General features: G+C 41.7%; 1 protein-coding gene across 1 annotated transcript; it reads right to left on the bottom strand.

The window, feature by feature from the left end:
* Window positions 1–46682: 46682 nt before the first annotated feature.
* LOC311601534 (uncharacterized protein) lies at window positions 46683–47454 on the bottom strand. The gene is made up of 2 exons (XM_084789031.1): window positions 47215–47454; window positions 46683–47043 (listed from the first exon to the last, which is right to left on the bottom strand). The coding sequence occupies exons 1-2, from the start codon at window positions 47386–47388 to the stop codon at window positions 46813–46815; spliced, it is 405 nt and encodes a 134-aa protein (XP_084645157.1). The 5' UTR covers window positions 47389–47454; the 3' UTR covers window positions 46683–46812.
* Between the last annotated feature and the right edge of the window lie 24635 nt (window positions 47455–72089).

The raw sequence follows: 72089 nt of genomic DNA on the forward strand, positions 1-72089 counted from the left end.
TATTGTGCAATATACACATAGATAAATAAAGCTGTAATGGGCTTCCAGTAGCACCGGATGGCTCAGGTCCCCTTAAATTATGCTCAACCTCTTCAAAACATATATTTAAACAATAGAAATAAACTTCATTGGAGTCTGTCGACCAATTTGGAAGCCATTGGAAGGGAAGACAATAAGTCCTGATTACGCGCAAGGATTCTCTGTGATGTGTTATCCCCTTTGCCAAGTCATTTTGCTGCTTTATTTATTTAATTTCTTCTTCTTCCTTTTTTTTTTTAAACAAACTTTCATTCATTTATGGTCTTCCGCAACCTGCTAATTTAACACTGGAGCGCGTTATTGCAGTGTTAGGAGGAGAGAAAGAGGGAGAGAAAACAACAATACTGCAATGATCCAAATGATACAGTAGAATTATAGCAATTATAGTTCTACTTGTGGAAGAAAACCTTGCTGAGATCAAGCAAACAAACTGAAGCCTTGTGAGGATAACAAGCCTCGCGATTGACAGCCAGCGCTGGGAAGAGCCGGAGGGCACAAACAGAAATATTTGCCTCCCCAACCCCCCTTAACTCCAACCAGTCAAGGTTAACCTTCTCAAACGCTGCTTTCACGGTCTTATCCACTTTAGGCTATGACATTTTATGCACAAATCGAGATGTCTCCTCCTGGAAGTCTGGCAATAGGAGGAAATGTGACATAATCCGCTTGCCTAGAACTTGCCCTCATCTTCTCTGCACCCCCCCTCCTCCCCAGTTTACCCTTCATTCCTACCCTTGCCTCAGTTCTCCCCAGGCGCCTGAGATCTGTCTGTGGACCTGGTTTGTTGTGTTTTCAAAGGAGCAGCCCTGGAGAAGTCCAAAGGTACTGCTATCTTGGATCCCCTAGGAGGACTGCCTCTTGTTTGCTTCCCCCTTGCCTGAGTCCTCCTGTTTTCCGTCTAAGCCCTGGCTTTCCCTCATTAGAGTTGGGGCGGGGGTTAGAGAGGGAAGAGCTTTCTTTCTTTTTTTTTTCCCCCCCGTTTTTTGGAAGCATCTCATGGATCTCGCCGGCCGAGCCCTCAAGGTATGGACTTGTGGGTGTGATTACTGTTAGGATAATCACTATTTATAAACTTTGCCACTCTCTGTTACCCATTTTACCCAGCAGCAGCAGGAGATGGGGTGGAGGAGTGAGAACTTGCGAGAAAACCGACAGCCCTCCTCCTTACACAACCCCCTCCACCCAGGCAGGCGGCCACCTAGTCTTTTTCCTCCAGGTTTGCGCCAAATACAAAGCTGGGAAAGGAGGTCTCTGCTTTAAGTCTGTGCTTAGAGTGCAGGGCTTGCTTCCCCTCCCACCGGTGAGAAGCAAATGGCTGGGTTTGGGGCTCCTCACCCGGAGTCCCTTGGCAGAAGGATCCCATCTGCTGCTGCTCTGCCCCCACCCAGGTTTCCAAATCCCAGAGGGAAACTTCTCAGCCCCCAACCGCCGCCATCTGCTTTCTTCTTTCCATTGCCAACCGGACCTCAGGACCCCGGGTGTGCGTCCAGGGTGGAGGGGTCCCCATGCAGCTTTTTCTCTGGACAGGGGCGGGGGGGGGGGGATGAGGGCATTGGGATACAGCGGCAAAAGGATTCAGCTCAAGCGTCTTTCCGGAGGCCTGAGGGACCCCCAGCTGTCTGGGTCCTGCCAGTCTGCACCCCTCACCCTGCCAGCAAACAGCACCCCTGTCGGGCTCGGCTCAGAGCCACAGCCAGAGTGCGCCCCCTAGCGGGGGCTCCGAGTGGACCTCTGGGTTCAGCCTCTAGGAACTGAAGTTGGCAGTTCCAAGTGATCCTGCAGGCATGAATGGGAGAAAGAAAACAAAAGCCTTGCAAACATTTCCAAGTGTTCAATAAAAGACCCATCTGTACCTTTCTTCTTTAATGCGTTCGTGGTAAACGTCCCCCCATGTGAGCGTGAGAGGGGGGATAATTGCTGGATGGAATCTTGCAGGCCCACCTCAGGAAAACAGTGGACCTAGAAGGAAATAATTGGGGGTGGGGCCAAGGCAAGCCTCCAGAGAAGCAACACTAAGCGGAAACCTGAGTCTCCCTCCCTTAGGGTTGGGTTTTTTTTTTTTTTTTTTTTTTTTTTTTTTTTTTTTTTTTTTTTTGCGGCCTAGTGGCCTGTGCATTCTCGGGATTCCTTGGGCCTAAAGAAGGTTCCTCTGGACTCGCGCGTAGTCTGTTTTTTATGACACTATGGCTCTATGATGATTTTTCCACCATCTGACTTTAGAATTCTCCATTTTTTTCCCTTGATGATCTCATGTCTTCTGTCTCTGATCCCATCACCTTCTGACTCCAGGGTTCAGATCTGATGGTCACCCTATCTTCTGGAGGGATGCTGACCACTTCCCTGATTCTGCCCCTGCCCCCAGCCCCCATCCTGTCCTATGCTAGCTCAAATATTTGCATTAGGCAAGCCTCCATTCGTGGGCTTCACCACTCATAAATCACCCATTCCCCCCTTGGTCTGACCAGGATAGAAAAAAAAAATTCAAGGTTGTTGTCCAATTCTTTTTGATTTGCTCAACCTGGAAATGACTGTATTTTTCCTGAGCCGCTTAGAACCTCTGAAATGTTACTGACGAAACTTTTACAAAGGGGAAAAAAATCCCCTGTTCAAATTGATCCATAACTTTTATTTCCTTCACATAGAAATGTGTTAATCCTAACTCATCAATGAGAAAAACACACATTTTACTTCTAAAGATCTATAGTGCCTGTAATCTCACGTCTCCAGACCTGCAAGATTTCAGTCAGGCTAAAGCCAACAAAACATTTATTGGGTAAGGCCTAAAAGGAAGAATCCAAAAATAGGTCTGATAACGGCTCTGTAGAGTCTTTTCTTTTGCGCTGTGTCTTGTTAATTGGGAAGTTCAACATGAGGCTTTCCCTAGCCGTAAAAGCCTGGTATTTTGGTGGTGGGGGCAGATAGAAGGGGTCCTGTGGGAAGGGAGGCGTGGGTGTTCCTGTGTTTAATTAAGACTTGCATTGTGTAAAAGGAGGAGGGAAGATCCCGGGGCTGCTCAGCGCTCTGCTCATCGCAAAATAACCTGCAAGTATTGTCGCCCGGGGAGGGGGGGTGGTGGTGCGCGAAAACAAAAAAACAAGAAAACAAAACACACACTCTCGCGTGCTCAACACACACACACACACACACACACACACACACACACACACACACACACGCATGCAGGCACACCCCGGTAAGGAGCCGGCTTTGGAACAGACAGCATTAATACCACGGAGCTTCTGGAATAGAGATACTTAATTTCCTGCTGCAAATCACTTACCCGATCAGAAAACACAAATAGCTGAACAGAAAGGAAAAAATAGAGGAGGAGGACGAGGACGAGAAAGAAAGGGCCTGGAACAAAAATAACTGAGCGAAAGGCCTTACATTCAGCGCTCTGACAGGCATCTCCTCCAAACCTGGGCCAGTTTGTCTCCCTTTCTCCCTGAGACAGCTTTTCTGCCCCCGACTTTCCAGCCCACAGGGAATCTTTATTTTCCTTTTTTTTTGAGGACACCCAGCATTTTAAAGGAAGGGGAAGACTGCCAACTGAGATTAGGAGAGGCATGGTGGATGAGAGGCCTAAGGGCCTGGTGGACCATCGGTCCCAGGATGAAGTCATTGAAGCACCGACAGGATTCTTTGCCTGACCCCCACCCCCCACCCCCCACCCCTCGCTGCAGCCTTAGTTTCCTGGTCTAGGAGGCAGCTGCAGGCACTTGAATGCCAGGCAGCTAGGGGTACCGAGCTCTATCACATTGCTTGGGGATGGTAGCAGGATGGCTCAGATGGCCTGAGTCTAGTTATCTTCTGGGTCTCAGAGGCCTAGAAAGCAGAGCCAAAGCCTGAATGAGAAAGCTGGATGATGGTGATGGGGTGGTAGTCTCGGGGTAAAGGTTCTCTATGCTCTGCGGGTTCAGGACTGGGCCTCACAGATGCTGGTGACAGCCACACTGCAATTTATTTTTGAAGGTTATATAAAAAGATCTCAGACTTTTGTTTTGTTTTGTTTTTAAGGATAGTCTCCTTAATTCCTGGCTTGTCTGGAATTTGATATGTAGGCCAGGCTGGCCCGGAATTCACAGAGATCTGCCTGCCTCTGTCTCTGATGGGATTAAAGGTGAGCACCACCACAGCCAGCTTAAATTTAAAAAAAAAGGGTAATGGAACCAGGCAGTGGTAGCACGTGCAGATGGATCTGTGAGTTCGAGGCCAGCCTGACCTACGGAGTGAGTTCCAGGACAGCCAAGGCTACACAGAGAAACCTTGTCTCAAAAAGAAAAAAAAATGGGTAATGGTTAATTTTTCACAGTTACTTGAAATATGCTGTTGACATGCCTCTAACTTTGCAGATCTGAGCACAATTGCTGGCACCTAGGAACAGTTTAGTAAGTCTTTACTGAGGCGAGGAAGTACAGCACACTTCAGATTTGGGCAAATGGCGTTGCTTTTCATTTTCATGGGCCAGGAACTGGCTGATTTCTTCCTCCTCCATCTTCTATTTACCCAGGCCTCATTAACCTCATGCAATCCCTCCTTTTTTGTTGATGGGATTATTTGTTTTTATTCCTATCCTAGTTTAAAGATTTCAAGAAGACTACAAAGAAAATTTAAAACTAACCTATTTTGCTCCAAGAATTTCAGAAGCGCTGCAGAGAAAGGGTATTGAAACACATAGTTCACGTCAAATTTAGACCTAGGAGTGATTTTTACTTATTTCTTTTCATGGATAATAGAGAGTTGGTGTTATCTGTCATGGTACGTTCTCTCTAATAAATAGCTCCAAGACTATAATCTAACAGGTGTAAAATTTCCCTTTTTTGAGGAACGAGGAGACCATCAACAGTATCTTTTAAATAGTACAAACAGAAAATGCTATCATTGAAAGTCTTCCATACTGGAGAATCAATCAAGCTTGATTTCTCTTTCCTTCTCCCTTTTGATTTTCTTTTCTTTTGCTCTTCTGCCTCCTCCCCTTCCTCCCTCTCCTTCCTCCTCTTCTTTCCCCGGCTTTCTGGATTTCAAATAGGAGGTGTGCTGGACACACAGAGTTGTAAACAGATACCAGATTTAAAGGATTCCCCCCCCCCCCCCCGAGACAGGTTCTCTCTGTGTAGCCTTGACTATTCTGGACTCACTTTGTAGACCAGGCTGGCCTTCAACTCACAGCGATCTGCCTCCCTCTGCCTCCTGAGTGCTAGGATTACAGGCGTGCCCCACCATGCCTGGCTCAGATTTAAAGGGTTAAAGGGTTAAATTTCTTACTCTCTCAGCAAAGCATCCAGGGATGGCTTTTTATTTCTCTGCCAAGTATAAGGGGACTGCGAAAAGGCTCATCCTTGCAGCCATTTCCATACTTTTCTCTCCAACTATGTACTCTGAGATATGACATACTGCAGGACTGGGGGAGAAAGAGGAGCCAGCTGCTGGAAGTCTTTCTGGTCAGAGAGGGCCTGTTTCTATCTGAGTCTGGTCCCAGACAGGCCTGCTGTGTTTATGGCTTTATCTGCAATTCATTCATCCCTAGGGACCTCTTTAACAACAGTCTCCCCACCTTCCAAGCACCTATGAGTCTATATAGGTTTCCACTGGCTGCACACAATGCAAAAAGTGATCTTTCTCAGAAATGTCTCTATCCAATATAGATGGGCAACTGGCCCAGACATGCCATCTTTCCACAGTTATCATGGACCAACCTGTACCTGCTTCTCCTCTGCCTTCTTTCTTCTCCAGCTTTTGGGTGGAAGCACTTTGGTGTTATTTATATAAAAGAAATGACATTGGGGTAAACCTTTATTGCGCCACACCAAAGGGAGATTGAACTATAACTTTGGAAATCAATGAGAGCTATATTAAATTGCTTTAAAACATTTTGAAGGCATCATTGGTATTGTCTGTGGTGGTAAGTGAAACAAAGGATTTCATAGCATGATGAGTTTAATACTAAATATGCACTTATCTAAGCCTTTATCCTAGCAAATAGAAGAGAGGAGAAGGGAGCTGGTGAAGTGCTAACAGAGGGGCCTGGAATGAAGAAGCACCTCAAAGGAGATGGGCTCATCTCAAGGGGCTTCTTATTGGAAACACCCCTCATAGGGTTATGTGCAAGGCGCCTCTCACATCGAGTAGCCAATGCCCCTGTTGCCTCCATGGGCGTGATTCTGTTAACATCCCTCATCTACATAGGAGGGAACAGAAACAGAAAGCATGGCCAACTCCCCCTAGGTTTTATGTCACAGGAAATCCTCCAGTTCTGGGCTAACCAGGCTGGTCTGTCACCATAGATACAATAGAAGTATCTATCAAAGTGATAGAGCTGGAGTCAGGATGTCAGAGAAGCAGATCAAAGTGATCTTCCTGCCTCAGCCCCCTAGGTACTAGGAGGTGTATGTCACCATGCCTCCCTCCCTCCCTCCCTCCCTCCCTCCCTCCCTCCCTCCCCCTCTCTCTCCTTTCCTTTCCTCTTTTTTCTTTTTGAAATTTTTCTTTCTTTCTTTCTTTCTTTCTTTCTTTCTTTTTTTTTTGGTTTTTGCAGACAGGGTTTCTCTGTGTAGCCTTGGCTATCCTGGACTCAATTTGTACTCCAGGCTGGCCTTAAACTCACAGAGATCTACCTGCCTCTGTCTCCAGAGTGCTGGGACTAAAGGCATGTGCCACCACACCCAGCTCATTTTCTTTTTCTTTTGAGGATGGCAAGATCAAGTTGGCCTTAGACTGCTGAGTAGCCAAGGATAACTGAATTTGTGATTCTCTTGCCTTTCCCTCCTGAGTGCTGGGATCACAGTCATGTACATCAAAGATAGAGCCTTGCGATATAGTTCAGTGGCAGAACACTGCTTACCATCTGTGAGACCCTGGGACCAACCTACAAAACTGTAAAACTCAAATAAAAATCTTTTGTTCAATTTTGTAGCCCAGGATGTCCTCAAATCCTATGTGGCCAAGGCTGGCCTTGAATTCCCAATTCTTCTGCCTTCACCTCCCAAGACTGGTATTACAGGCATGTGTCACCAAACCCAGCTATAAAATCAAATCTTAAAGTTAGAAAGGAGAAGAGAGAGAGAAAGAGAGAGGAAAAAAAACCCTAATGTCTAAGAAACAAGACATAGACCATACTGAGGACCCAGAATGCTACCTGGCAGTATCAGAATATGTAGGAAAATAAGGTCACCTATATTATGAACACAATTTATAATGGAAGACAAACATTGCACAAAGGAAATAATTCGTTGGAACATAGAGCCATGAGGCAGGGAATGCTTTAACACTAAAGTATTCGGTGTATTGTTCTGATACCACTATTGTTCAGTAATGATCTTCATATCATCCTCAAAACTGGCAGTACCCCGCAGCCTGCACTGTTTCCAGACAGCATGGTGTGGTGGTGGGGTGGGGTGGGGTGCTCTCTGGACAAAAGGGTAAGAACTAATTGTATCCTGTGTATCTAGTTTGTAAACAGGTTGTTGGAGCTGGGCGTTAGCCGAGAGAGGACTTGCTCCCTCTCCTAACACAGCTCATTATAAAAATGCAGCTTGACATCAATAAAAATAATCATTATTTGATGTATTTCTTATAATTATAGGTCATCTCTCTGAGAGGCTTTGCAGTTAGTGGAGTTGTGATTTGGCCTCTGGCACACTGATGAGGAAAGCATCCAGGCACCCCACCCCCCACCCCCATGCCTTGCAAAGTCCTGGCGGGCATCCTGAATGCCATAAGCTTATGTACAACTTCAGGGAAGAAAACATTTTGGAAATGAGACAACTGTGAGGGAGTTGCAACTGTAAACAGCAAATGTGCTAAAGAGCACAGACTTATGCAGAGCTAAAAGAGGGCAGGTGGAGCGTGTTCTCAGTTTTTTAAATGTGAAGAAAACATTGGGCTGCCTCCACTGCAGGGCTGCAGAGCAAGGAAGTGTGTTGGGGATTGTTGTTGTTTTATTTAACGTTAGCACCTGGGGGCTGTGTGAGGCTCAGGAGCCAAAGGCTTCTGGGGAAAAAAGGTGAACAGCTGTGGTGCTTCTCAAATTCAGACCTTTAATCCTTGTTTAATCATTTCTCAGTATCAGACATTTGTGCTGTTTTAATTGTTTTGCTATTGCGATTCTATTGTAAAGAAAAGTTGGGTGCACCTAACTTATTCTTTTGCACTGTTTCCTTTAAGTAATTTCCTGGGAGGAGGATTACTGATTAAAGAGTGAGCTAAAATGTTCAAATGTGTCTCTTGAAAAATTGCCAAGAAGGTCTCCAACTTGTTGAACCAGCTCCCCGCCCCCCCTCTATTAGCAGTCTGCGGCGATGCCAATCTGGTTATAGCCTTGCTAGCACCACACATTACAGCTGTTCCTTAGCCCTCAAAATGTGTTATGTTGTTGACTTTCTTCCCCACCCTCCAGAGCTGAGGGGTCAAGCCTGGGGCTTGCTCTACTACTAAACTAAAGCCCCAACCTGACTCTAGCTCTTTTAGTTCCACCCTGGCTATTTACTCGCACCCCCACCGCCAGTATATAACAATGTCTCCTGCTCACTCTGGATGGCTTAGAGAAGGCAAGGAGACTCAGGAAGAAGATAAGCCTGAGGCAGCGCACATCCACCATCCTAGATGGAGTCATCAAAGACCTTTGTGTGTGGAGAGCTGCGAGGTGCCGCGCCTTAACATGGCGCAGGCTTCCGCCTTCCGCCATCCCCACCGGGAGCGCTCTCGAAGATAAACAAGTCCTCATATGGCAAAAGGCTGTGCAAGGGTAACAGGTGATCTGATGACGAGCAGTCCTGCTCTAACGTGGACCTATGAGGAGGTGGCACCTGGCATGAGCTGATTGGCCCTTGAGTAGTACTTAAGCTTGGCCCTTTCCCTTCTTCGGGGCCATTCCCACTGAGCTTAATCCTGAGTAAAGATCTCGAGAAGAAGTCTGGTTGTTGGTGTCTTATTTCCCCTGGACGGTGCGGCGCCGACATTTGTGCTGGACTTGTAGAGTGGGATATGGAGTTTATGAGACCTGGCGTGGAGCCAGTTCTTTTCATTGAATTTTTCATGAGAAGAATGTTATGTACCTGCGCTGGCCTCACACCTACTGTGTAGCTGAGGCTAGCCTTCAACTCTTTTATTTTTCTAGCCTGCACCTTCCAAGTCCAGACTGAGATTTTAGAGTCCATTCTTTCTATTTCCTGACTCTGAGTCCTGGGCGTTCTAACTTCAGAAGACTCAGTTTCCTTGCCTGAAAATCAGGGTGACAAAAGTATCTGCAGCAAAGTGACATATTATAGGTACTAAATACCAGTTAGCTCATGGGCTGGGGCACATGGCTCAGAGTCAAAGTGTTTTCATACTGGGTTCTATCCCCCTACATGAAAGTTAAAAATAAGAAAATGAAGAGAAACGCTAGCGTATGCTATGCCATATATGAATATTAGGTTGTCATTATCTTATTACTTTGAAATAGTCTTGTAACTATTTTGTGAACTGTTAACTCATGACTAGGGTTGCCCTGTTACATAAATATTTATTCACTTTAAATTTTCATACATGTTTTTATTGTGTGTTGAATATGTTACCCACATACCCTCTCTTTCCTCATTCCTCCTCTCCTGATAGTTTTCTTTGTTTCTCCAATTTCATTTATACTTTTCTAAGCTGTTAGTATCTTAAACTTTATAGATCTTTTAAAATATTTATCTTGGATATGATGCATGTATGATACGGTGAACGATGTGTATGTGCGCATCTGTGTGTGTGCATGCGTGTGTGTGCGTGTGGGGGGGGAGAGAGGGGGGGATATATATGTGCCGCGGCCTGAGTGCAGAGGTCAGAGGGGAACATTGGGTGTCTGACTTTTTTTCTTGCCCCATGTTTTGAGGCAGAGTCTCTCTTCCTGCTCTACCACCGTGCTGCATGTTTCAGGCTAGCTGGCCAGAGTGCTCCAGGGAATTCTTCTGTCTCCACCTTTGCCCTGTAGTAGGAATGCTAGGCTCACAGACACATACTGTGTCTGTTTTTAACATTGGTTTGGAAGATACAAACTCAGGCTTGTGTGACAGTTGCTTTTACTGGATGAGCTACCACCCTGGTCCCCAGACTGTATAGATCTTAATAGAATGTCCTTTAAAGAGGTAACATCAAGTTATTTTTTAGAAACCCCTAAGAGCTCAAGGGCTTTTTTTTTTTCATTTTCTTATTTTCTTGCAATGCTGGGGGTCAGACCCAGGACTTCAGGCATGCTGGTAGTCTACCACTAAGCTGCATACTAAGCTCAGATGAATTTACTTTATACTTTGACAGCAATGAGAGTATGTTTGGTTTGGTTTGGTTTTGAGAGAGGGCTCTTTCTCTGTAGCTCAGACTGCTAGTTTGGAACTCACTGAATAGCTTAGGCTGGCTCAGATTTATGACAATCCTGAGTCAGCTCCCTGCAGGCAGGGATTATAGGTGTGAACTATTACTATGCACTGTTGCACTTCGTATCTTATTTATTTCTGTTCTTTTGGTTGAGGTTGAGACAAGTTTGTGTGTGTGTGTGTGTGTGTGTGTGTGTGACAGCCCTGGCTGCTCTGGAACTCATTTTGTAGACCAGGCTGACCTCAACCTCACAGAGATCCTCCTGATTCTGCCTCCCAAATGCTGGGATTAAAGGTGTGCACTACCACCACCACCACCTGGCTATTTCTGGTTTTTTATTATTAAATATTTTTTTTAGTTTTTTTATTGTCTGAGAATTTTATATACACGTGCATATGAGACATTTTGGCCAAATCCATTCCAGGTCTTGCCCCTCCAAATCGTCCTCATCACCCCCAACTTTCACTTTCAACTTCATGTGCTTCCTTTAAAAGAGACTTTTTATTGTTATTTATGTGTGCGTATGTCTGTGTGAGTGAATACCACATATGCTGGTACTGACAGAAGCCAAATGGTGTTTCCTAAAGCTGCAGTCACAGGAAGTTATGAACCACCTGATGTGGGTGCTGGGAACTGAACTTTTGTCTCTTCGAAAAGCAAGAAACACGCTATTTAAAAAAATATTTATTTATTTCTTTATTTCGAGACAGGGTTTCTCTGTGTAGCCTTTGCTGTCCTGGACTCACTCTGTAGACCAGGCTGGTCTCGAACTCACAGTGATCCACCTGCCTCTGCCTCCCTGTATGCTAGGATTAAAGGTGTGTGCCACCACTCCCAGCACAAGAAACACTCTTAATGGGAGGCATTTCTCCAGCAACATGTATTCTCAGTCATGTAGAGAATTTAATAAGTTACTATCATTTTTATATGTATTATTCAAATTCTTATGGTGAACACTTTTGCCTTTTGACAATGGCCAATCATATTTCTTTTTCCTGTGAGTGTCTGTTTTTTTTTTCTTCTTTTTCTTTCTTTTTTATTTTCTCTCTCTTTTTGTGTTTTTGAGACAGTGTTTCTCTGTGTAGCTTTGCTGTCCTGGACCCTGGACTCTCTTTGTAGACCAGGCAGGCCTTAAACTCACAGAGATCCATCTGCCTCTGCCTCCTGGAGTGCTGGGACTAAAGGTATGTGCCACTCTGCCTAGTGAGTATCTGATTTTCATTGCTTTTTCAGTGTTGTCTGGGCTATTGTACCCATAGTTACTAGGGCTTTGTGTTGGTTAGTTTTTGTCAATATGACACAAACTAGAGAGAGTCATCAAAGAGGGAACCTTGGTTGAGGAACTGTAGACCATCAGATTGGCTTATAGTTATGTCTGTGGGCTACTTTTTCAATTGTTAAATGATACAGGAGAGCCTAGCCCACTGTGGGTGGCATCCCTATGCATATGGACTTGGGCTGGACAAGAAAAGTAGTTGGAAAAAAAAAGAGAGAAAGCAAGCCAGTAATCAACGTTCCTCCATGGACTCTGTTTCTGTTCCTGCCTCCAGATTCCTGCCTTAAGATCCTGTCCTGACTTCCATCAGTGAAGAACTGTTATCTGGAATGTAAGATGAAATAAGCCTCCCTCCCTGCCAGTTGGTTTTGGTGAATGCTTTATCAGAGAAGCAGAAAGCAAAGTAAAACAGGCTTTATGGAGATCTGGGGTGACAATTATGACAATATTACCATACTTTCCCTCTGATTTCCTTTAGAGTCTAAGAGTTTTTTTAAGTGAATTGTATACAGCAATGGCACTGTCTTTTACATAGTTTGCCTTAAAGGGAGGTGAGAAAAAGGCTGCTAATTACTTCCAAATACCCATTCTTCCAGTGCTCTATTAAACAGAGCTGCTAATTTTGTGTCAATCTCCTCAGAGAGAAGGAAAGAATGTTTCTTCCTTGTTAGAATTTTGCCTAGCCCTGTGACTGCTTTGCCCAGTAAAAGTGGTGAAGTGTCACTATGCAGAGCTTTGGGATGACCTGGGAGAATCTGCTCGCTGTTTTCTGACATTCCACTGGAGAGGTGAGAAGAGAGTTTGTGAGTAAGATGAAGAGACAGGTCCAGTAAATCCCAGCCTCTTAGTTCACTACAAATGAATGAGACCCTCAGTGAGCCTAGCAGAAGAAGCTGCCCAGCTGAGCTCAGCCCACAACCCACAGATCCGGGAGAGAGAAGATGATTGTTATCACTTGCTGGCCAGTTCTCGGTTGTTGTAATTTTAGGGTGTTTCATTAAAGGCAGCCATCACCAAAACCATTCTTTACGTCCCTGAGATATTAAACTTTTTTGCTTTGTTTGTTTTGCAAGACAGGGTTTCTCTGTATAACAAACCTTGGCTGTCTTGGACTTGCTTTGTTGGCCAGGCTGGCCTCGAACTTACAGAGATCCACAAGCCTCCAGCCACCATACCCTGTCTATAAGTAATTAAACTCTTATTTGGGCACACTGTGGCATGGCTGAGAGATCACATTTTTCCACATCCCTTTCTTTCTTTCTTTTCTTTTTTTTTTTTTTTTGTTTTTCAAGACAGGGTTTCTCTGTATATCCCTGACTGTCCTGGACTTGCTCTGTAGACCAGACTGGCCTCGAACTCACAGAGACCCACCTGCCTCTGCCTCCTGAGAGCTGGGATTACTGGTGTGCACCACCGTGCCTGCTTCCACTCCCTTTTCTGAAGAGAGACCAACTTGAGTTTTGTGTATGGTGTCCTTAGGTGACCACCTTAAAAGAGCGCGATAGCCCCTCTCTTCTCCATTTCTGTATTGGATGCCTAGAGCAGATAAATTAGATATCTATCATATCTCCTCATTATCAACTTAAAACATCTATCTAGACCTAAAAACATCTTAACTCCTAAACAACTAAGCCTAATTGCAAAACTAAACTATTTGGTCTTCAGCCCCATCAGAGACTTGAGAAGGAATAAAATTGATTAACTGAGTATACAGGGAGTGCAGGTTAGGAGCTTTCCAAATGAAAAGATGACAGAGACAGTTTGCTACCTGAATAGTCACCCAAACTCTCTACAACATTGGCACATCATCTTCAGCCTTCTGGCCCAATATATCTGACAGACATATTTGTGAGGCAGGAACTATTGAGGACTTGCTTACCCTGTCTTGGCAGAGTTTGGCCATCCACTAGGCCTACATCCAAGTTTGTCCATTTTTAGGCAGAATTCTGTCTGTGGTAGAAATGAGGACATTTTGTCCAGTGTCTTGTTTGTAACATTTGAAGCCATATCCATAAGGAGGTTCTTTGGTGCTCATCATCTTCTTTGAGGTAGGCTGGGTGTTGCCAGGAGTTAACCTGTCTCATTGTAAATCAATCTTTTAAATAATAAAAACAACTTCAAGTGCTATATTCTGTATGTCTCTGAGGATTTTGAATACCTTATCTAACTATTTTACCTTATCATATCTACCTGTTACATCTAGGATGTATATTCTTGGGATAAAAATTGACTAGTAATTGATATGACTATGATTTGATGAACTAACAATTAACTTGTATAACTTACTTATCCTAAATAGCCTGCAATAGCACTTTCAAAGTATTGGAAGTAAATCTTGTATTATAATTGAGTTGTATGGGTACAATACAGCATAATATATTATAAATATATATGTGTGTGTAAAGAATAATCTTAAATTTAAGTTTTATACCAATATATCTAAAATTAAACTTACTTTGCATCTATATTCAAAATTCTATACCAGCGAATTAAAAATAACCTTGTGAGTAATAATTAAGGCCTTAAGCTGCAGAGTAGATTCATTAGTCTACTTCTTGTCCTATCATCCCTTTATATTTCTATCTTCCCCCTTCTTTCTTTTCAACCCCTATCTCCAAACCTAAGAATGAAAGATAAAGGAAAGGAGAGATATCCCTGGGTCCAACCTTGTTTTCTCTCTGAATAAGACCAATAATAACTTATAACCAAGTCCCAAAACCTACCCAACACCCCCTTAAGGGAAATAGGGCATCATTCTCTTAAGGTTTCTTTTGGCTGATTTGGGATGAATAATACCTTTGTAGGGGGCCAAATAAATTGGGAAAAAATTCTTAAACATAGTAAGAATATGGTTTGTGGTCCAGTGTCTAAATGTTGAGAAATTCCAGGCTTAGAGTCCTGTGTGGGACAGTCTGAAATGCTGGAACAATTGGGATTAGAAGCTTTCTTCGAAGCTGTCCTGGGAGCTGTCCTGTTCTGATAAGGCACAGCAACTGAAGCACTTTTAAAATTATTTTTAAGATTAAAATATAAATATATATTTTCTCCCTTTCCCTTTCTCCCTCCAAATGCCTCAAATCTCAAATCTCCAATATGCCCCTCCTTGCTCCCCTTCAAATTCATGGCCTTTTTTTCATTAATTGTTACTATACACACACACACACACACACACACACACACACATATGTATATATATTTACATATAATATAAATGACTCAGTCTATATAATATGACTTGTACGTATGTTCTTGGGACTGACATTTGGTATTGGATAACCAATTTGAGTTTTCTTCCTTGGGGACCAATTTCTTTCACTCTCAGCATTTCTTAGTTGCATGTAGTTTTTTTTTTTTTTATAGGGTTGAGGCTTCATAGATTTAACCCCATCCATGTTAACATGTCTATTGTTATTCTTTGTCATTTTGTTCTTCTTTATGCCATGTCACATGGGACTAGTAGTAGCCAAAAAGTCTCAGGAACACAACACGAGAAAAGATAGGATTGTAGACTCCACAGCAAGTAGGAAGGCCAGTATCTTGAGGACCCAGTTAGTTGTAGGATTGGAAGAACTCCTTGGATGCAACTTGTTGGCAGACTCAGCACTGGTCAGATTACTGGAACCTTGGCATGAAAATGGCTACTGTTAGGAAGGTCTCTGCAGCGCACCAGTGCAAGGGACCAGTGATGGCTGAAAGGGCTATTTCACAACAGGCAGGCTGGTGGCCAGAATGGCCTTTAGTTCTTCAACACAAATGTAGGCAAGATCCTGAAGGTCAGAAGAAATTGGAGGCAGGATAACAACCGATAGCATGCCACGGCACCCACGCAAGGCCAATGAGTAGCCCAAAGGACTTTCTGGTGCCAGTACGTGGAATCAGGCATGGTAGCTGAAAGGGCTCTTCATTTTCCCTCTTGTGAGCAGATTGTTGATGAGATGGGCCTGTGAGGAGGCTGAGGGATGAAATCATTCTTATATCCCTAGTGATGTGGCAGCTTACTGACCAGAGGGCCAAAGAAACACTACCAAGAAAAGAATGAGGAAACCTCTTGTTTCCGCAACAGTACAGGCCCTTCGCTTCTCCAGTTGAATGCAGGGTTAAGCCCAGGCAAATTGTTTACTATATAGTACCTGTGCATGTTGGTAGCAAAAAGGAATCAAAGGACAGAAGTCCACAGGCAGCCTGGTGGTTCTAATTCCCCAGCTCACAAGCAGAGTGGACAGTGGCTTATGACAGGTTATCCTGGGTATGCTGGGAGACTGAAAGATCAGCATTACTACATCATAAGGACTCATGCTGGTTATGGTCTGAATGCAACCTATTTCCTCACAGACTCATGTTTGAACACTTGGTTTCAGCCGAGTGATGCTGTTTTGGGATGTTATGGAGCCATTAGGAGGTAGAGCCTCGCTGGAGGAGAAGGGACATTAGGGGGTCTTGATCTTTATATATAGCCAGGCCCTATTTTCAGTTCACTCTCTGCCTCTTGGTTCCTTAAGATGGTTGCAAACAGCCGCATGCTCCTGCCACCAGCTCCAAGAATAGCTCGAGCCACCATGCTTCCATTGTTGTGATGGATTGTAGCCTTAAAGTGTGAGCTACAATAAATTCCTCCATCCCTTGATCTGCTGCTTGTTAGAAATTTAGAATCACAAGCGTAAGTAACAAACACAGACCTCTATGATGCCAGATAAGTCAGATATCATTTGGCCAGCATTTTTCTTGACTCTTTCCTAGTCACCAGCCCGACTGTCTTCTGGGGCTCTACGGGTCATTTTGCCTAATGCCTCCCTGTATGCTGGGGAACCATGAGGAATTCTTAACGTTTTGCCTGTGACTGTGCTGTTTTCATCATTTTGGCCACCATACATCTTACATACTGGACAGTTGAGGATCCTTTATGACTTCACTGGTAATGTGCTTTAAGGAACAAAAGACTCCTTTATGCTGTCAGCACACCTGTTCCAAGGAAATGCTGTATCCATAATCCGATACCCAGCTAGTGACCTGTAGGGCCATTGTCCTTTTACTTTCCTACTTAATGAAGGAAAATGGCTGCAGCAGTTTCTCCAAAGGTTCTATAACATGCCAAACAACAAAGCCAGTGGGTTCAAACACATGAATCTGTGGGGAGATAGTTCACATTCAAACTGTAAGAAGGGCTGAGGGTGGAGGGACTTATAGTCTTCATGTCTTTATTAGGAAGAGGCCTTGAAGAATCCTCAAAGAGGAGAATTTCACCCTGGCTGATGATTTCTGGGAGGTCTTGGGTAGCTTGGGTCTACATCTAGAAGAATCTTTGGCCTCCCACGACACTAAGGCCAAGGCCCAGTAGGTGGCCAAAAGGGATCCGTGCACTGGCCTTTTCTCCATGGCATGTGGGATAGCTAGTGGCCGCTTGGTCCTTGGTTCTCCACCGTGCAGCATTCTGGGAGCTTCTGGTGGGCAAGTTGGTTGTTGATCAAATGGCCTTGGGGGTTCTGGTTATATGCCTTATTAATTCATAGGTCTTCAGACCAAGATGAGACAAATCTAGCCATAATAAGGAGAAGAGCACATGCCCTGGTGATCATGGTCTTTTGTTGGGACTCATTAACTAGGTGACCTTTTGGCTTTTTTTGTGTGTGGGAGAAACTGATTATGTCTGTGTCTGGGGTCAAGTGCGAAATAGCTACTTGATGACAGGAGAGGGTATGGCAAGACTGCTTTCACCAGTGTCCTTGCTTTCCTCATTAGCCCTAGCTTTCCTTGCAGTTGGTGTGACCCTGTGACTAAGTTCAACCAAGTTCCAGCTAACTGCATTTGAGTGGATGGGATGTAAGTCACAAGCAGGCATGGTTCACTGTAGACCTCCCATGTGCCTTGTTTTCTCTTCTTCTCATTTATAGATAAGTGAAGAAGACTTCACAGACCCAGAGAATGGCCAGTCTATGAGATGAACGGCACCTAGTCCCTTGAGTGATTGCAATTTCACTGGGCAAGTGACAAAAGCGAGCTGACTTTTATTTAATTGGGTAAGCTACTTTTCAGGAGTAATCTCTGATGGCAGTTAGGATTGTTCTGGTTTTTTAAAAAATAAGAGTCTTATTATCCTCAGGTAATATAGAACTTGCTATGTGGGCTAGCCTATCCTCAAACTTGTGATGCCTCTGCCCGTCTCTGTGGTGCTAAGGTTACAGGTGTGCTTTACCATGACCAACTTAGTGTTGTTAGCAGAAGTAAAGCTTGGCATTTGGAAACAGCTGTGTTCTCTGCTTGTAACCCATCTTTAATCTTACTGTTGTGGTGGTTGGATGCAAACTTTGGACAGTCAGTCTCCTTTGGCTAAACTTCAGCCTCTGGTTTTTGTCATAAAATTCAGCTTTGTTGAGTCCGTCTTGAGTCACACCCTCTGTGTACCTAACCTAAAATTTTTGGACTAGTCTGCCAACGATCTAGGCAGAGATCATGCTCAACCAGATATTTTAAGAGCCTCATCTGGGTAGTGGTGGCACACATCATTAATCCCAGCACTCGGGAGGCAGAGGCAGGCAGATCTCTGTGAGTTTGAGGCCAGCCTTGTCTACAAAGTGAGACCAAGACAGGCAAGGCTACACAGAGAAACCCTGTCTCATAAAATAAAATAAAATAAAATAAAATAAAATAAAATAAAATAAAATAAATCTTTAAATTAAAGAAAGCCTCAAGACCTTATCAAAACAAAAGACTATTTTTTTCTTCCCAGTCTCCTCACCTTTTTATGTTCTCTGAATCAAAGTAAATAAAACAAACTTGTTTTTTAGCTTGTGGGAGTGTTGTAGAGGCTTGATTAGATGACCACACAGATATTTAACTGATAGCATTTGGGGTATGTATTGATAAGAAGTACATTGTGAAAGAAAAACAGAAGGGGCTGTGACATGTCATGGGAGTCAGGGGTCAGTTCTTTGAGGAAAATATCTGAGGGAGGGCAGGAGTTACATAATGCCACATAGATAGTGTGCATCAGAATTACTCAAAGGACTTGTTAAACATCATATGGCTAGGCCTCACCCCACAATAGTTAACTCAGTGGGCCTAGAGGTTATATTTTTAATTTGTTCCAGGTAGTACTGCTGCTACTGTTCAGGGAGCACACTTTGAGAATTTGTGTCTGGGCTGTATCACAGGTGTTCTGGGGCACAATACTGAGGTTGAGTTGTCAGCTGAGAAACTGCTCTCCTCAGTTCTCAAGGGCAACTAGGCTTAGGGATAGGGTAGAACTCCAAAATGATTATCTTTAGCTTTGGGTGACTTCATGTAGCCTGTGATACTTGTATCACCCTTGTCTACTATGATGACAGTTTGGGGATATTGTGGGTAACCTTTAAATTTTTAAATTTTTTCTTCGAGAATTTCATATGTGTATACAGTGTAGTTTGGTCCTGGATCTCACCATATCCCCTTCCTAACTTGATGTCCTCATCTTTTTTTCTTTTGTTACCTATTGAGCCCCAAATAGTGCTACTGAAAAAGCACATGCATGTGAAGCCATCCACTGGAACATAGTCAATTTGCCAGGGCCTATATCCCCGAATAAATCCGATTCCCCCTCACCCAGTAGCCATCAACTACCAACTGCTCCTCAGCTAGGAATGGGCCTTATTTGTCCCTCCCCTAACAATGGCAAAATGTTGTTTGGGTTGATCTTGTGCAAGTCTTGTTCACACAACTACAGCTGCTGTGAGTTCATAGGGTCAACAACCCTCTCGTGTCCAGAAGATACTTTTTTGAGCAGTCTTCTCTGACCTCTAATTCTTAGAATCTGACACCATCCAGATGTCCCATATGGAGCTAAGCACTCTTAAGACACTTATTCTCTGCACTTTGACAAGTTGTGACTATCTGCATAAACTTCTTTTAACTGTAAAAACAGTTTCTCTGATGAAGGCCGAGAGCTAGTCTAATCTGGTCCTGAGCAGGGGGAGCCAACTATGGCTTGATGGGTAATCTTTATAGTCAATTTGATTGGATCTGGAATTATAGAAGAGGCATGCTTCTTGGTAGGTTTGTGAGAGCATTTCAGAAATGAGGGGAAATGATCTTCCCCTAAGGCAGCATCTTCTGTTGGGCATTCCAGATATAAAGAGGTCTGAGGAAAAGAAGCAGTTTGATTGTCTTCCTCCTTTTGCTGCTTTCTGGTGGATACATCTCTCCCTGTTGTTGCTCCTGTTGCTATTGGCCATCCTCATTTAAAGCACCACAGAACATAAAACAAGATCAAGTTGAACTTATTAATACAGATCCACTGAATAGATAATCTGGATTTAATGTTGCAGCTCACACTATTAAAAATAAAGGTGCTAACAGTTTTATTTGTTTGATGAAGTATGGGTCAAAAGATGGCTTACTGGATATATTAGGGTTCTCTAGAGTAACAGAACTTATGGAATTAATCTATCTCTGTCTCTCTGTATCATTGTCTATCTCTCTATACATACGTACGTACATACATACATACATACAATCTATATCTATATATGACATTTATTAGAATGACTTATAGGCTATGGTCCAGCTAATATCCAACAACGGCTGTCTGTAAATGTAAGGTCCAAGAATCCAGTAGTTGTTCAGTCCACGAGGTTGGGTGTTGCGGCTGTTATATGCTGAAATCCCAAAAAAGTAGGCTCCAATGCTAGAGAAGAAATGCACTTGCTTAGCAAGACAGGGGCAAGCAGGTAAAGAGTGAATATTTTTTCTTCTATGTCACTATATAGGCTTCTGGCAGAAATTATGGCCCATATTAAAGGCCTATGCTGGGGATGGAGAGATGGCTCAGTGGTTAAGAGCCCTGTCTGTGCTTCCAAAGGTCCTGAGTTCAATTCCCAGCAACCACATGGTGGCTCACAACCACCTATACTGAGATCTGGTGCCCTCTTCTGGTGTGCAAGCTCACAATGTATGTACAACACTGTATAAATAATAAATAAATAAATCTTTTTTTAAAGGCCTATGTCTTCCTACCTCAAAGATCCAGATTAAAAGTGGATCTACCTTGAAGAAAGCATTTTCCTATCTTGGTGAGTCTAAAATTCTGAATGTAAATCAATATCTTTTATATCTCATCTCTATCAACTTAAAACAACTATCTAGACCTAAAATTATCTTAACCCCTAAACAACTAAGCTTAATTGTAAAACTAAAGTATTTTGTCTTTAACCCCATAAGAAGCTTGCCAAATACAAATAGTCAAAACACTATGAATTTAAAATTAATATAATTCCTGATTGTTTTGTGGTTCTTGCTATGTGTAGTTTATTTTATATATGTGTGATAATATAAATGTATATGTAAAAAAATAAAAATATTATAAAAAAAGAAGTGGATCCACTTACTTAAAATTAAGCAAACATCTTTCACAGATGTGCCCTTCATTTTTGGATTTTAGTTACTTGTAGATATAGGCAAGTTGACAAGCAAGAATAGCCATCACATTGGCCTAGTGATGATGCTCATACTGTTCTTGAAGGGGACCGGAGTTTGGTTCCAGCACCTAAGTCAGGCAGCTCCTAACTGCCCAGAACTCTAGTTCCAGAGGATCTGATGTCCTCTTCTGGCTTCCTTAGGTACCTTCATTCTGTGTACATCCGTACACATAGATGCATGCACATACATAATTTTAAAAGCCTTAAAATATAGAAATAAATCCTAAGCCTTGAGCTGGCAAGATGATTCAGTGGGTAAAGGTGCTTGCTGCTAAGCCTGATGACCTGAGTTAGACTAGCAGGATCCACATGGTAGAAAGAGAAAAGTGATTACAAAAGCTGTCTATGACCTCCACATAAGCACCAAGGCACACCACTGACACAACCCCGCCCACAGATCAATCAATGCAGTAAGACATTAAACCCAATCCTCCCAGAAGACATGCCCTTCACTAATACTCCAAAACAGATTTGTGAGGTGAGATACCAGCATCCTTGAAGAGCTCGGTTATTTCTTGTGTCTGTAAACGTGGCTGCCTAATTGGATAACATAAATTCGAAGTGTCTAATAGGAAATTTGGTGAGAAAAACATTTAGGAAATGGGTGTGTGGATTGTCTTCTATTGAAGCAGGCGAAGGTGCAGATACCTGTGTCCTGTGTAAATGCTCACTAAAAGGTTAAACTCAGCAGAGGAGAACTTGTTGGAGGATGGTCTGATGTATTTTGATGCTAATTACTGCTTGTTGTCTGTCTGACCCACCATTTGCTTAATAAAAAGCCATTACACCTGGGCAGGGCAAAGGAGATAAGTGGGGCTAAGAGAGAGAGAAAAGCAGAGAGACCTGAAGTGACGGGGAGGAAGGATGCCATGGGTTAGCTGGAGGAGAAGCACATGGCCGGCATGAATGGAGAATCCAGCCCAGATAAAAAACATGAACAAGTAAATGAGATTATAGACAAAAGGTAACTTGATAAAAGTTATTAAAAACAGATGGCATGGGATTAAGACAGGGATCCCATGCCTGCTCCACTATGGGAGGTAGTTTATTTTTATTTATTTATTTATTTATTTTGGGTTTTTGAGACAGGGTCTTTCTGTGTAGCTTTGGCTGTCCTGGACTCACTTTGTAGACCAGGCTGGCCTCGAACTCACAGCGATTTGCCTGCCTCTGCCTCCCTGGTGCTGGGATTAAAGGCAGAAGGATTGATATTTGCCCTGCCCCAGGTTATCTAAGGCTATTTTAAAATATAACAAGTGTCTGTGTTTTGATTGATTGCTAGCCAGGCCTAATTTAAAAACAATAGGGCTTCACAATCACATAGATAGAATGGCTCATTCTGTGCATAGCAGTCCACCTCTTTCCTCCACCATCCCTGTCATTACCCAATGGCATTGCCCATGAACAAACGGAGCCATGGTGGCAGGGATGGAATAATTGCATGTATACATGGGCTCAACAACATAGATTTTTGCTCACCAGGGCTGACCTGGCTACATCTTCTACTGAGTACTGAATTTGCCACCAGCAGAGACTTGCACTGAGCCCCAATATGGCACCATTTTCTGAGGTGACCATCCAGAAACCTAGCGGAAAGTTGACCACATTGGACCACTGTCCTTTAGAACAGATACTTGTGTTGGTATAGGTTTGCTGTTCCTTCACACAATCCTTCTGCCAAACTACTATTCCCAGTCCTACAGACTGCCTTATTCACCATTATGCTATTCCACACAGTATTGCTTCCGACCAAGGAATTCACTTCATAGCCAAAGAAATTTAGCAGTGTGAGCATGCGTACTCGTGGGCTGAACAGTTATTACCTCCAGGATGCAGACAGCCATGTTGGTACCATTACTCAGTATCTATCTTGTAAACAAATGAGTTCTGTTCCTCCAGAGAACCCTGCCTAATGCAGGGAAGCACAAACCTGGTCAATTTGGGTGTGATGGGCCAGCATTAGGTAGAGAGAGGACTTTGTCTAAGTGGTTTGAAGCAACGAAAAATTCTGTATCTTTATAGAGCTGAAATAAGGCCAGTGAGACTACAGTTTGACAAAGTCCAGGCAAGATAGTGGGAAAATGTACAGAACCTGATTTAAGGACACAAAATAACAAAACTCTGTTGAGGGACAGTCAGCCAAGAAAGGAATTAGAACAGTGGAAATACGCATTTGGGAACACCAGCAAAGAAGCTACTGCATAGTCTAGAATGAAAATGGTGCTTGTATGGTCCACGGTGGGGGGATGGAGAAGAAAGCGTTGAAAGGGCGCTGTGGAGGGCATTCAGCAGGCTTATTAGAGGCTGGATGATAGTGATTTGCAACTAGCTTGCATAAAACTGTTCTTTTATTTTCTGGACGGTTAGATTTGAGAAAAGAGCAGCTTTGGGCATTCTGAATGAAATCTCCGTGTTTTATGTGTTTGTGTGTGTGTACACCTATGTGGGTGGGGGCAGAGGTCAGTAATGTTTTTTTTTGTCGTGGTGTCTTGCACTGAACCTGAAGCTTGTTGTTTCAGTCTAGCCAGAGAGCCTCTGGGATCTTTCTGCCTCTGCTTTCCCAGTGCAGGGATTGGACCAGGGCACTTAGCTTTTTGGGTAGGTGAGAAAGATCCAAACTCAGGTCCTCATGTTTCTGTAGCAAGCACTTTAGTGATTAAATCATTTTCTTGGCACTGTACCACCTCCTCTTTGGTGTGTGTGTGTGTGTGTGTGTGTGTGTGTGTGTGTGTGTGTGTGTGTGAGAGAGAGAGAGAGAGAGAGAGAGAGAGAGAGAGAGAGAGAGAGAGAGAGAGAGAGAGAGAGAGAGACTAGCCTTGGCTGTCATAGACTCACTTTTTAGACCAGGCTGGCCTCGAACTCACAGCAATCCACCTACCTCTACCTCCCGAGTTCTGGGATTAAAGGCATGCACCACCACACCTGGCAAGAGAGTTAGTTTTCAAACAGTTTCATTATGTAGTTCTAGATGTTCTAGAACTTGCTATGTGGTTGTATTAGTGTTGTTGGTTTTTTGGGGGGAGGTTTGGTTTTTGTTTTGTTTTGTATTTTGCTGTCATAAGACACCATGACAAAGGCAACTTGTAAAAGGGTTTATTTGGGGGCCTATAGCTTCAGAGGGTTAAAATTCATGATGGCAGACTGGAGGTGGCAGGCTGTAAGGGACTTAGCAGGTAGCTCAGTGCTCACATCTTGCACCATAAGCAGGAGGTAGAGGGACTTTACTGAGAATGCTGTGGAATAGCCCATTCTGCCCCACTAATATTCACGGTGATTACAGGCTAATCAAAACAAAAGCCAGGTATGGTACCGCATGCCTGTAATATTAGTACTTCAGAAACTGAGGTAGGAGCATCACTGAGTCCAGGAATTTGGAATCAGCCCAAACAGCATAATAAGACCCTATTTGAAAAAGTTAAGGGGCTGGAGAGATAGCTTAGTGGTTAAGAACACTTCCAGAGGACCCAGATTTAATTCCAAACACCAACATGCTGGCTCACACCCATCTGTGACTCCAGTTTCAGGGAAATCTAATCCCCTCTTCTGCCTTCTGTGGGCACCATGCAAACAAGTGATACATAGACATGTAGGCAAAACACTCATATACATAGAAGTAAACAAATCTTTAAAAGTTACCTTCAAAAGTAAATTAAATTGAAAAGAATAGTGAATATGCCTAGGGGCTGTTGTTAGTGTGTAGAGCCACATACTCCAATATAAGGGCTAAGTAAGCAATATTTATAAGTTGTCTCTCTTATCCAAAATTTTTAGGATCAGAAGTATTTAAGGTTGTGTGTTTTTCAGATTTTGAATATTTCCCTATATGTAATAAAATGTTTATGGGGGGAGGGATAGAAGACTAGACAGGAAGTTCATTTTTTTTACTGTGGGTCTGACATACATAACTAAAGGTGATTTTATATAATTTTTGTGTGTCTGTATTTTGACTGTGAGTAGTCGTATGCTATGGAATTTTCCATTTATGTTATCACACCAGTATTCAAAAAGTTTTGGAGTTTGGAGCACTTCAGACTTTGCATCAGGCTCCAAAGTAACTGGCAGTTCAAAGGCAGACCACCCTGTACGGATACCACGGAGTTTATAATGTCAAAAGTCTTGTTGAGTTTGGGGTTATAATTTTGTTTCCTTAAGAGAGAGGAAGTTCAACTCTTATGAATGGGTTACAATCCTACAAAAAGCGTTAGGGTGTGTTTCAATGGCTTCCTTGAGTTAAACTGAAAATTAATCAAGTGAATGCTGTGATAAGAGTTGGTGAAGTTGGTTATGGTGACATATACCTGTGATCCCAGCACCTGGAAAGTGAAGGAGGGAGCATCAGGCCTTCAAAGCCATTCTCAACTACAGACTAAGTTCGAGGTCAGCCTGGCTTACATGAAGCCCTTTCTAACAAAAAATGAAAAACAAGACAAAATGAAACAAAACAAAACCTCAAAGCTATTCTGCAGGCTTCTTTTATGGTTTTATAAGCAAAGTCATTTTATGGCAAGGACTATGGAAGCCTTACTACATGCTTTTAGCTGGCTTAACTATGAATAAGGGTGCTAATAGCTCTCCGCATAGTACATCAGCTTGCACACTTAGGAAGCTTGTAAGCATCCCAAAGTGAATCAAAAATGTTTTACCTCTTAGATTAGCATATGAAGTATTAGGCATCATTATGGCATTTTGCTTTTTTGAGATCAGCTTTTAATATGTAGTCCCAGCTGGCCTTGAACTTAGGGCAATTCTCCTGTCTCTGCCCCCTGAATGCTGGGATTGTATGCATGGTACCACCAGGAAGATTACTTGATACCAGGAGTTCAAATTCAGCCTGGGCCATACAGTTGAGACTTCCTTTCATGCAAAACTAAACAATAAAACCAAGAAAGGGCTTGAAGGTGTAGCTCTGTTGCAGAGCACTTACCTAGTATAAGGTCAGTGATAAGGAAAGATAGTTACAGGGGGAAGCAAAGCAACTCAGTGACAGCACAAGCTTGATTTGGGAAAAGACTTGAGGAGGGAGGACCTCTATTGTAAGGAAGAAGAGCCCATGATCTTGCAGGCTGGCCTGGGATAGTTATAGGGCAGAAAAGTGAAAGGGGGAAGGGAACGGCAATTTTTCAAGTTTTTGACCCATGAATGTATTGGTAGGTTAGCTGAGGAAAGAAGGTCAGTGGTGGGTCAGGCACTACTAGGGGTCAGTCAGGTAAGGCAAGGAGGACAAGAATCTAGAACAACAAATTATTGGAGTTTAGAGAATTGTCATGGTTTAACGAAATGGAGGCACTTTACAGAATGGCATGACCGTGCTTAACATCAAGCATGCCTGAGGCCCTGGATTTTATGCCCTGTACTGCAAAATAAAAAGTAGAAAAAAATCAATATGAAATAACAACATAAAGTATCAATAAAAATTGATATTAATAAAGCATAGAAATATGAAATTTAACTATTCTAGAACTTGAGAACTCTGCAGTCATGTTGATATATATATATATATATATATATATATATATATATATATATATATTTGTGATGTTAAGCATCTTCAATTAATGGTCCAAACCAGAACATATTGGAGTATGAAAATAGGTGCTTTTAATGGGCATTTCAGGACAACAGGCTAGACACAAGGCCATCTGGGCAATATGGAACATGATCATCCTTAATAAAAGTAAGACTTCCCTGGATATATAGTTACATTATCAGATTGGTATAATGGCATGAGATACATGGATGCAAATTACTTCTCCTATACAATCTCTTTCAGTTCGATACACCATAACCATGTCTCATTTTTACATCTTGGGCTAAGTGAGGGAAAAGAAAATAGTAAGTATAAAACTTACCATCTCCAGTACCTTTCCTTGGTTTCAATATACATTTAGAAATTTGACAGAAGGATTTGCTTTGTTCTAGCCTTCTGAACCTTGATCAGGTTAAAAAATAAGTTATAACTCTTAGGGAAGAAGGGTCTGATGGGAGAAAAAAGACTGGACAGGTCTTTACTGAAACGCCAATGAAAATATTAACTAAGGGAATTAGCACGCAAAAGATGGTAGGTTCAGTAGCGTCATATCCCAAGCAAACTAATGTACAGTGCATTTATATTCTCGTGCAAGCAGATGAGATTCAATGGTATGCACAGAATTTGAATGTTTCCTATGCCTCATTTGGAGCCTGGCTACAAGCTCTAGCTTAGCCCCTTTAGGCTGGAATGATTTGGGGAATGGTGGGGGAGAGTAACAGGACAATAATTTACATATGTTTTCATTTTACATTTTTTTTTCATCTTTGTAAGCTTGAGGTGGGTGTCATACCTTTGTGAGAAGCCTGGCTGGAATGTGATTGATTCACGGTGGCAGCTGATGTGCTCTGAGAAGACACTGCTACAGATGGACAGTTTTCAGTAATCAGGTAAGTGGGCAAGCTGGCCTTTGTTCCCTGTGTAATCTCAAGTGCTCTCTGATCTGCAGCATGGCACATGAAAAGCAGCACATCTGAATTGACAAAGAGATCTTTATTTCTCTCCCACAATGAGCAGAGAAAAGGGAGAAAGAGAATTGGGAGTGTGAATTTGTTTCTTTGCGAGTGTGCACTATCAGTTTGAGCAAAGGAAATGCTAATGGAACTTATGTTCCTGCCTGGAGACTGCATTTCCTGACTGCTGTATTATGTTTTGTGCTGGGTCCAGAAGCCCAACCTCCCACTCAGTGGGCCTGGATGGAAAAGCAAAACGAACAGCTGCTTGGGAGAGCGGAATCCATCTTCACTCTAGCTCTATTCCTGGCTAAAAGGAATATTGCTCCTAGCAGGGTAGGGCCAGAATGTTCCTGTTTTGAAAATCTACATATATAGACAGTTGAGGCTGGAATAAAATAGTTAGTATGGCAAACATTTGAATTTGTTGAAAGTAGGTTGTTGTCTGAATATTGCCTTTGGATAAATTATTTTAGGCTAGATTTTATTTATTTTCTCGACCTAAATCTTGTGTTCTGTATAGAGATAATCCTGCTGAAGTCAACATCTATGTCTTGGAAGCATTCCAATGCAGGCTGTGGGCTGGGTCACAGTGGAACTATCACTGTTGTATGCTGGCTTGGTAACTGACCATTCAAAACACTGAATTCTTGCTTCGCTGGGGATGGGTTGTTTTTATTTTCTTTTTAAAGACAGGATCTCATTATGTTGCCCAGACTGATTGTTCTGAACTGAGCTCAAGTGATCCTCCTGCCTCACTTTCCAGAGTGTTGTGATTAGAGCTATACACTACGATCCCTGTCTTATTGCAGTATTTTGAAGTTTATTACGTATGGCTCTGTACGAAGATTCTTATGCTGGTATACTAGAGGCCAATTTTACTACCACTTTGAAATTAATTTCTAAAGAAAATAAGCACACAAAGTTTTGACCGCCTCACCAACACTTTGAATAGAGTCCCATGTTGCTCAGGGTGGTAACTCCTGAGCCCAAATGCATCTCCTTTAGTCTCCTTCGTGCTGTCACTACTGCTGTGCACCACTGTACTCAGTGAGCAGGACTTTCCACTAACCTTCCAGTCTTTAAAAAAAAAATATATATATATATGTGTGTGTGTATGTGCATGCCCACAGCATGCAGTTGTGCTTGCTGTGAATATGGGGGTGCGTATGACATGGCATGCAGGGTACTTTGTGAAGTTAGTTCTCTCCGTGCGCCTTTATGTGGTTTCTGGGGATCGAACTGAAGTAGTCAGGTTTGTATGTCAAAGTGCCTTGCCCTGCTGAACTGACCCTCTAGCCTGCCGTTCTTATGTTGGTTGAATGATGTTTTACAATAGATGTTTCCAAGACGCTAGGATATAGAGTACTCGAGTCAGACCTCTGAGAAACTTACAGAGGAGGGAAGCCACGGGTCAGAGTGGTCATCTCTGAACTAGTATTTCTTGTCCAAGTATTTGACGGGGGAAACATTGAATGTGTTGTTTGAATAATGTATTTTCTAGGCTCTGGACATGTCATGGGAGTTTCAGAGCATTCTGTCCCATACGGGTTGTCAGATGAGTGTCTCTCCTTCATTCAGCCCTTGGTAGTATTTTGGAACTCTGAGCAGGGAACAGCAACAGTTTATGAGCAACACGGGGAGACTTAAAGCCATTTGTCCTTCAGCAATGATTCTCTCTGTGTCTCTGAGTCTGTGTCTGTCTCTGTCTCTCTCTCTGTCTCTTCCTCCCTCCCTCTCTCTCTCTCATGTGTTTGTGTGTGTGTGTGTGTATGTGTGTGTGTGTGTGTATGTGTGTGTGTGTGTGTGTGTGTGTGTGTGTGTGTGTGTGTGATGTGCACATGCTACAGTTCACATGTGAAGTTTAAAGGAAAACTTAGTGGAGTGGGTCCTGTCCTTCCACCATTGATTCTGGGGATCAAACTGAGGTGGCCAGACTCTCAGCAAGCACTTTCCAGCTAAACTGCCCTTTTTTTTTTTTTTTTGCCAACTCTCTTTTACTTAGCACAATGCTAGTAAAAATCTCACTGGCTATTCAGACTGGCAGATTCCTAGCAGATGGTTCTTATCTTTGACGTTATGTGTGAGGAGGGGTCAGAGTAAAACGCGGTGGAGTTTAACTCAGTTCCTGGGTCTTCCACTTCCTCTGCCTTCTTTGGAAATCATTTCCTGGTGTTCTAATTCTGTATCTTGCCAAGTAGCAAAACACTAGGGAAAGCCCCGGAAGTAGCTTGTGGTTAAGTTTCAAGTTTTTTGGCTCTTATCCAAACACTCATGAGCTTCATTTGTGTTCACATATAAGAAAAGCCAACCCAGATCTCCTAATAATGCTTTATTTAGTGCTTAAACTTTAATTGCAGGGTATAAATGATACCATTAGGAACCGATATCAATACTAATGCCACCTATATTATTATTTACTCGGCTGAAAACTAAGCTTGTTGAAATATATTTATTAACGCTGCACCCTAGAACTACACATTTACAGCTTAATTCTGTGGCTGCTCACGAATTCTCAGCGTACTGCAGTGTCGAGGAGGCTTCTTAGCTTGAGTTAAGTTCATTATTAAATTCGAGTGATGTGTTAGGGCCTTTTCTTTTTTTCAGGTCACAAAAACAAGCTGTTTTAGTCAAAGGATGAAACACTCTTTGTGAAAAGCTGGCCCTTTAAACCAACAAACAGTTAAATTTGGCATCTATGATGTATAAACTTTGCTCCTTAGCATTAAAATGTACTTTATTCATTCTGTAGATTTCTCTTTCAACCATGGCTATTGTTTGTTACTAACAGCTAGCTTTTGTGAAGTTAATAAATGTGCATAATAAGGACATAAAGGTATGGAGAAGTAATACTGTAATCCTTTTGTTTGGATAATCAGTCTAATGTATGCAAATTAAACCTTATTAGTACTAGGGTTTTGTGTCTGCTTATCAAAATGTGCCATTTTCATGAAAATTGGAAGTCCATTATATAAAGTTATTATTAACAATCATTTAGGAATTATATACGGTATGCAAATTAAAGTTGATTACAACTAATTAAGGGCTTTCTTTGTTATTTGACCTTGTCTGCTTTTTATGTAAATATGTTTCTTTTGGTCTGGCATATTTTTAGACTCAGAAAAGTATATTAAGACAAGTTACATTATGTATTTTTTAATATATCTTTGTGTTGCCATTGTCTGTGCCCCTCATTTTACAGAGGCACATATGATATGTTACAGCCATGTAGCTCACTGTGTGGAGATAGTTTTCTAGGTGAGTAGAATCTCAGAACCAGAAAACAATCAAATCTCCAAGTCTCTTCAGTAAGATTAATGGAAAATGATCACAAACCCAGTATAACATATAAACAGTCTTCATGCCACAGTACCCTTTGTTCCACCATTTATTGACTTTAGTCAGCCTTGGGTTGTGGAGTTCTGAGAAACACATGATCATCACTCACTTTCAAGATAATCTTGCAAACCTGATTGTTTGTTCTCTACGAAGGGGCTCAACTGAAGAGTAGTGACTTCATCACGAAAAGTGTAACAAGGCAGTACCAGTGGCTTTAGAAAGACGTATGTGTTCCCTATAAAATGGAAAGTTTCTCAGTAGGTGAAGAGGAAACACTGAGTGAGAGTAAAAAGTGTTTTCTTTACATTTATTGTGTGTGTGTGTGTGTGTGTGTGTGTGTGTGTGTGTGTGTGTGTGTGTGTGGCTTGCATGTAGAGACTGGAGGACTACTGGGGGCACAGCACTTCTCTCCTTCTATCTAACATGTGGCTTTCAGAGACTGAACCGAGGTCATCGCACTTGTTGGTTAGTGCCTTTACCTGCTGAGCCATCCTGCTGGCTCTAGATTGAGACTTCATTTCTTTTTTTTTAGGTCAATTCATTTTATTTTGTGTGTATGAATGTTTCGCCTGTTTGTATGTGCACCATGTGTGCACCTGGTGTATTTGGCAGTTAGAAGAGGGTGTCAGATCCCCTGCAACTGGAGTTAGAGATGGCTGTGAGGTGCTATGTGGGTGCTGGGAACTGAATCCCAGTTCTCTGCAACAAGTGCTCTTAACCACTGAGCCATCTCTCCAGCCCCTCCCACCCCCCAGGGAGCCTTTTAAACATAGAGGTTATAGCTTTTGTTTAGTGCAATTCTTATATTTATTTTTGGTCAACAATGAGACTCAATTCTGTGGTTTAAGGAAAGGATCCTGAGGTTCTTGGAATAGGAGACCTGTTAACCTATAGTTTTAAAGTGCCTTAAAGTGTGTGGGCAGGAAAAAGAATGGGGAGATAAAGGGCCTGGGAAAGATGTTGGGCACGCTTGGGATTGTTGCTCAGTAGTAGAGTGTTTGGGTAGCAATGCGTGAGGCTTTGAGTCAGATCCTCAACACCATAGAAATTGGAATAGTGGCCTAAATTAGCATTTAGTAAACAAAGGCAGGAGGATCAGAAGTTGAAGGTTCTTATTACCTACACAGTGAGTTCAAAGCCAGCTGGGGGGTACCTGAGATTTGGTCTCAAAATCAAATATGAAATAAAACAAAACAAAATGTCAGCAGTTTTTCAGGGGGAAAATAGGGAGTATTCTATATGTTTTAAAAGACAAGTAGATCCAGGCAGTGGTGGCACACACCTTTAATCCTAGCACTTGGGAAGCAGAAGCAGGCAGATCTCTGTATTTGAGGTCAGCCTGATCCACAGAGCGAGTTCTAGGTTAGCCAGGGATACCCTGTCTTGAACTACCCCTGTCCCCTGAAAAAAAAAAGGCAAATAGAAGGGAGAAAATGGTTCAGCAGGTAAGGGTATTGACACCAAAGCTGACAAGCAAATTCAATTCCTGTAACCTCCATGGAGGAAGGAGAGAGCCTCTGATTTCCTCTGATTTCCATGGAGCATACCTATCTGGCCTACATACACATATATACACAAGATAACGTTAAAAGGGGAAAAAAGGCAAATGAAGAACTAAGAATTGTACTACCACCCATTTTATCTAAATTTTGATCATTTATTTATTATTTTTACTTTGAAAAATGATAATTTAAGCTTTAAAAATGCCATTTGAATTCTCATTTCATTTCCCATGCCAACGCAATTAACCACAATGATCTTACAGTTCCCTGCACCTGGTCCTCAAAAACATAATGGTCTGATTGGCCTTAGCTTTCAGGGCAGTGACCCAAAGCATTGCTATGTGTCACTAGATGTTTCCAGGGTGAACATACTTGCAACTGCCACTTTATGCTCGTTCTTGGCCTCACAAACTGCTTCCCAAAGCCCTATTCTGCTAACTCCATGTTTGAGACTCAGTGTTTGCAGAGTATCCACTGTTAACAAGTATCTCTGGCTATGTTTCAGAAATGTCAAGACACAATGGTCTTTTCCCAAAATCTTACAGATGTGTTATGGCAAACTGAACCATGACAGTTAAGGAAAACTGTTGGTTGCGGCTTATTTCTGACCACACAAGGTATGTGGAAGCAGCTGCAGCTTTGATAAGGGCCGGCATTTAAATTCTTTTAAAGGAATTGAAAACAAAATGTAAAAAAACAACTTTACCTCCTACCCCCGGGTATGTGCCATGGACCATGTGTGGAGTTCAGAGGACAACTTTCAGGAATAAGTTCTGTTCTTCCACAAGTTATGTCTCCAGACTTGGTGGCAAATGCTCTTATCCACTTAGACATCTCAGCAGCCAGAAAAGCAACCTTTTAATCAAAGTATAATGTACCCAGGGTCAGAGAAGATGCTCAGCGATTAAGAATCCTTAATGGTGTTGGACAGGGCCTGGGTTCAATTCCAAGCACCCATATGGCAGCTTATAGCTATCTGTAGCCTCAGTTCCAGGGAATATGACATCTCATGTGACCTCTGAGGGTACCAGGCACACACACTGTACACTCACATACAAGTAGACAAAACACTAATATACATAAAATAAATAAATCTAAAAAAATTTAAAGTGTTACATAAAGACAGAAAAGTATACATATGTTAATGTACAGCTTGTTAAGTTTTCTCAAGCCCACCACTCTGATGTAACTAGGACTCAGATCAAGAGGTGATACATTAAGTCTGGTGTGGAGGCACAGGTCCTTATGTCAGCACTCAAGGCACAAGCAGGCAGAGGCAGATCTCTGTGAATTCAAGTCCAGCTTGATGTACACAGTGAGTTCCAAGACAGCCAGACCCTGTCTCAAAAAAAAAAAAAAAAAAAAAAAAGAAAAAAAAAAAGAAAAAAAAAGACAAAGAAAAAGAAAAAAGAATGAGAGAAGAAACGATACATCAATAACGCTACAATAGTCCCTATCTGTTTTGTAAGTTAGATGATAGGATAACAAGTCCTTTTCTAGTATCTGTTAGGGAAAAAACTGTTATTTGCACCACGCTAAGAAAGCCAAAATCTCCACATGACACCTCTCTCTCTCTCTCTCTCTCTCTCTCTCTCTCTCTCTCTCTCTCTCTCACACACACACACACACACACACACACACATTTGTTTGTTTGTTGTTTTTGAGACAGAGTTTCTCTGTGTAGCCCTGGCTGTCCTGGAATTCCTTCTGTAAACCAGAATGGCCTCAAACTCACAGATCTACCTGCCTCTGCCTTCCCTGGGATTAAAGGTGTGCGCCACCACCACCCATCATGTGTCTCTCTTATAAAGGAAGGCTTTATGCTTCAAATTTTTTTCTCTCTGCAAAGTGCAGGAAAATCAAGAAGAGGCTAAGTTCATACCGTTCTCCGAGGTCATTAGAATCCCTGCATGGAAGAGATGTTCTAGGCCACTGTAACCTCTAGAAAGGCTGCAGGTATGCCCACGGGTTACATAGGATGGTTAAAGCTTTCATATGGACCTTCCCAGTGTTTAGTTATCTCATTATTTCATTGCCCTTCCCACTTCCGATGGCCAGTGGCTTCCTCCCAGCACAGGACAGCCTTCATCACTTCCTGCCTTTGCTTCAGTTCCTTTGTTCAGTATAACATAGCAGTTTTTCCAGACTCTCAGTATAACATACCATAGCAGTTTTGCCAGACTCCATTGTAGGCACAGCGTTTTAAACGAACCTTTTTATTCCTTTCCCCAAATAAGCAAAACTTGTCCTTTTCAGGGCCAAAATGTGTTCAGCCAAAGTCCACAAACCATTTACGCAGTTCTCATGTTTTCGCAAGAACAAGGTATTCTAATAGTTCCAGACATTTCTTTGCCCTAAACAAGATGAGATTAGACACTGGAATTCCCAACTCCAAAGATCTTAATCCCCATTTGCATGACAGCTCAGTCGGTGCAAGTGGAAAAAGGATCTCATGATATTGGCCTCACAGATAATGCCGGCTGTAACTATATTGTACCACAATAAAGGGGCTGCCGTGGGTGTAGCTTTCCGCCTTCTGAGAAGATCCTTTGCTCCGTAGGAGTTACTGGGTGTGCCTGGAGAAGCTCCAAGAAGGTTAATAAGTGCCTGTGAAAGCAAGAGGGGGAAGATTGAAAGAGAACCCAGGAAATTCTCACAATGATACGCGGAAAAGGAGGCAAATGCCAAGTCCTTAGTCAAGCTTCAGAACGCTAAAGAGAAACATAAACACATGGGTACCACCCCTTCTGTCAGGTGACTGGATGTGTGATCAGGGTTTCCTTTCCCATGTGCTGACTGCCTCTGAGGCTGGGACTTGGAAACAGGGACACGGAATACTGCCTCCCGGTCCTCAGTAAATGCTGACAAATACTCTGTGATGACCACAGTTGACCTCTCGTACCCAACTAGTAAGAATAGGGTTCTCTTTAAAGGATTTATTACTTTATTGCTTTAGAAGATTTATTACTTTATAGCTCTCAAAATATCACAGTAGAATTATAGGCAACACAAGAGCCAAGCCATGTGAGTCGTTTAATTCAGGCAGGATTGAATGTGTAATTAAGATTAATTATAGCATAATGGAATTGTAGACATGCGATTATTGCATCACATTCCTTGCAGACCTGCATCTTGCATTCACATCATTTGGTTTTTGAGATTAAGAAGTATGCTGGCGGCAGAGGTGATGGAGCTGAGCTGACTTTTGTCACCAGGGTGTGCTAGAAGTTAATTTTGGCCAGTGGCTGTCTCAGGGGTGTTGAAATCCACCCAGGTATGATGTGGTTTAGAATACCCCGGCTTTATTTCATTTCCTTTGAGAAAAAGTTAGCCTTAAAATATCTCCATCAGAAGATGAAAGCGTTTATGTGTAGTATTAACAAGTTTAGAGAATCACATGACTGTCTAGAGTGTGTGTTATGGTAAAGGGAATTAATTTTTCAATCATAAAGCCAAAATAGGAGTTGGAGCCTTGGAGATGTTTCGAGTACTCTTTTGGATCAGAGAAGACAGGGTAGGCCTTCATCATTTTGACTCTTATCAGAGCAAAATAAAACCAAAGAAGAGCATTATATTGCAGATTGTATTATTTCTTTGAGAATTTATTTATTTGTATGTGTATGACTTTTTGTCTGACTGTGTGTCTGTGCACCACATGTGTGCCTGGTACCTGCAGAGGAGGCCAGAAGAGGGCTTTGCATCTCCTGGGGCTGAAGTTATTGACAGTTATGAGCTGCCTTGTGGGTGTTGGGAATTGAATTTGGTCCTATTGGAGAGCAGCCAGTGCCTTTCACTGCTGAGTCATCTCTCCAACTCCTAGTCTATTATTTAAATATTAAAACATAATGATAGTGTCACTATTTAAGCTTTTCTATGTATTAGACCTAAGAGAGCATTTTTAAATTATATTTTTGACAAGTTCATTATATATATATATATATATATATATATATATATATATCGTGTTGTGATCATATTCACCCTCCTTTCTCATTCTCTTTTCACTCCTGCCAGACCCTGTCCTTCTCAACTAGTCCCCTTCCTAGTTATGACTGATTTGAATTAGGCTTGCTTGCTTACAAGAGCATGATAAGGGGTTATTTTCTTGAACGCAAGCCACTTACCATTGGCTATACCAGTGAAAAACCATCCCCCAGTCAACTGTCAATAGCTCCCCAGGAAGGAGTGGGGCTTCATGAGTTCCTCCCTCATCATGATGAGCTGTTGAAGGGCCAGATCTTGCCCCAGATCTTGTCCAGTCAGTCTGTCTATGTATGTATATATGTATGTATGTATGTATGTATGTATGTATGTATGTATGTATCCATCAAGACAGAGTCTCTCAATGTGTAGCTCTAGATGATCTGGAAATCGAACTTCCAGAGATCCAGCTGCCACTGCCTCCCAACTGCTGGGATTAAAGGCTTACATTGTGCTCTTTTGTTTGTTTTTTTGAGACAGGCTTTCTCTGTGTAGTCCTGGCTGTCTTGGAACTGAAGACCAGGCTGGCTTCTAACACAGAGATCCCTCTCCCTCTCCCTTTCCAAGTTCTGGGATTAAAGGTGTGTGTTACAATGCCCAGCTGGGCTACAATGTGTTTAGCTTCAGTTTGCTTGGATGCTATTGTAACATTAACGGGAATATTCCTCAAAATTGAATAAATTACATATTTTTAATTAATATGTACTTTTTATTATAAAGGTTTTAAAAATACACATTCAAACTCTTTTAAAAATGATTCTTGAACTTGAGCATTATCTTATATTATTTTATTTTTATTATATGTTATTAAAGATCAATTAAATCTCCTGCTTATAGCTCTTAATCAAACTTAAGACCAAATTAAATAATTCGTAGGAAATATAGGGAAATGTATAACATTTAAATTCAAATAATCATTTAAGGCACAGGATGATGTTTTTTTTTCTTTCTGAAAGTACTCTTTAAATCTACTTACAATCTTTTTTGCCCACTAAATTACTTACAAACCATTCTACTCTGGCTGAAATGATCATAAATCTATCTGAAGACCTAAACACTGAAACAGGATAATACTTTCCATCAAGGCAGAACATTCATTAAGATGAACATATATCTGTATTAGCTACTTGAGGCAGCTGCTTGTTATATAGTCCTGGAGGCAGCTGCTGTTTTATAGCCCTGGGACGTGGAGCTGGCCTAGCATGCGGAAGGCACAGCACACCAACTGACCCACTTTCTCCAGCTAGGTCCCACCTCCCAAAGGTTCCACAACCTCCCGAAATAACAGCACCAACTGGAGACCAAGTGTTCAAACACATGGGCTTATGATGCCACATTGTCTTCTAAATATTCATATCTATGCCCATAGGCCAATTCTGTTGTCAGCTTTGGTCAGAGCAGCTTCCTTTCACAGTGGATGACAGTTACTGCAGAGACTCATAACTGGTCTAAGTGCTAAGAATACCTGGCTGCTGAATATATTAGAAATATTTACCTAATTTAAAATTATTATTATTCCTTTGAGTATTTCGTATGATGTGTATTGATGATGATAATATTCACTCCCATCCTCCAGTCATCTCAGACCCATAACCTTTTCCATACCCACCCAAGTTTGTGTCCAGTTTTTAAACCTATCAAGACCAATTTGTATTGCTCAAATATTCTTGGATGTGTGTGTCTAACTTACCAGAGGCTACAACCTTAAATCTGTCTCTCCCTCTCCTAGGACAGAAAAATGACTAACAGTTCTGTGGTGGGGCTTCACGCCTAACTCCTCTCTCCATGCTGGTATTTGGTCTAGCTTGGGTTTGTACAGGCTTTATGCATGCTGTCACAACTGCTGTACGTTCATATGTGTAGCTGTGCTGCTATGTCTAGAAGACACTGTTTCCTTGTAGTCAACCAGCACCTCTGGTTCTTAACATTACTTATGCTCCCTTTTCCATAGTGATCCCCAAGTCTTAGGAGGGGGTTAAGAGTCTATATATTCATTTTAGGGCTGAGCATTCTGCAGTCTCTTACTCTCTGTACCATACTCAGATGTGGGTCTTTGTGTTAATAATCATCTACTTCAAAGTTTCTCAGGTGAAGCTTGAGAGATGCACTAGTCTATGGACATAATGATAAGTTGTTAGGAGCAGGTTTAATTCTATGTCCATTTAGCAGAAAATATAGGAGATGGGGAAATAGAAGGACCCAGAGGGTCCTAGAAACCTACAAGAAGAACATTGTGATGGGTGGATCGGGGCCCAGGGGGTTCTGCTCAAACTATTGCACTAACCAAGGACAATACAGTAGTAAACAGTGAACCCCTACTCTGATGTAGCCAATGGACAGGGCATTCTCCAGTTATGTGGAGAGCAGGGACTGACTCTGACATGAACTCTGGTGCCCCATATTTGACCACCTCCCCTTGGTGGGGAGGCCTGGTGGCACTCAGAGAAAGAATAATCAAGCTACCAAGATGAGACTTGATAGCCTATGACCATATAGTGGGGGAGGAGGGCCCCCTCGGTCTTAGACCTAGGAGAGGGGAATAGGATGAAAGCAGGAGGGAGGGAGGAATGGGAGGATACAAGTGATGGGATAACAATTGAGTTGTAATCGGAATAAATTAATAAAATTAAATTTAAAAAAATGATGTTTTCATTCAAAACCACAACATCATCACCAAAATTTAGAAAATCAAAAATCAAAATATTTTTAAAAATTAATTATACTACTGTCATTATAATTGTAGTACTGGGAAAGAAGAGAGAGAAAAAAAGAAGATAACATATAATGCTGGGGATTGTCTGAACCCAAGGCCTCACCCATGTCAGGCAAATATTCTACCACTGAGTTATACTCCCAGCCACTAAAGCTTATTTATTTTGAACTGAAAACATAAAAAAATTGTAGTTGGTGATAGAGACCATGCAGTGTTTCTATACATGTTTTCATTGTGTGATGCTTAAATCAGCTTAAATATATTTATCTCTTCAAACATTTGTCATTTCTTCGTGAAAGTTTTCAAAATCCTTTCTCGTAGCTTTTTGAAATGTAAAGTATATTATTGTTATCTGCCATGCAATAACACACTAGAATTTATTTATATTCTCTATTTTATTTATATTCAAATTTATCTAACAAAAATCCCTTTTTATGGCTACTTTCAAAAAACGTGTGTTGATGTATTGATGTTTTCTCTGCATGTGCATCTGTGTACATGTGTGTGTAATGTCTTTGGAGGCTACAAGAGGATATCAGATCCCTGGGATTGGAGTGACAGATGATGGTTGAGTGTACATGTAACATTTATTCTCCTGAAGGAATTGTCATCTCAGAGGCGTACTGCTTCCATTTGCTAACGTAGGCCTAGTCCTGGAGGCTTCTAGCCTCTGTACAATCTAATCTAGGCCTAGAATGTTTTCAGCCTCTGAGATTTAGAGCTGAATATACTCACCCTTTCTAGCTCCTTCTGAAGTCTGGCTGATTGGTTCAACTTACCCTTTCTGGCTCAAACTCCTCTCCAAGCTCATTGATTCAAACTGTCTTTTAATTTTCTAAGTTCCTCACTGTTTTGCTTCATTTTCTGAAGACAGACTTGCTTTTAGCCCATCCTGATATTGAACTTTTTTCCTTTTTATTAATTTATCCATATTACATCTCAATGGTTATCCCCTCCCTTGTATCCTCCCATTCCTCCCTCCCTCCCATTTCCCCCTTATTCCCCTCCCCTATGACTGTGACTGAGGGGGATTTCCTCCCCCTGTATATGCTCATAGGGTATCAAGGCTCTTCTTGGTAGCCTGCTATCCTTCCTCTGAGTGCCACCAGGCCTCCTCCCTATCCAGGGGACGTGGTCAAATATAGGGCACCAGAGTTCATGTGAAAGTCAGACCCCACTCTCCACTCAACTGTGGAGAATGTCCTGTCCATTGACTAGATCTGGGTTGGGGTTTGAAGTTTACAGCATGTATAGTCCTTGGCTAGTGCCATAGTTTGAGCAGGACCCCTGGGCCCAGATCTGCCTGTCGTAATGTTCTTCTTGTAGGTCTCTAGGACCCTCTTGGATCCTTCTATTTCCCCATTTTTCCATGCTTCTCTCACCTAAAGTTCCAATAGGATGTCCTCCTCTCTGTCCCACTTTCCTGATAAGTGAAGACTTTCATGGGACATGCCCCTTGGGCTAGTGTCCAGATATAAGTGAGTATATACCATTTGAGTCTTTCTGCTTCTGGATTAATTCACTTATTATGATCATTTCTAGTTCAATCCATTTGTCCACAAATTTTGGAAATTCCTTTTTTTTAATAGCTGAGAAGCCAAATCTATTCAATGGAAAAAGGATAGCCTCTTCAACAAATGGTGCTGGTCCAACTGGATATCTACATGTAGAAAAATGCAAGTAGACCCATATTTGTCACCATGTACAGAACTCAAGTCCAAGTGGATTAAAGACCTAAACATAAAACCAGAGACACTAAATCTGTTAGAAGAAAAAGTGGGGAAGAGTCTGGAACACATTGGCACAGGAGACAACTTCCTGAACAGAACACCAACAGCCCAGGCATTAATGTCAATAATTAATAAAAGGGACCTCATGAGGCTGAGAAGCTTCTGTAAGGCAGGAGACACTGTCAACAGAACAAAGTGACAGCTTACAGACTGGGAAAAGATCTTCACCAATCCTACATCTGACAAAGATCTAATATGCAAAATATATAAAGAACTCAAGAAACTAAACACCACCAAACCAAATAACCCAATTGAGAAATGGGGCTCAGAACTAAACAGAATTCTCAACAGAGGAATATCAAATGGCTGAGAAACACTTAAAGAAATGCTCAACGTCTTTAGTCATCAGAGAAATGCAAATCAAAATGACTCTGAGATTCCATCTTACACCCATCAGAATGGCTAAGATCAAAAACTCAAGTGACACCACATGCTAGCGAGGATATGAAGAAAGAGGAACATTCCTTCATTGCTGGTGGGAATGCAAACTTGTACAACCACTTTGGAAATCTATCTGGTGCTATCTCAGAAAACTGGGAATAGGGCTTCCTCCAGACCCAGCTATTCCACTCCTTGGAATATACCCAGAAGAAGCTCCAGCACACAACAGGGACATATGCTCTACCATTTTCATAGCGGCCTTATTCATAATAGCCAGAACATGGAAACAGCCTAAGTGTCCCTCAGTAGAAGAATGGATAAAGAAACTGATATTGAACTTAAACCTGTCTCTGTCTCATGAAGACTGAGGTTACAAGCATGGGCTACAATACTCTGGCTCCCCACCTATAGTGGTTTGAATGAAAATAGCCCCTATAGGCTCATGTATTTGAATGCTTTGTCCCCATTTGGTGGAACTGTTTGGAAAGGATTAAGAGATGTAGCCTTGTTGAAAGAGGTGTGTCACTGGGGGTGGGCTTTGAGGTTTCAAAAGTCTGTGCTATTCCCATTGTCTCTTTCTGCTTCCTGCTTGTATATCAAGATGTAATCTCTCAGCTACTGCTCCAGCACCCTGCCTGCCTGCTGCTGTCATTTTCCCACCATGATGGTCATGGAGTCTGACCCTCTGAATCTGCAAACCAGCCCTCCCTATCTCTTTTCTATAAGTTGCCTTGGTCATGGTGTCTTATCACAACAATAGAAAATTAACAATGATGTCTTTGCTCTTTTGATCTCTCCTTCTGAAAGCAGCTATCTTGAAGAATAGCTCACATTTCTTGTTTGTCTGCTTATTTCCTTAGTGATTAATTTTTAGTTCTTCCATTTCCTGTATTTCTTGGAAATGAAAAGCTAAGCCTAGAGGTTTGGTTAGATTTAGGTTTTATTATATTTGGCAAAGGCAGTTCATAGATGATTCGGTTTGTTTCTATTTTTTCATGTTAGAAGGATATAACATCTAAGTGTTCCATTGTAAGCAATTTGATAATGTGGTTAACTAAAGTCATGACCACCATATTTTCCATTGTGAAGAAATGCCTTTTCCTGAATGGGCTTCAAAAATAACTGTAATGTTATATTGTATGAATAAATATGAATAAGCAAATTATAGCTTATTCATGTACTCTTTCATTGGTAGAAATTCAATTTGTTTCTATTTCCCTTTGGAATTGAAGTACCTTACTGAGCAATTTTATGCTTAAATTTTAAATATTAATGCTTTTATTTCTGTGGAATAGATTTCTCATTGTGGAACATGAAGCATGCATATTTTTAATTTGACATTTTATTTGCATGACATTTAAACTTTTTACTTGATATTATAAAAATTTCCACCAAATTTATAACCTAGATCTGGAGAATTGGCTCAGTGATGAAAAGCTTTTAATTCTCAGCATCCACATGGGGGGCTCCAATGCCCTCTTCTGGCCTCTACAGAACCAGGCATACACGTGGTAACCAGACACACATGCAGGCAAAATATCTATATGCATTAAATACAAAAACTTATTTCTATCATTATTATATGAGACAACTTGTTTTTCCAAATTATCAGCCAATATCCTTAATAATTATCTTTAAATTCGAATCCCCAACTCTGATGAATAAAAACATTAATTTTACTTTGAATTTCTGTGGCTACTAATGAGACTGTGTGCAGTCTATTATACAATTTCTGACTGTATTCTTACTTGCTCTTTACTTATTTCCCTTCATATCTTCTTGTTTGTGACTTATTTTTGCCATACAAAATCAATATTTAAAAAGATAGCATCAAAGTATGCTTCGTGGTTCACACTGTATCCCTGATCAGCCTAAAGCAGGAGGAGAGCTACAAGTTTGAGGCCAGCCAGGGATACATAGTGAGTTTGAGGCAAGCCTAGGCCGTTCCTCAATTATCTTGTTCCACAAAATTTCCCTATGCTAAGATAATATGAAATTATCTTGATATTTTATTACTATATTTCTTCTTATATGATAGAAGATATAGGTCAAATTTTGCTTTTCCAATAACTAATAATATCACTTTCACAAATGCGGAATTTCTACTCATCTAGTGATGCTGTTTCCCCCACCTCTCTTCTCATTTGCTTGACTTAGGGTTCTCATTGGGTAGCTCAGGCCAGTCTCAAACTCCTGGACTTAAGTGATCACCTGCCTTGGCCTTCTGAGTCACTTGGAACATATATACATGTCATGCCTCTGGCTCTTGTAGTCAGTTACTAGGTATGTTTGGATCTGTTTCTGAACTCTTCTTTCTCTTCCATTACTTATTTCCATATTGGTAACAGCTTACCTTTGTTGAGTATTCTTAAAGTAATTAAAATTATTTTTAAAGTGTGTGTGTGTGTGTGTGTGTGTGTGTGTGTGTGTGTGTGTGTGTGTGTACAAGAGGCCAAAAGAGAGTGTCAGATCTCCTGGAGTTGGAGGTGCTGAGTGAGCTGTTAAATATAGGTGCTGGGAACTGAATTTGGGTTCTGTAGAAGGATAGGACACCCTTTTAACCACTGAGCAATCACCCTTTCCCTTTAAAGTCATTTTAGCAGGAGATAAATCTTCACTGTATTTACCCCTAAACATATATAAGTAATCAGTTTGTAGCCATTTATTCTTGCATATGCATTTCTTGTTGCAATAAATGCAGGCAAAACACTTTGTTGCAATGTGACCTCTTGCTCCCAAACAGGTTCTTTATCAAAGACCAAACCAACAGGGCCACCAAATCTTGGACATTCAGTCTCGAAAGTTGTGAGCTAACTGAATCTTCTTTCTTGGGTCTTTGTTTTGTTTTATTTTGATATAAGATCTCACCATGTTGTCAGGCTGGCCTTGAACTCAATCCTTCTGCCTCAGCCTTTTGAGCAATGGGATAATAAGTAGGTGTTTGCAAACCTAGCTAATAATGAAAATAGAATACATGCATATATAATAATGAAATCTATAAATAATAAATATAATATATGTACACACATTCATTTTTAATAAGATGAATGCATGTTATGACTGCATAAATGTGTATTGTATTTTTGTAAAGGACTGAAATGTTAATGATTAGCCATGTGATAATGATATATCAAAAGAGAGAACTTCTCACCCAAAATGTTTTACCCTCACTGATGATGTCCAAAACTCACAAGAATTTAAAGTCTGAGCTCAGAACACAAAATTAGAAGATTTAGGTGTCACTGCCATGCAGTTTTCATTTGAGTTGTAAAAGGTAAAGTGTTTTTCTGCTTGCTATGGGAATAAACGTGTGTTGGTGTGTTCCTGTAATATGTCAGTAATATATTCCCAGGTGTGCTTGAGAACCTGTCTAGATACTATTAATGTCTTAGTAAATCTACTTCCATCTGTCACACTATAATGTATCCTCTCTGCCTTGCCCTCAACATACAAATACTCATTTTAGAAATTCAAATTGGAGACTTTTTGCACAGGTCAAACACAATGGTCCACTCTGCTAGTGTGTCAGATGCCTCCTGTATTAGTAGGTGTGATGTGTGAATTGCCTTCTCAGTTCACATGACCTATTGCTCAGTGCTCAGGGGCTGGGATACAGGATAGTGCATGGATACAGGGCCTTCTTAGGAAGCCAAGATTTCTGTAAGCAGCCAGAGAGCAGGTTTATTCTCCAGGGCCATTGACCTTGGACAAAGCATTCAGGAACCTTATGCAGCAACTTAGCTTGGTGGGTGTACTGGTTATGGTCATCTGGGAAGAGGGAACATTACTTGAGAAAATGCCTCCATTAGATTGGCTTGTAGGCAAGTCTGTTAGGTATTTTCTTGGTTAATGATTGATGGAGAAGGGGCCCGAACCAATGTTGATTGTGCCACCTGTGGGCAGGTGATCTTGGGTAATATAAGAAAGCAGAATGAGCAAGCCATGGGGAGCAAGCCTAGTAAGCAGCATTCCTCTATGGCCTCTGCATCAACTTTGCCCTCCAGGTTTCTATCTTGACTTTCTTCAGTAATGAAGTGTGATCTAAGTGTTGTAAGATGTAAAAACTCCTTCCCTAGGTTTGTTTGTTTTTTGAGACAGGGAATCTCTGTGTATGTAGCCATGGCTGTCCTGAAACTCACTTGGTAGACCAGGCTGGCCTTGAATTCACAGAGATCCACCTGCCTATGCCTCCCTAGTGCTAGAATTATAGCTACCGTGCCTTTTCCTTTTTTTTTTTTTGAAAGATAACTTTTAATATAGTCTAGGTTGGCCTCAAATTTATTATGAAAGAGGCTGGCCTCAAATTTATTGTGAGCCTTGAACTTATCATCTTGCTTCCATCTTCCAAGTGTTGGGATTACAGCCTTGAGCATCATTCCTCTTCCTTTTCCAGTGAAGTTTCAAAAAAGTCTAAAAATAGAAGCATCAGCATAATATATATTTTTCTGCACCCATGCATTATCAACTCCTGTTTTTTTCTAATCCTCATTCACTCATTCATTGAATTTGAAAGTTTCCCTTTTTGGTATCCTGTACATTTTACGTTGGGGCAACTTCTAGTAAATTTAGAAAGGCCAACTTGTGAAAGGGCGGGTAGACGTGAGAACCTGTTCCTCTATCATGGATGTGCTTTGGGAAGGTTAGTTTTAGAAAAGTGTACATTGAGGGATTCCATTCCATGTCCTAATCCCAAACCAGCGTTTTTTATTAACCATCCAACTTTAAATTAGGTAGAGCAAAGCTTACCCAACAAGGAGAGTTGTAGTGAAAATGTGCTGGGCAGCAACCAGATCTTGGGGGCCAGTCATTAGCATTAGAATACGTACCACCAGTCCAACCCCCTAGAAGGCCCAAGGGCTGGGAAAATGGCCCAGGAGGTGAGAGCATTTGCTCTATATACACAAGGACTTGAATTCAAACCCCCAGCACCCAGAAGCAGCATGCCTGTAACCTAGCATTGTGGTGTGGTAACAGGTGAATCCCAAAGGTTGCTGGCCAGTGAGCCTAGCTGAATTGGTTCTGGCCTATCCATGCATGGATATGAACACAAACACCTGCACACTCACTTATATGCAGCCCCTTCTCCAGCTGCCCCCCCCCCCCCCGAGAAATGTCCAACCCTTTTCATCCCTGGCCTGTGAGATAAAGCATCAGGAGGAAGGCTGTCTGCAGTGCTCCAGGCTAGCTCTAGCTCAGTCTTAATCATCTAGTGTCTGATGGACATTGGATTTGCTTGGCTGGCTCTTACTCCTGCAGGGCCCACTATTCCCTGTTTCCGGTATGCCCGTGTTACTTCCTTCTTCCCTCCTATCCCTCCTCCTTCCCAGCCCCTTCTTTTTCCCATTCCTTTCTTCCTTGCTCCATCAGAGATTCTCAGGGAAACATCGTTTTCACATCAGATTGATTTTTATTTTCATCAACATCAAAGTACAGTGCAGTAAATAGTCAGCCTACACAGTTTGATGTTGCTCAGCTGCCAGACCTTCGAGCAGATTTCTAGGTCTCTGGTGGCATTCTGAGCCTATTGGCTTTACAGGTCTTCCAGGTCACTTGTTGGAGCACTAGAAAGGTCTAAGCTGCTGTGGTCTGCATCTGTCTCAGTACCAGTAGCCATTTTGTCCATCATGCGGCGGTAGTGACCGAATAGTACTTCTTCCTGGGCTGTTTCAGCCTTTTTTGTGGGAGTTGTAGTTTTCTCAACGGCCTTTCTTTTTGGGCACCGTGGTGGGGTTTTCTTGCCCTTCGTGGTAGCCTTTTGCACCTGCAAAAGACAACAGAGTAAAGTGACAATGGCATGCGAGTCTTCGAAAGGTGGAATACATGGAGGGCTATGGGGTGAGAAAGGGGTTAATGCCAGGCCAAGAGAGGGTTAGGAGTTCTAGGGAAGGGAAATCACTGGAGAAAGGCATAGCCTTAGCTTGGGCCTTCTTACCTTCCCACTGCCTTTGGAATTGGACAGACCAAGCGTCTTACCACCTGTCTTGCCAGCTGTTTTTGTTTTGGGCTGACTGCGGCGAGTATTGGCTTTTGGGGACGTGGCACTTGAAGTCGATGGTTCGGCGGCATCTGTGGTAGGATCTTGTGAGTTCTTGGTTACCTTCCCCATACTGAAGCCTAGGGTGATCTGGCCTAGACCTCAGAGGCACCTGCTTATGAACCCACCCAGAACAATGGAGGGCCACACCCCTGAGTCCTGATTGGTCAGCAAGACCTTCCTCGGCTACAAGTGGCTGCAGAGCTGCAATGACATCACAAAGCACAGCAGCAAGGGGTGGGGTGAGAGGGTCCAGGGGTTTGGGCGGGGGCACCTTGCTGACCTAATGGGAGCAGGCACTGGGATAGAGATTATGGTGTGGCTCAGAAACCGAAGGGATCATCCTTGGCAACTCTGCCCAGGGGAGAAGCTATGCAGGCAGGAGTGTCTGGATCCAGACAGGAGCCTTTTCTTGACCACCTCCAAGAGACTCATGCCACCCTTTTTTATTTTCCCATTTGCAGTTGTGATAGAACATGTGGCAGAGGGTTTGCTCCAGTGAACTCTTCCTGAAACATCATTCCAAGTCACTGGTTCATTCTGTCATGCCTCTTTCTTAGTTATTAACAGCTACATGTTGACATATTTTACCTTCCAAATTTAATTCCTAATCCTTCCAAACTTGATATTGAAGTATCAGTGCATATGTGAATCTCCCAGTAAATAAAGACCAAAGAATATTATTCATAAATGAGCATCTTCCTACCTGGTGAATTTGACATTTAAAACTGTTTTGTTAAAATGGTGTGGTGGCTCATTTCATGTTATCTTGACATAAGCTCAAATCATCTGAGAGGAACAATTCTCAATTAAGAGAACACTTCCATAAAAGTCGGTTGTACACAAGCCTGTAGTGCATTTTCCTAATTAGCTATTGATGGGAGGAGGCCCAACCAATTGTGGGTGTTGCAGTCCCTGGGCTGGTGGTCCTGGATTCTTTTTTTTGTTTGTTTGTTTGTTTTTTTGTTTTTTTCGAGACAGGGTCTCTCTGTGTTAGCCTTGGCTGTCCTGGACTCACTTTGTAGACCAGGCTGGCCTCGAACTCACAGCGATCCGCCCGCCTCTGCCTCCGGAGTGCTGGGATTAAAGGCATGCGCCACCACGCCCGGCTTGGTCCTGGATTCTTTAAGAAAGGAGACTGAGTCAGCCATTGGGAGCAAGTCAGTAAGCAGCACCCTTCCATGGCTTCTGCATCAGCTTCTGCCTCCAGGTTCCTGCTCTGGGTGAGTTCCTGCCCTCACTACTTTTGATGATGAACTGTTATTTGGAGCTGTGGGCAAAATAACCCCTTTACTCCCCAGTTGCTTTCATCATGGTGTTTTTCACAGCAATAGTAACTCTGAATAAGACACATGGTTTCCATTAATGAAGGAGCGGGATGAACTGGCCACTATTTAAGACTGCATGCTTGCCTTATTTGTTCTTAGACTTTGGCCACACTGTTATTGAAATTGACACTACTCTTTCTCTTCTTATTCTGTTTTGTAGTCAATCTTCTAGCACCAAGTTTAGTCCAACCAATACATCTTCTCATATATTTGAATTATAACCTTAGAAAGAAGAGAAAACTAATTAATGCTATCATATTTTCTTGAGATACCCCTTGGTCATTTTCTGTGTGTATGTGATACTTGCAGGCTATATCATTATAAATAGCTCTGAATTTAAGGGATGCTTTTATTTGAAACGGTTTATTTATTTATTTGTTTATTCTTGTGTAAGCTAATGTTCATGTGTGCAGGTGCTTAAAGGAGATCCTGGAACTGGAGTTAGGAGACTGTGAGTCAGTTGTGTAGATGCTTGGAACCAAATCCTGGGTCCTGTGCAAGAGCCGTTGTTGGCTTTTCATGCCTATTGGGCACAGGAGGGCTTTTCCTGTCCTACTCACAGACTCCTTGTCAGCCCTGTCCCTGGAGACCTTTAGCTGCCTGGCTCCTAGACCTACTACTAGACCTACTCCTTGAACACCTGCTATGTATTGGGCATAGTGGCATGTAGTGTCAGGGACCCCTTTGAGGCACAGGAGTGTCCAGGCCCCATCCTTGAGTAGTGTCAATGGCAAGCCTTCACCCTCCCCCAGACTTTCCTTGCAGCCATAAGTGCCATTCCAAGCCCCAAGGTGGGAGAGTGGCCAGGCCCCCACAGGAAAAAAATTCTACCAATCCCTGAGCTTGCCCCTAAATTAGGCCACCATGGAAAGCTCCCCCTCCCAGGAAATGCTTTCTTAAGCCTGTGTTCTGCCCAGTTCTCTGCTGCTTCATGTTTGAGAGGCAGCCACCCTCCTTGGTTTTTCCCTCCCAATAAATGTCTTGTGTGAGGTTTGTTGTGCAGGGTGTGGTGTTCCTTGGCTTCTACTGCTAGGATGCCTTTGCATCTGAGCTTTAACACTTACAGCAGTAATCACTCTTAACTGCTGAGCCATCTCCACAGTCCTTAACGAATGCTTCTTAATAAAACTGGCAGTTTTCATGCTATATAATTCAACCATATTTTGCAAGTTGCTGACACATGACTAATATTTACAGCTCGGCTGAATAGAATAAGGGCCTCTATGGTTGAAAGCACTGTGGGTTCAGTGTTGATACAAGTTGACACCTCTCCTGTTTACTCCATGAAATGCTCACTACTGCACTACTAGCATGTTGGTAATAAATTAAAATGTTAAAACAATTAAAGGGTGTATTCCTGTTGTGAAAGTGCTAAGTAGCTTACATAATAAAAATCCTCATGATCATTGGAAAGAACATATATGAAAACAGGCAGACAGCAGAAATAGGCTGAACCACATTGCTTTGCTGGTGAATTGCAGATCTCACATAAACCCTTGAACAGATAAATCAAATATACCTGTTTTTGGATTTGATTCTAGCTGTTTTAAATGGTTGTGCTAAGGATATGTTTGGAACCGTTTATTTAGCTTTTATCCATTTAGGTAACACCAGTGAACACCTACTATGTATTGGGCATTGTTCTAGGTTCTTGGAGCAGACACATCAAGGAATAAAAAAACCATTTCCTTCCCTTCACAGAGCTTTAATTTTGCTGCAATATCAGCAGGTCAGGATTTGCTAAGCATTTACAATTGTGATATTTTTCTTTTGATTGTTATTGGAAAATAAATTTAAACTTAAAAATTATATGTTGAGTGTTTTGCCTGCATGCATGCCTGTGCACCATGTGTAGTGCCCAAATAAGCCAGAAGAGAGTGTTGGATTCCAGGGAACTGGAGTGATAGATGGGTTGTGAGTCACCATGTGGGTGATGGAATTGGACCCATGCTGTCTGGAAGAACAGCCAGTGCTTCTAAGTACTCAGCCACCTCTCCGGCCCTGGAAAGTACATCTTAAATGATTAGTATATTTTCATTTTCTATGGTGTATGTGTGTGGTGAGCATATGCCTGGCCGTTCCAATGCTTATGAGTGCACATGGATGTGCATACCGAATTATGCACTAGCTGCTCTTCCTTTTAATTAAAAATATTGTATTTGTTTTATAGGTGCATTTGCTTATGTGTATGGGTGTGCAAGTGCCATGCATGTGTGTAAATGTTAGAAGATCAACTTGCGAGAGTCAGTTCTCTCCTAACATCATGTAAGAAGAATGTGAGGGTCCCAGGAATCAAACTCAGGTCTTCATGCTTGGCAGCAGGCACCGTTACTTGCTGTGCCCTGTTACTGGCCTTTATTTAATTAATTTAGGTTGTTTTCGTTTCGTTTTATTTATTTATTTGTTTATTTATTTTTTTGAGACAGAATCTCTATATCCCAGGCTGGTCTTAAACTTGCTGTGTAGTGGACCTTGAACTTCTGACCCTCATGAATGCATAAGCTTCCATGCTGGGTTTATGCAGTACTGGGGATGGAACTCAAAGCTTGGTGAATGCTAGGCAAGCATGCTATCAGCTGAGCCATATTGCAAGTACACTTTCTCCTGTGACTGGATTCTGAAACTGGCCCTATCTGTGGATAGTTATGTGCACTGCCATTATGTTTCAAATGACGCATGGAATCATGGCCTCAGAAAACGCTTCTGTTCAACTTTAGTAGATATTGACAGTTTTCCAAATTCTTTGAACTGATTCATGCGTCTCCCTGCGGTGTAGTTTTAGTTGCCCCATATTCTTGTCAGCACTTGGTACTGTTTGTCATTTTGATTCTGTGGCTGCATAGTGGCAAGGCATTGTCATTTTAATTTGCATTTCTTTATTATAGAAATGGGTCCCTTCCCTTTTTTGTACCCATTTGGAGTTTCCCTTTTGTGTAATGACTTATCAAGTCTTTTACCCATTTTTCTATTGAACTGTCTGTTTTCGAATAAGCTTTTTTCTTATGTACATCATGGCATCTTGCTTTGAAAGATCCTAGGTTACTTACATAATCTGATTTAAGTTATGTTTGCATAATTTTTCCAATAACATTAGGGTGTTTAATTTATGCTGAAAGAGCCAAGAGCCTTATTTTATGCTCACTGTGTGTTGGTTTCAAAATGACGTTGGTAACTTGGCAAGGAAAACAAGTATTTTGAAAATTTTCACCACTTCAATTGTGCTGATGGCTTGTGCACTGTTTTAACATGATAAAGCTTAGCAGCTAGAACAAGTTCAGCCACCATTTCATTCTGCTTTAGCAGACATTGTCTGAGCATTTTAGGTATGTCATTTTCATTTTTTTTCCCTGCAGATTGCTAGAGAAAGATTCATTTGATCCCAATATGCAATTTTTGTTGTTTCATCTTCAGCCCAATCATTCTCATTACCCCCATCACTGAGTTTTTGTTTATAACATCCTGTTTTTAATCTGTAATCCATTTCTAGCTTTACAGGTGATACTTTCAAACAATCTGAAAAAAAAATGTAAGCAGTAATAGCTCAACAAGGGATTGCCAAATACTAGGCATGATTCTAGCTTTAGAGTCTAACTAGTTTGTATTAGCTTCGTTTTATAGATGGTGAAGCTGAACAACCCAGTAGAAGTAATTTGCTAAAGTCATGAAGATGGTAAGTGGGGATACAGAATTTGAGCCCTGAGGCCTCACCCTTGCCACCCTTAGCTGGCATTATCATGTAGACATAGCAGACTTCCCACTTCTAGAACGTTCATTGACCCCCTCTCCCGTGTGTGTGTGTGTGTGTGTGTGTGTGTGTGTGTGTGTGTGTGTGTGAATGTGTGAATGTGAGATTGTTATTACATCTTGCCATGAAGTCCAAATTGCCCTTGATGCTCGGGGTGGCCTTAAAATTACTATTCTCTTGCCTTGCCTTTTCAATTGCTGAGATAACTGACCTGTATCACTACCTACGGCCACAATTCACATCTTTTCCTTTTATTGATGCCATTATTGGGTGCAATAAAACTCTTAAGTAAGTGGTTGACTTATGAAAACTGGCAAGGTTGGTTGATCAGGAGGTTTCATGTATCTCAGTTGCTGGGTATATGACAGGTGCATGGTGCTGTCTTCTTAGCCTTTCTGCATAAGCTTAGGCGGGAAATTTGCACTCTTCTGCATCTTTCTTCTGTGGAGCAACACCTGGCCTTTAGGCAGATAGTAGCAGAAGCTAGGCCATCTCTTTGTTTATAGTTTTCCATTTGTACCTGGGGCTTTTTGGATTTTAAACCCCAGCAATGCTTTCTATCCTGGAAATGGATGAGAGGTCTATACCTGTATTTTGAACATCAACCTAGTTGCTGGCAAAGCCATGTTGCAATTTCCCATTTGCCTACTATCCCTAGTGTAAATCTCAATGGGCTATCAAGCAATGTTTTGGCCCATACAAATGATGTTGGGGTTATTAAATATGATTTTTCATTTAGAAAGAAGATCCCCTGGGTGGCTCTTATGTTTGCTTTGGGAAACAAATTGGCCCTTCTCTAACATTCTGAATATTAAAATACAGTTGGATATGGAATTCTGCCTTGGACCTCATCCAAAAGGTTCTAATTATCAAGACATACCAAGAACTAGATATAAAGCAATCTGCAAGGTGGACCACATCCCAGGCATGCTGTTAGTAAAGATTGAGCTGTTCATTTGGGTCCTTTTATACCTGTGAGTTTTTTTTCTTAAACATAAACACTTTTTTTCTTGTATGATAAGATGACAAATATTTTTAAAACATCTGTTTTCAAAGAGGGAAAGAAAAAAGAAACAGAGGAATGCTTTGGCATTTTGTTTTTCAGCTGTGGCCCTGATGCTCCCATTTAGAACTCTGCAAATATGAAGTTCTCTCAATTATATTTAGTAGAAATTATTCAATGGAGACCTTGAGAGTCAGACTCAGCTGTCTGGAATTTGCTCTCTAACCTGGAGCATTTTTATGAGCTGATTAGTGCTTCGGGCCACATTTTAAAAAATGTGTATCTGGCAGAAGCCGCTGTGTTCAGGCAACAAGCAGAGGCCAATGTGGGTGGCTAATGTTATGAGACCGCAATCCTAGCAATGAGAAGCAAGGGATTTACCAAGAGCTATGGGTTGACTCTGGGTCTTGAGTTTTTTCTGCTTTAACTTTGAGTTTGTCCACTTCTGCCAAGTGCTTATCTTTCTTGCATGGCAGGAATGAGTTCAACAATGTGGTAGTCCAACAGAGCTACCTCCCCCAAACTCAGGATAACTTCTTTTCTCATCTTCATTCTATCACCTTCTTTGGTAATGCTATTTGGGAGGAGGAGAGAGTTAGTTCTTTCACAATCAATTTATAAGTTTCTGCTGGGCATTACAGTAAGAAAACTATATTCCTTGAGACATACAATGCAAAGTAACTGATTATGAAAAAGTATGTATGGCCTTATGTTTGACTCTTTCCATTTATATTTTTATGGAGACAGGGTTTCACTATGTAGCCCTGGTGGGTCTGGAACCCTTTATGCAGACCAGGATGACCTTGATGTTCCAGATGTTTGTTTGCCTCTGCCTTCTGAGCACTGGAATTAAAGGCATATGCCACCATGTCTGGCCTACATTTTTAAAAACTCATTAAAATGAGATATTTCAAGTCAATATTTCAAATGTTTAGAATGTCTATTTTTTCTTGGGGTTACACAATAAGTTACTGTAATGTGAATGTCTCTGGCTCCCATGAGTACAGATACTATCAGCCCTTAGCCTCTCTCCATGACCCCTTCAGTCCCGAGGTTTCTATTGCAACTCAGAGCGCATCTTTACCAGTGTTGTCTCCTGGTTTCTCACACTACCGTTTTTTCCCCCATAGTCTCTCCATAACTCCTTCAAATTCTGCAACTTTCAGGCCACCCAAACCGGTAACACATCAGTGACTCTTACACATTATCAAATTCTTCTACCAGCTTGAGATGCAGCCTTGAGCCCTCTGGATCCCAGATTCTGAGTTTTGGGAAATGCATTCAGAAGATTTCACCTAAATGGTGCTAGTCTCTTGTTAGTCATAACTGTTGTTTTTTTGGTCCCAGCTAACCAGTGTCAATTGTCCCAGGAAAATAAATGCTTCACTTCAGTGCTGCTGTTCTCTTGTTAACCACAGATGATTCTTCAGCCCCAACTGATCAGAAACCACAGATTCATTCTTTTTTAATGAGACAGGGTCTTGCTATGTAGCCCTGGCTGGCTTAGAGCTCTCTATTACCAGGTTGGCCATGAATTCATGTAGATCTGCCTGCCTTGGTCTCTTAAATGCTGGGATTAAAAGTGTGAGCCACTGTGCCCAGCAAACCACAGATTCCTAAAATGTACTACATAGGCAGCCCTCATAGTCTTTGAGGAACTTGCAACCTTCTTTCTGAAACTTCACAAGCCGTGAATCCAGTACCTTCATTTTTCCCACTCTTATCTTCCAAGCTCCCACAGAGCAGCTCATTAAGCTCTGAGTACTCAATGGCCTTTCCAGTCCAAACACTTCTTCACTTCTCCCCAAACCAACATTGTCAGGCCTGTCAATTGATCTGGTAACGATTTCTGTCTTAGTTAGGTTTCTATTGCTGTCATAAAGCACTATGACCAAAAGCAACTTGATGTGGAAAGGGTTTAGTTCATCTCGTATCTTATTAGCATCCACCATTCAGGAAAGTCAGGTAGAAACCCGGCATCAGAAGCTGATACAGAGGCCATGGAGGAGCGCTTCTTCCTGGCTTGCTCCTTATGGCTTGTTCAGCCTGCTTTCTTACAGAACCCAGGATCACCTGTCCACAGTGGGCAGGTCTATACCAATCACAAGTCAAAAATTTACCCACTGACTTGCTAATCTGATGAAGATGTTTTCTCAATTGAAGTTCCCTCTTCTCATATGACTCTGATTTGTCAAGTTGACAAAAATGTAACCACCATGTGGAAAAAAAAATCTAAATTTCTTACCTTGAAAAAGACATCCAGCTTCCATGGACTGTCTTCCTCCTCAAAATGATTTCGTTCAGTCATTAGGCGAAAGGATCATCAGCTATATTGGTCCTCTCATGCTCAAGTCTTCCTTATTGATGATGTTTACTCAAACTGCTGCTTTATGGCACCTCAACTATTTTAATGTTGCCTCTGGTACCTCTTGTAGCAACACCAAAGGGGCTATCTTTTAATGTACTGTTGATTGATTGATTGATTGATTGATTCATTCATTCATTTGTGTGTGCTTGTTTGTGCATGCAAATGAAGGCCAGAGGTTGATGTTGAACATCTTCAATGCTCTCCTCTTGTTTATCTTTTGAGACACAGCTTCATATAGCCCAAGCAGTCCTTGGACTTTGTAATGGAGATTGATCTTGATCTTGAACTTTTGATCTCCTTGCCTGCATCTCCCAAGTCCTGGAATTACAGATGCTGTGCTTCTCTGCCTGGATGTTTGTGTGCCTGAGGTCCACATGCTTAGGACTGCTTACCTACTGCTTACCACCTGCTTACCCACTCACTCATTTCCCCAGCCCTGGTTTTATGAGATAGGGCTTCATTATGTAACTGCCCAGTCTGTAGCCTAGGGTTGACCTTGAATTCACAGTGACACTCTTCTGTGAATTCTTCTGAATGCTAGGATTATAGCCATGTGCCCCATGTATGTGGATGCTCAGCAGTGCTTTCATTCTCAAGAATCATGATGTCTTTACAAAATGCAGAGTAGCTTTTCACTGTGTCTTGACACTGGAGAGATGAACAATTGCTTCTGTTCCTATCAAGCCATGCTTCCTAGAATCTTTATGGAGCATGGGAGTTTGTGTGCTTCTGTATCTCTGCCATTCAATCTCTCTCTCTCTCTCTCTCTCTCTCTCTCTCTCTCTCTCCTCTCTCTCTCTCCCTCCCTCCCTCCCTGTCTCTCTCTTTCCTCTCCCTCCACACCCCTCCCTTTCCCCTATTCTTTTTTCTCCCTTTCTACTTCCCTTTCCTCTCTCTTCCTTTTTTCCTGCTCCCTCTTTCCTCCTTTCTTGTTTTTAATTTTAATTTTATTAATTCATTCATATTACAACTCAGTTGTTATCCTATCACTTGTATCCTCCCATTCCTCCCTCCCACTTTCACCCTATTCCCCTCTTCTAGGTCTATGACTGGGGGGGGACCTCCTCCCCCACTATATGCTCATAGGCTATCAAGTCTCATCTTGGTAGCCTGCTTATTCTTTCTCTGAGTGCCACCAGGCCTCCCCACCAAGGGGAGGCGGTCAAATATGGGACACCGGAGTTCATGTCAGAGTCAGACCCCACTCTCCACATAACTGTGGAGAATTTCCTGTCCATTAGGTAGATCAGAGTAGGGATTCGATGTTTACTACTTGTATTGTCCTTGGTTAGTGCAATAGTTTGAGCAGGACCCCTGGGCCCGGATCCACCCATCATGATGTTCTTCTTGTAGGTTTCTAGGACCCTCTGGACCCTTCTATTCCCCCATTCTTCCATACTTCTCTCACTTAGAGTCTCAGTGGGATGTCTTCACATCTATCCCAATCTCCTGGTAAATGAAGACATTCATGGGACGTGCCTTTTGGGCTAGTGTGCAGATATAAGTGAGTATATACCATTTGACTCTGTCTGCTTCTGGGTTAACTCACTCATGATGATCATTTCTTGTTCAATCCATTTGTCCACAAATTTCAGGAAATCCTTGTTTTTAATAGCTGAATAGTATTCCATAGTGTAAATGTACCACAGTTTCTTTATCCATTCTTCAACTGAGGGACATTTAGGTTGTTTCCAGGTTCTGGCTATTATGAATAAGGCCACTATGAACATGGTTGAGCAAATGTCCCTGTTGTGTGGTCCTCCTTTCATACCCTCCCCTCCATCTCCTTTCTCTTTCTCCCCCTCTGTTTTTGAGAGAGAGGCCCTATCTCAACTTTAAGGCTTTAAACTTAAGTGCTCAAGTGATCCTTCTGCCTATAAGTCATGGGGACTCCAGTTGTGTCACTGTTCCTGGTGCTGCACTTCCTCCTTCCAGTTCTTGGAATGGGGCCCTTGCTCTTTGTTGCCAAGTGTTCGATGTAGCTCCATCCTTAGCCCTTTCGCTCCCATTAAAGGATCTTGGAATCTACTGACCTTATTCAAAAGATAGTACTAGGATGGCCTCCATTTCCCTTCCCATGCCTTATTCATGGCCCCTTTGTTTCCTCTCCCATGCCTTACTCATGGCTCTGGTACTAGGGCTGAGCAGACTTCCCTACTTTATTAAAAGGTATGTCAACACACACACACACACACACAGAGGGAGGGGGAGAATCCTTCAGAAGGGGGTGTGCTGATCTCACAAGACACCCAGTCTCAGGTTAAGCAGGGCTTAAGTTCATATGATAAGAGCTGTGCCAAAGCCTTGGTACTTTGATAAGACAATGAACACTGCCATAAGCCCTGAGCACTTCTATTATACCTTCTCTGAGCTGTCAACCTGGCTGGCCTGCCTGCCCCTGTCACTGTCTGCCCTTTGTTTTATCTCTGACTTTCTTTGAATGAAGCAAACTTTGGTGAAATGCATTAGTGCTCAAGCTGTTATGTGTTGTTACGGTGAATGTTTCACCACTTTTTTTTGTCCTTTAGTCAGTGCATTTAAGCACCAAGCATCGCACTGGAAATGTTTTCAACATGACTATCACAATTTAGGTGATGCCGCCTTCATATTATTGCCATGGTGAAGGCAGGTTGGGGTGTGTCAGTCCCTGTATCTGACTCTGTGTTATAATCTCCGAAGAAATTCAGGGTGTGGCAGAACATCCTCTAATTACAGAAGTCAGGAGGTTGAAGCAGGAAGATTGATGTGGGCTAGAAGTTTGCCTAAGATACATAGTGAGACCTCTTCTTTAAAACACACATACACACGCACGCACGCACGCATGCACGCACGCACGCACGCACGCACACACCCAGCTAGAGAGAGGACCCGAGTTTGGTTTCTACTACCCATATCAGGGTACTAGATTGGCTCACAATCCCTGATAACTCCAGCTTTACAAAACATTTAATCTTTAAAAAAATTTCCTAAAGAGCTTGAAAAAACTGGTAAGGCCAAGCCCCACCCTTTTCATAGCTTCACATTTCACTAGTTTGGTTCTCAGTAAGGATTATCTGTCAGAGCAAGTCTGCTTTTTTATATACATTTTTCTTAGCATATATTAATTGCACAAAGTAATGGGTTTCGTTATGACATCTCTACACAGGCATATAATGTGTTTGATCATATTCACCCCCTCTATTACCCTTTCTCATCTCTACTTCTCCTTTCCCCTTTCACATCCCTAATAGTCAGACTAAGTCTTGATGCTAAAGATGGAACATTGGAGGGAACCCTGACCTTTGCTCTCAGGGACCACTTAAACTGTCAGAAATCACCACACATATCCTTGGGTTAGCATTGCCTCCTGATGTGTTTTGTCAAAAAAAAAAAAAAAGTGGGAACAACAAATAGCTGGTCTAGACTGAAACTGCTGGCATCCAATTTAGCATACTTAAAACCATTTCATAAACACATAAGTTTTCTGCTTTCATTCTCATTATCTTATCTCGCCAGTTCTCTCTTATTTTCTGTGGAGGAGAATATTCTCTGACAGCTCACAAGAGTGCAATGAAGATGAGGTTAGCAACATTCATATGCACAAGAAAATGGAATTTCATGAGGATTTTTAAAGTTTAAATTAAGAACACACCTGCATAAATGTTAGGGATAGGCCTTAATACACTATAAATAGGTCATTAATATAATTGGATATGGTGGTTCTCTCGTAAGGGAGCTGTAGTGTAGCTCAGTGGTAAAGGGAGTGCTTGCCTACTATGCTCAAGGCCCTTGGTTCGATCTCCAGCGTTAGCAGTCATGTATACATACAGACAAAAAACCCCTGGAGATTTGGATATGATAATGTGAGGCTAATGCGAGTGAAACTGTGATCAACATGCAAGCACAGTGGAAGCTTGAGATGTTCCCTGGTGCAGCCGCTCAGTGGGTCTTCTTGATATGTACACGCACATGTTGACACGGCAAGAGAAAGCATCCCGGCATTAACTCAGATTGTGAGATAATTATGACTTATTCATAGCACTGCAGGCCGATTACAATAATGATTACATTTCTCTAACAGTTTCCTCCCATCCTCCTTCCTGTCCCCGGGAAGCCTAAAGAACTTCACTCATTTATTTTCACCACACACCCATGGTTGAGTTAAATTTGTTTCTTTAAGCCACGAAGACATGAACCAAGGCGGGGGTGGGTGGGGGGTGGGGGAGTACGGGAAAAAAAATGGTAACTCAAATTCATGAAATAAGGTAGAGTTAAAATGGACCTAAAATTATTTGCCTTAACCTGCTTCAATTTTATAAGATTATGGGAAAATCATGAACACTCGCTGTATGTTCTTTTTAAGATGGTCAGAGCCAAAGAGAAAGAGAGAAAACAACAGAAAACTAGGGGAACACACAGGTTTGAGAAGTGGTTCAGCAGTATTGAGTGCAGCTAAATAGTTACCACGTATCCTGTGATGCAGGAATTCCACTCCCACTACGTGGCTAAGAGAAATGATGGTACATATATACCAAAAACTATACTGCAGAGTTATTTTGACCAGCAATCTTCATAATGGTCTCAAATTGGAGACAACTTAAATACATATTAATGTGGGAATGGGTAAGTAATTTGTGATGCACGCATATAATGAAATAATCCTCAGCTCAAAACAAGAAGAGGCAAAAATATTGATTCTCATAGGTATTATGGAAGAGGCAAGGAATAAACAGAAAACAAAGCAAAAACCCCAGCAAAGCACAAACTGTATGGTTCATTACTAAGCTCAAGAATGGCAACAGTGCTAGGTGTGGTGGTACATGCCTGTGATCCCAGTACCCCTGAGACTTAGGCAGGAAGATCATGAGGTTGAGATAACCTGGGCTATACGACTAGAAGCTGCCCTAAAAAATGAGCAGAGCCAAAATTGTAGCAGCAGCAGCAGCAGCAGCAGCAACAACAATAACAACAAAATGTAGCCAAAACTAATAGACAGAATAATGGTTTTTTGTTTGTTTGTTTGAAGCAGGGTCTCATGTAGGTCAATCGGGTCTCTAACATGTGTTGCAAACAAGGGTGACCTTGAATTTTTGTTCCTCTTGCTTCTACATCTTAAGTGCTGGGATTATAGGAATGTGTGGTCACTCCTAGTCTATGAGGTGTTGGGAATTGAACCTAGACCTCAATGATGCTAGGAAAGCACTCTACAAATTGAGCTCTAGTCATAGCTCTTGAAATTGTGTTTATTATTTAAATATTGATTGAGATAAGACCTTCTGCTTTATAGAGATATTCTAGATTTCCTGGTGATGAATCAGGTGTGTATAAATGTGTCAGAAATCATCGAGCTGTACATATGAAATTAGAGTACATTCTATATTGAGCATCAAGAAAAAAAGACAAAACTAGAAAGGAATAATAGGGAGAAGCATCAACTAGTAATAGCTAAAAGTTATGCATTATGTATAGTAAAATGAAAGCTGATTTTATTTTGTGAACAGAACTCTTTATGTCAGTGGCTCAAAATTGCTTTCATGTGCTAATAAATTACTAGCCTTCAAAATCACCATTTGGTGGGCAATTAGCAAAAATAAATGTATATTTTTTCTTTTCTCTATGACTGAGATAACAATTTGATTTTTATTTATTGTAAAGAAAATTGTGGCAGACTGTTCTAGCTGATTGCCTAGCAGCCATTTCAAATCTTTTATCTTTCATAGGTTTATTATTTTAGATGTTGGAAAAACCAGAGTGTCACTTTCTTAACCCTTTTGATTTTTGTACATAATTGATTGTATAATTGATGAGAGTGCCCTCAAAGAATTTGTGAGCATGTTTTATAACTGGCATACCATCTACAGGTGATAAAAATTTACTATACACTTTTGGCTTTCAGTGACTTAACTAGAGGAAATGGGAAACCAAGCACAAATTCCCTAGGTTCTAACATGCCTCCATTTTACTTTTGGCTTATAAATAGTCATAGGAGTCTATAAGTAAAAACAGTGGAGGAGGGCTGTGGCCAAGGCAAGTCAATTGTGTCTGCCAGAGATTTTGTCCTCCTCTTTTGTTGTGCCAGACACGTATGGGCCAAACAAGAAATTCTTTACAAAAAGGCGTAATGGCACATTGAATTTTGAACAAAGCAATTCACATTTCTCTATGGAGAATTAATGCACTTTTGCAATTAAGTAGCCTTAGAATATACCTAATTTAAAGGATATATAAAATATAAACAACTTAGATCTCTAAAATAATTGGATCATACCCATTGAGCTATTAAAATAGAAGGGTCCCACATTCCTTTTCTTATTTTCTTGGCATAAAACAAGCCAGGGTGGCCTCATGGGTTTTATCACTTTGTGCATGAAGAAGGCTTTGAACAGAGCTCTGTTTTAAAGCAGGATAAGAAAAAAAGCATTCATTAGAACATCTAACAAGATAGAAGAATTCCTGGTGAATGTGAAGGATTGTATGTCAATGGTTCAAAATTGTTTTCATGTACTAGTAAATTACTAGCCTTCAAAATGGCCATCTGGTGGGCAAGTCACATCTTAAAATGAGAAAGGGAAACTGAAAAGCCTGGAAAGACAAGAACAATAATTAGGCATTTCTAATTACCTTGATGATGTATAGTACAGAGTCCCTCATACTTAACAAGTGTACAGAATTTAAATATTTATGACATTTGAGCCTGAAACAGCAAGTACAGGGCCTACAGGGGTCTCCGCCAGGTTTTCTGCTTATATGTTATAGCTCTTAGTTTTGTATTTTATGGGACTTCTAAATATGAGAACAAGTGGGTCTCTGACTCATTTGCCTGCTCTTGGGACTCTTTCTCTTGTTGGGTGCCATGTCCAACTTTTGATATGGAAGTTTTTGCTTCATCTTAAATATTTTGCCATGTTTGGTTGTTATCCCTTAGACACGTACTCTTTTCCAATGAGAGATGGAGAGGAAATGGATCCAGAAGGGAGGGGAGGTGGAGAGGAACTGAGAGGAGGATAGGGAAGGGAAACTATAATCAGGATATATTTATGAAAAATGTATCTATTTTCAATAAGAGAAAAGAAACTAAAAAAAAATAAAAACTCATCTTGGAAAACTATTTATGATCTGTAATTTTGTATGTTTTTGTTGTTCCAATGTTTGTATTCATGAAAAGTTGTCCTGTGGATGCCCACATGCCCACCCATAGATTCTACAATGAGCACTTTGGTGGATTCTGACACCTATGTATCTACTGTTGCTATCCACCCATCAGCTGATCTTATGTTTTAGGTGCACTTTAAAATAGAGCACACTTTCATGACTTCTTGAGTCATTTGGTTTTGGTTTATTTTCTATTTTTATGAAAAAAAAAGTAATTTGGGCATAACTAGGTGCTGGTGCTTTCTCTCCTCTCACTTATTCATGCCTTCTACTGAGCTGTTTGTCATTTAACTTATGCTAATAACTAATATACATTGAAAACATCCGAGATTCTAGGCACATACTTTTTTTCAATAACTCCCTGATGCAGGTATTATCATTCTTTTTTTTCTTTTTCCACTTAAGAGGTTTAATAAGGAGATACAGGAACCATCTCTAGAGACACACGGGGGGGGGGGGGGGAGAGAGAGAGAGAGAGAGAGAGAGAGAGAGAGAGAGAGAGAGAGAGAGAGAGAATGAAAGGTAAAGAAGAGTTAGAGAGGTAGAGAGAGAGAGGGAGGTAGAGAGGTAGAAAGATAGAGCAGTATTATCATTCGTAACTTAAAGGTGACAGAACTGAAATATGATGAATTAAATGTCTACCTGACATTGCACCTCATGCAGTAGTGGAGCTGCAGCTTTCAATTATGAGCCAAATTCCTGCCTTACCAATAAGAATAACCAAACAGTAGATTTTATGCTCAGCTGGGAAGAGCCATTTTAGGCTTTACCCAATAGGGAGAGGTGACAGAGACGCTACGCGCCTTGCTAATGCATATCATTCCTCCCGTTTCACGCACAGAAGGAACTGTCATGTTTCAGGAGAGATTTTTCTAAATAGAAGCTAATTAAAGTTTCTATTTTTCTTTCTGTCTTTTTGTGTGTATGTGTACATGTGTACCTCTGTGCATGTGGGCATGCATATGTTTGTTTTGTTTTTGATCACTGTATAGATATAGTGTACATATACCTACTACCAAACTCTAGGGGTACAAATCCACAGGTGTGTTAGTCTCTTACTTGCTCTGCAATTTTAATTTGAAAAAGTCCTTTTCATCCAAGTATGGCATTCATGCAGAAAGGTGCTCTCCTAACAAAGAGATAACATCCTTGTGTGATGGGAAAAGAGAAAATGTGAATTTGACACATACATATACCCAGCCATGTACATATGGCACTTCTGCAAGCCATAATAGCTACTTCTTTGCTGTGCTTATATTTTGAGTGGGGACCAAAGTAAACATTGGTTATACAATCACTAGGTCTATTTATCAAAGTTACAAATGGTATGCCAATAATATTTATAGATTAACATTACTTCAGATGAGATGTACATGCTAGTCACAAGCAGATGTAAAAACTGAAAGGATCTCAGTAGAACTAAACCTGTGTTTTTATTCAGTTCTTATTTTTTCCTTTGTCCTCATTTTTTTTCTGTTCTTGACATTCTCTATGTTATGTAAAACTGTTTTTACTCTTTTACTTTCTATATCTCGAAGAACGTTAATAAATAAAAGATGTGAAAACCAAATTGCTATTCAAATTCAATTGTTTCCAATTATACCAGCAACTAAACAGAACCCAGCAATTCAGTTTCTGGGTGTGAAAGCAGCTCAATGTCATTCAATCTTCGGTAAAAAGAAATCTAGAGAGGGAAGGGGGAAAGAGGGGAAGAATTCCGAGACTGAAAAACATGGTAACAGCTCAATATAGAGGAGAGACGGACTTTAGCAGGCTCGCGAATTCACTGTCAAGATTCAGCATTCTCGGCTCCATTCCCAGTGTCCTCAGACCAATGGTCTTTGGGGAGCCTCAGGCACTTCTTGCTTTCTATTCTTTTTTTTTTTTTTTTTTAATTTTTTGGTCTTTGATCAATTGGCAATGTACACTATCCTACAATGTATACTTGTTTCAAGACTGATGACAACAGCTATAAATAATTCTCATGTACAGAGGGAGGTAAATAAATGCCAGGTGAGCTTCAGTGTGGAGAGATTCTGAACCACCCCCCAAACTCAAACACGTCAAAAGGGTTCAGAAAATAAAACCACCAGCAGCCTTTCTTTCTATAGAGATTTTATTGAGTCACTTACTTATTTCTTTTATTCTGTATGCACGGTGTGTGTGGCGGGGAGCACATGTGCTATGGCAGGAGTCAGTGGACAACTTTGTGGGCTTGGTTCTTCTCTCCTTCCACCTTTTCACAGACTTGGGGGACCCAGCTCACGTAGTCAGGTTTGCACTCCTGCCTAGCAAGAGCCCTTACCCCCTGAGCCCTCTGCTGAGGTTTTAAGGAGAGAATGTTAAGCCAGTCACTCGGACTGTCAGGCAGTGTTCTGCAGCGATGCAGGGGATGAATGGGATGTCATTTTCAAAGAGAGTGATGCAGCCTCGATATTTGATAAGGATAATTTGTTGTATCATTCAGACATGAAACAGATGGACAAGTGTTCCCACAATGCTTGTGGGTTGCTATCTGCTGGCACAGTAGATTGGGAAGGAGCCTTAGTTATCATTGCCTGCAGTAACAAATGCCCTCCCATCATATTTTAGGAGTTTACAAAAATCCCTCTTTGTCTCATTGTTCAAGTGTCTGCCTGTTAGCTTGCTCTTGCTGGGTCCAGCTGGGCTAGATTAAGGCTCCAAACCTACTCCATATGTGTGGAACTCAGGGTAAAGGGCAACAATTTATCTGGGGCCTGGTTTGTTTGTTTGTTTTTTAATCTGGTAAATGACAGAAGCACAGCAGTTGCTGGTATGAGCTTTTCATGCCTCCTAAAATAGGTTCGGATTGTCATCTCCACTGACATGTGCACATTCATGTGTACACTGTGGCATACAGTGGAGGTCACAGGGCAGCTCTCAGGAGCTTATTTTCTCCCTCATCCATGAGGGGCAGGCTTTGGACTAGGGATTTCAGTCTTGTGTGGCAAGTGCTTTTTCCCACTGAGCCGTATAGCTGCCAATCTAGTGTCGCTTCCAACAAGTCCCAAGGCTCGGCATCTAGGTAGCTAGATGGTTGAAAAGAGTTATTTTGCAGAGTTTATTGTGAAATCAAATGATGAAGGCTATGAACGTATGGCACAATCACGGGCGGGGGCGGGGGCGGGGGCGGGGGCTGCTGAGCTAGGAAGAAAGAGTAACCCAAATGACCTGCGCTAGGACTAGCCTTAGCCGCAGTGTGGCTGTTATCTTTCCCTCATGTCAGAGGGGATCTAAAGTAGACTAAAGGCTGTTGACAAGTTGTATTAAAAGCATATTTAGAAACATTAAGATGTAGGGGATCCTTTCCATTTGTTTGGGGTCTTGGGATTAGAACCTAGGCCCTCACACATGCTAGGTAAGTGCTTTCCCGCTGAGTTGTATCTCCAGCCATCCTTTTACTTCTTAAGTTTGATACAGGGTCTTGTTTAGTTCCTGACGTGGCTGCCCAGTCAGGGTAGCTCAGGCGGGCCTTGCATTCTCAACCCTTTGCCTCAGCCTCCCAAACAGCTGAGTTTACAGACCTAAGCTACCACACCTGCCTCGGATGAATAGTTAGAATACTGGACTGAGTGAGTGAATCCACAGGACATAGGAAGTCTTTATGACTGGCCACTGTGTAGTTCAGTGTGGAGTTCACTGTGCAGTTCAGTGTGAAGTTATTAAGTATCCAGACCCAGGGAGGAATGGAGAAGAGCCACAGTGCTTTTCTTTGTGCTCTCCTAGATAAGATTTGAGATTCGGTCCTGAGTAGGGTTGTGGAGGCCCCTTCCTCCTACACTGCTGTCACATGTCATACACTTGTGTCTGCCAGTTAAGATTATAACAGAAAGGGGATTGTGAGCTGAGTCATCCTTGTGTGGGCAGGGTCTGTATCTCCAGCTCACACACAGGAGGCAGAGAAGAGCTTCGTTTAGAGCCTGCTCTTCCTTGCTTGTGTCAAAAGATACAAAGGACGGCTCCCACTTCTTGAGAGAAAGGACCCTTGTGAGATGCTATTTCCTAGCCATGACATGGCTTTTGCCCTCTTGAAATCCCAGAAGCTGTGAAGACTCCCACGGCAACTGCACAAGATTGGACAATTAGTGTCCTATCATGGAGAGGGGAGGGAATCATGACACCCTGCCTCTCTCCCTGAGAAGGTAAAGGCAGGTCACGGTTTGCTAGCGGCCAGGGCCAGGGGAGGCTCACAAAGCCCTAGATCCTCCCTGACAACTCACAGCTGTTAATGGTAGTGGAAGGAGTGAGGCCCAAAAGGTTCCAGAGGCTCTACCCACAACAAGCATTTCTAGGTAGCTGACGGTGGCGAGTGGGAAGGGCCTCAAGGGGGATGCTCCACCCCCACTAAGCATTTTTAAGCTGTTGATGGTTGCTAGAAGTGAGGAGCCCACAAGCTTCCACCCTCCCTGAACATTCGTAGACAAACAGTTGCTGGGGGTGGGGCACTGCCTCTCCTTGATGTGTTCTGCCCCTCCTTGAACATTTATAGGCAGTTGACACTTGGTGCTCACAAGGTCTCAACTCTCTCTCCCTCCTTCCCTCCCTCCCTCCCAGAGCATTGGTACATGGTTGGTGGGAAACAGATGTTCTCTCTCTCTCTCTCTCTCTCTCTCTCTCTCTCTCTCTCCTTCCCTCCCTCCCTCCGTCCCCCCTCTTCCATTAAAAATGTACATTTAACTCATAAAAAGTGACCAATATGTACTCTTTTCATACAAAATACGTTATGGTTTATGAAATTATTATAACATGTTTGTTATGTTCATCAGATACAATCTTTTTTGTTGTCTTTCTCTACTTCTTCCCTATCCCCTCTTCCTCCCTTGTATCCTCTCAATCTCAGAAGCCCCTTTCTATTTTTATGTCATCACATGTGACTTTTTTTTTTTACCTGCTTTACCTCCCCATCTCTTCCTCACTATTTCTTAATCACCTCCCATGGCTTCCTCTCTAGTTTCATGGTTCATATTAACGTTCACAACCCTTTATATACAAACATTAAAAGTTAAAATCCCATCTAAGAGAAAATATATAATTTTTTTCTTCTGAGACGGAGTCACCTCACTTAATACTTACTAGTTCCATCCATTTTCCTCAAATTGCATTCTTTCATTTTTCTTAACAGCCAAATATTATTCTATTGTGTATTTGTTTCATGTTTTCATTGTCCGCTAATCAGCTGATGACCATCTAGGCCAATTCCATTTCCTTGCTATTGTGGATAGTGCAGCAATGATTGTTGTGGTCCAAGTATTTCTGCCAAAGAACATCGAATCCTTTGGGTGTGCGCCCAAGAGTGTCATAGCTGGGCCATATGATAGTTTTATTTTGTACTTTTTTTTTCTTTTTCTTGATGGCGGTCATTTTGACTGGGGTGAGATGGAATCTCAAAGCGATTCTAATTTATGTTTTTTCTGGGGGCAAAGAAAGTTGAACATTAGAAAAGGTGTTTATTTATCATCTGGGCCTTTAATCACAGCACTCGGAGGCAGAGGCAGATGGATCTCTAGGACTTCAAGGCCAGCCTGGTCTACAGAGTGAGTCCAGGACAGCCAAGGCTACCAGAGAAACCCTGTCTCAAAAATCCAACAAGCAAACAAACAACACAAAAATAAAAAAAGAAACAGTATTTATCTATTTGTGCTTCTTCTTTGAGAACTGTCTGTCCATTTCATTAGCCCATTTATTGATTTTTTGTGGGTTTGGTGTTTAATTTTTTCAGTTCTTCATAAAGTTTAAATATCAACACTCTACCTGCGGTATAGCTGGGAAATGTTTCCTCCCATTTTGTAGACTGTCTGCTCACTCAGCTGAAAGTGTCTTTTCATGTATGGATACCATAACTTGACATAGTCCTATTTTTGATTCTTGGGACTATTTGCTGTGCTACTGGAGTCCTGTTCAGAAAGCTCTTGCCTGCACTGATCATTTCATCCCTAGCAGTTTCACCACACCAGAGATATGAAAGACCTGTATCATGAGAACTTTAGGATCGTGAGGAAACAAATGAAAGAACATTCCAAATGATGGAGACACCTTCCCTGTTTCCAGATTGGCAGAAACAACATCGTGAAAATGGCCATATTACCAAAAGTAATGTACAGAGTCACCAAAATTCCAATATTGTTCTTTACAGAACTAGGGGAAAAAGTAAAAATTCCATATGGAAACACAAAAGGCTGTTCATAGTCAAAGCAATTCTAAGTACAAAGAACACTACTGCAGTTACCACAATACCTGATTTTATATTATGTACTATGGCCTGGGAGTGGTATACAAATAGACATGGAGACTAGTGGACTGGCATAGAGGACCCAGAAACTATCCCAGGCAACTATGGCCACCTTATTCTTGATAAAGGCACCACAAGCACTGGAAAAAAGAGCCCATATACAATAAATGGTAGTAGCAAAACAATGAGACTCACATCTCTCATAATGCATAAAAGACAATTTAAAGTAGATTTAAAATTAATTTAAAACCTGAAATGCTGAAATTGCTAGAGGGCGAGCAACATTTTTTTAGTGATGTAGCCACTCAGAAGTTGTCTACGATGCTACAAATATCTTTCTACCCATGCTCCTATAAGTAGCACTAATTAAACTCTGGTTTACCCAGCTAGACTTGGGTGGAGTAGTTTCTTCGGTTTATAGTGTGTGCTCTATCTAGGATAAACACACAATTGTTCATCTCCTCAGGAAAAGTTCATAGGAGTAACATCCCCCCCCCATCGATATGATTTTTCAACCGCAACTTGAGTTCTTCCGCCATGATGAATAGGGATCATGGACAGGAAAAAGCAATGACTACAAGTGACAAGTGGATCTTTCTGCAATGAGATTGAAAAGCAAGATCAAGCCATGAACTTGCATGAGACTTGGAAATCTCCATTGAATTCCTATTTGGAAAACACTCGGTTTGCCTAATGAATGCATTTAAAGAAAGGTATTCTTGCCAGGTTTTCGGAAGTAGAGAAATGACCTAATTTCTGCTTGGATCAGAATCAGAATCCAACCTCTGTCAGTAGAAAAATGAGCTTACAGCCGCCATCCAGGCTGCATGCTAGTGCACCAAGACTGTTGGTTCATCCTGGCCTTTCTGCTAGGCAGGCAGGCAGGCACTGAATAGCTTGCCCTGTAGCTTCTTCAGAATGGCTTTAGTGCCCTTCTCACAAAACTCAGCTGTGCTTTGTGGAAAGCCATTTTATGGATAGGGTTTGTCTGGAGGCAGTGAGATTTAGAGGCAGGTCATCAGTCATTGGTACATAGATTGGGGCATTCCCTGCTTTGCTCTGTTATTATTCAGTTTGAAATGGCTTATTATATTTTGTAGTATAGCCTTACTTTTAAATAGCATTTTAATCTTATTTGATATCTGAAAGAGAGATAAACCTGTTTTTTAGGATCCCAAGTGTGGGATCGGAATAGTCTTGTGAGAGAACAGGTGACGTTAATCCACTAGAAGAGCAACCACCTCGTGCAGGAGCTTAATTGTTGCCAGCTGAAAAGATCCTGCGAACAGACTCTGGGAGGAGACATATAAATAAGCCCAGAACTGGAGGTGGGGCTTTTTGGAGACTTGGGATAGTTTTGGCTGTTTATCGCTGCACTTTGAGAAGCTCCTAGAGAGAACCACTCAAGGCAAGGCTTCGGGGTTCCGGCTCCTGCTGAGGTTCCGGGTTCTGGTTACTCCAGGTTCCAGCAGAAGAAATCCTGCTGATTATGCCAGGAGAATCGTTCTTCAGAACTGATATCCTAATGATTTTGTTATTGTATTCTTTAATCCCCTTTTCCTATTGTTTTGGTTAGTCGGGTTATAAGTGACATACACGTAGTTAATAAGTTGTTAATAAAATATATTGGATAAGAAAATTGAGCCTACAGATATCAAGGACTTCATGAATACCAATAGAAGATACAGTGTTGGGCTTGGTGGCACACGCCTTTAATCCCAGCTCTAGGGAGGTAGAGGCAGACAAACTTCTGTGAGTTTGAGGCCAGCATGGTCTACATAGCAAGTTCCAGACTAGGCTAATCAAGACTATATAGGGAGATCCTGTCTCAAAAAGAAACAAAGAAAGAAAAGAGGGGAAAAGCTGTCAACCTTCCCCATGAAACACACACACACTTCTGTTATTTGATTTTATGGGTCCACAGAACCCTTAAAGCTAAGGTTGCAGATTAAAAGTACCTATTTAAGATTCTTCTATTTAGAAGTACCCCCTTTTAGGCTATTTGATGGGTAGAAAGACATTACTTAGAGATAGGGTAAGGACAAGGTGTGGCTGCTAAGGCCCTACAGCTGCTTCAGTACTTCACTGACCCTCAGGATCTTCATGAGTCTCAGTCTCTGTGGTGGCTTGAATAGGAAGGGCCCCCATAGACTCATGTGTTTGAATGCTTGGTCTATAGGGCATGGCATTAGGAAATGTGACCTTGTTGGAAGGTTGAAGGACGTGTGTCATTGTGAAGGTGGGCTTTGAAGTCTCCTGTGCTCAAGCTATGTCCAATGTGGTTCATAATCTCCTTCTGCTGCCTGTGGATCCAGATGTAGAACTCTCAGCTCCTTCTCCATCACCATGTCTGCCTGCAGCCTGCCATGTTTCCTGCTATTATGATAATGGACTAAACCTCTGAAATTGTAAGCCAGCCCCAATTAAATGTTTTCTTGTAAGAGTTGCCTGGGTTGTAGTATCTCTTCACAGTAATGAATCCCAAATAGGACAGTTTCTTTTATTTCTTTAATTAAAAAAAATATATAAGAGTGCTCAGACCATATGCACACATGCATGCCAGAAGAGGGCATTAAATCTCATTATAGATGGTTGTGAGCCATCATGTATGTGCTGGGAATTGAACTCAGGACCTCTGGAATTGTAGCCAGTGTTCTTAACCTCTGAGCCACTTCTCCAGCCACCACAAGGCAGTTTCTTAATTTGTAACTTGTGGGGCATTGTAGCACTTTTTTTTTAATGGCTGCAGACTCTGAACACAACTCTATTATTACAATATTTTTGAACATGGAATTCTATTCCCACTCCCTGTTCCTTGGGTGGTCCAGATCATTAGCAGAGTACACTTTATTCAAGAGGTGAGAAAAGTGCAGGAAGGCATTTTTCTGGTTAGTTATTACTCCCAAACAGGGCACCTTAAATCAATAACCATTAGTCTTTTTGCTCTC

This window comes from Acomys minous (assembly GCF_964271855.1).
Source record: "Acomys minous genome assembly, chromosome: 7".
Classification (NCBI taxonomy): domain Eukaryota; kingdom Metazoa; phylum Chordata; class Mammalia; order Rodentia; family Muridae; genus Acomys; species Acomys minous.

Excerpts from the sequence above, each read along its gene's own strand:
- LOC311601534 (XM_084789031.1), bottom strand. The coding sequence starts at position 47,388 with ATGGGGAAGGTAACCAAGAACTCACAAGATCCTACCACAGATGCCGCC. Across the intron at positions 47,044-47,214 it reads ATTCCAAAGGCAGTGGGAAG|GTGCAAAAGGCTACCACGAA; the intron begins GTAAGAAGGCCC and ends TGTCTTTTGCAG.